The 72,089-nt window shown below is 45.5% G+C and overlaps 1 protein-coding gene across 1 annotated transcript; it reads right to left on the reverse strand.

The window, feature by feature from the left end:
- Positions 1 to 7,596: 7,596 nt before the first annotated feature.
- On the reverse strand, positions 7,597 to 17,585 carry LOC142929093 (uncharacterized). The gene is made up of 3 exons (XM_076069545.1): positions 17,577 to 17,585; positions 17,313 to 17,463; positions 7,597 to 10,265 (listed from the first exon to the last, which is right to left on the reverse strand). The coding sequence occupies exons 1-3, from the start codon at positions 17,583 to 17,585 to the stop codon at positions 8,719 to 8,721; spliced, it is 1,707 nt and encodes a 568-aa protein (XP_075925660.1). The 3' UTR covers positions 7,597 to 8,718.
- Between the last annotated feature and the right edge of the window lie 54,504 nt (positions 17,586 to 72,089).

Raw genomic sequence — 72,089 nt, forward strand, 5'->3', positions numbered from 1 at the left:
ATGGCCGTGAAGGTGTCTGGAGACAAGCTGGTGGTGGCCGGACGGCGCGAGGTGAAGAGCGGAGAAGTCAGCAGCGGCAGCTACAGCCACAGCTGCCAGGAGTTCCACAGGGAGACGCAGCTGCCCAGGGACATGGACCCGCAGAGCGTGAGCTGCTGCTTGACTGAAGACGGGAAGCTGAAGTTCAAGGCTCAGCGCCGCGCCCTCCCTGCAGCGGCCGAGAGGGTGGTGGTCATTGAGCAGCCAGCGACAGCGACTCCTGGCACGGCCTCTCAGTCCACTGGCACCACTCACGCGTAGAGTGGCGCCTGGAGCATCCATTCCAGCAACCTGCTTCATTGATGTTTTAATTGTGTGGATACTTTGTTAAATCAGTTTCTTCTATTCACGATATGTTCACTAATATGTAGGTGCTTCAGCGTTTCCAGTTAACTTAATTTGATTATGTGTATCGCTGTACAGGATTGTTAAATTGTTTCACATCGTTTTAATTTGCCATGACACTTTCATATATTGCAATAAGATAATGGTAAATGTTATCTTCAAGATTTTTCATCAAAGCTGCTATAGCCATGTAAGTCATACTGCTATTACAATAATGTATGCCTCGAGTTTCCTTACTGGCTGGGTTTCTCTCCACCACAAAATTAACTCTGTTAGTGGGTTCCAGCTGTTTCCACCGAAACTAACTGGGTAACTGGCTACACGGATTTTTCCGTTTACAGTCACAAATAAACATTACACATACATGCAGGCATCGACTTACGAACCACTCGACTTACGAATTTCCGCACTTAGGAACCAGCTTCCATGAAATGTGTTTTAACATTGAGAATTACAACGCGAACTCGCACTTGCAAACTGAACCGAGGATCTATTTTTTTTCAGCGGAGCGATCCTCCACGAGTTGTGTCATCCTCGCGCTTCCAGTGTTTGTGCTCGTGTGTGCGTGCACGCACGTGTGTACATTATTGTGTTCCCACTTACAAACCGTTTGACTCACGAACGGGTCCCAGGAACTAATTGAGTTCATAAGTCGAGGACTGTCGGGATCGTGTATGAAACATAAAATACATACAAATTTATAAAAACATTTTATGTTCAAATACCTTGCGTCCTGATGCTGGCTTGCTTGTCGTAAGGGGCGAAATGAGTCACTACAATTGCACACACACAGACAACAACCGCCAATAAGTGGCTGTGACGTTGCTACGGCACTTGTGCCAGGCTAAGTGCACTTTATGGCCACCTGATCACGGGTCAGATTCAGTTGCCATGGTTTGACAGAGATGAGTGGCAGATGCGTCAGCTGTGCCTCCCCTACTGTGCCAACTTGATGTGTTTTAGCCGCCTAAGGCTCTGCTCCTTGTTGTGAGCGTCTCTCTGCTGCCCTCTGTTGTTGCTGGAGGGCGACTACCTCCAACTGCCCAGTATCGTCCATCATGAGTCTCCTCCACATAGGCCGCGCTTTACACTGCTGGTACCAGTCATTCGCAAGTCAATTCAGTTCCACATCCTCTTGTACCACATCATTTAATCTCTTCTCTAGCCCGTGCCGCGCCTGTTTATCCCCCTTTAAAGCAGTTGTTAGGGAGGCGTGGTATATGACCCAGCCAATGTAGCATAACCTGCTGGAGGCGCTTACCGATGGGACTTTGTCCAGATCTGTCAAGGATTGTGAGCTCACACAATCCAGCCTGGTTAAACCCAGGATGGATCGTAGGAAGGCCATCCTGAATGTTTATAACCGGCGAAGATGTTCCATTAGGGGGGTCCACGTTTGGCAAGCATCGAGAAGGAAGGGCATGACCGTGGCCGAGAAGATCCAAAGACTGCTGTGGAGCGACAGATATCAGGTAGCTTCCACACAGCGTTATGCAACCGATGAAAAGATAATGCCGCTCGACTGATTCGGAGTGAGACCTCTTCTGTCAAACCGGAGTTGGTCATAAGCACACTATCCAGATGTGGAAAACTATCCAATTTACAACTGCCCCATCACCAATGGGGAGTTAAGGGGTGGAGGGTTTAATGCAGACATGGGCTGGGCTTTTTAATCCGGCCCCCTGAACGTGTCCAAATATTATTAAATTAAATTTTACCTTTCACCTGTAATGCCCTCATTTCCCCATTAGATGGAGCACTTTGACCGGGAGTGTGGTAATTGGTTTGGGCGCAGGCCTCAGATGTTTTCATGATGTTTGATCAGTCATGTTACGACATGTTTTTGTATTGTTCATGTTCGTGCAATTTGTTAAATTGCCTTGCAAATAAATGCTTTGCTACCTGTTAAAGGCCAAATCCTTTCATGTAATGATTTTTACATGTCATTTATATTAGTTCACACAAACACTCCATCCATCTGTTCCTTGCCCGGCCCCTCTGTCAAATTTTAGAACCCATTGTGGCCCGCGAGTAAAAAAAAATGCCCACCCCTTGTTTAATGGCACAACATAGCGAGGCAGGTGCTTAGTTTTGGTGGGGCTGATGGTTAATGCCCCACCTCTTAGTGCAGGGGTGGGGAACTTTTTTGTGCCAAGGGCCATTTGGATATTTATAACATCATTCGGGGGCCATACAAAATCTTCAACTTAAAAATTAGCCTATTATATTTGGTCAAACATTTAATTAACTCACCCCTAATGCGATGGCTGGAACTGCTTCTCTTTGGTGAGGCGTGTGGAGATTTTAGCTGGCATTGATGATGTTAGCTGGTATTGATGATGTTAGCTGGTATTGATGATGTTGCTACTCGCAACTGCTTTTCCAGGTTTGCTCCAAGATTGATTGAATTTCGAGTCCCGCCTGCGGTTGCCTTGGCAGGGCCAGACCAAATGATTTCGCAGGCCTCATGGCCGGCCGGCCGGACGTTCCCCACCCCTGTCTAGTGGCACGCTCCAGGTCTAGATCATTCGCATACGTAACATGGATGACAAATCGGGAGCAAGCTCTCAAGCGCACCCGGGCATCAATCCGCCTCCCATTGTATCTATATCAGATATAGATTGCTCCGGTACGGACATGGAAGGTTTCTCGAACGACGTGGACCAAAAATATTTTAAACAGTGTACGGAGCCAGAGGACATTACTGTCGAACCCCAAGGTTAACGGGGAATAGCTTCGTCTTCCGGCCAAGTAGCTTTACTCGGCCCTGCTCAATATCATGGAAGTCCTTAATTATTGTGAGCAGAGAGTCAGAGACTCCGAAAGCATGAAGAACAACCCAGAGTCCAGACCTATTGATGGTATCATAGGCATTGACCAGGTCAATAAAGCAGAGATGTAAGTCCTGTCGGAATTCAACACTCCTCTGCTGTAGCAAACGGAAGGAAGATGTGGCATCTGTGGCTGCCCTGGCCTGAAACCACAATGGGGCTCCCCAATCCTCTTCTCAGCATGCCTGGCAAGGTGATGTTGAATAATCCTTGCCAGGACTTTTTCCGGCACTCTAACACAGGCACAGACTCTAACCAAAACTATCGAATAATTACACGGTTAATTTAAAATTGCACTTTCAATTAATGTGCCTATTAATGTCATTATTTCGGCAAAAAATGTTTTTATCTTAAACTAGTGCAATGAAAAAAATACCCTTTATTGTAAAATTTGCAAAATAAAGACGATCTAATTCCTGTACTGTTTTAGTTTATCTTTCTGAATACACATTTAATGAAAATGTGTTTTAGTGAATGGTTGTTTTTGAAGGTGATATCGTGTAAATGTTTTCCAAAGCTGCTTATGCAGCCGTCACCATCTCCAGCCGTGATTTCTCCACTTCTGTCCGAAGCCATCACCATCTCTTGCGGATTTGCAATGCAAAAATCTGTCTGGCTACTGCCCACCGGTTGATTTATTCGATCCATCTTCGCAGTGGACGCTCTATTGGTTGTGTTCCCTCCTTTAGCTCCCATTCCCACGTTAGTCACGACCACCGGCCGTCATCTCTTCAAGTTGTGTGTCCTGCCTCACCCCACCTTTCTAAACTAAAATTATGCCTTTAATTTGCATATGATGCCCAATTGACGTGTCCGTCTTCCATTCTCAGTTTAATTCCTAGCATGTGCATCTCTATGCTTCCTTGTGCACTTCTCAACATTGGTTCCATTGTCTTCGTCAATGGCCATGTTTGTGATGCATCTGTTGTTGCAGGTCATATCCACTGATTAAAAAACGTTCTGCTTTAGGAAAATGGCTTTGTTACGTTTCATGATTTAAGTTCAGATTCCAATCAGCACTGTGCTCTGCCCTGATACGCCTCTCTTAATAATTTTCATCCCTCTCCCCCTTCAACAACCGCCCCACGTATAAATGCACTTCTATGTTTTCAAGTTGTGTCCCTGTTCTTTTTGTTCATTTTGTTATTCCCCCGCACCTCCAATAAGCATGGTTGCCTGCGTACGGTGCGAAAGAAGTTCAGCATGCAAACATACGCTGCGTTGAAAACTTACTCTACAGCATATTCACACTGGAGACGCAGGAGGGTGCTGCTATGAGATTGCCACATTTTTGACTGTAGACAAAGCCTGGACAGATTTCTCAGTCAGCACTCAGTCTAGAATTATCAGAACTACACAGTAAACGACACAATGCGGGTGCTATATCTCGTAAGAATGAATACCCACCACCTAAACACAAATGGTAATTCCTGGACAGGTGACAACTCTAGCCATGCCCATGAAAAAATATATAGTGACTAACTTGGAGACGTAACTTCTTCGAGGCAATTCTTTAATTACACACCGAGCATACTGTTACACACTCTCTGCTGTAATACAACGCTCTGTCCCTCGCTTAAACGCAACTCTGCACTCGTGGCTAGCCTACAACACAACGCTCGCCATCTGACACTGATGGCGCTGAACTAAGACAGGCAACTACTGCTAGCAGCACAATTATCAAGTGGATGACGACAGCGGCGAAGGCGACGATCTTCAACAGCAACGACGACGACGACGGCGATCCCACTCCAAACGATGGCCCTCATCCCCTGCTCGGGGTCCCCTTTAATCCTGTTAGCGTGGCCTCGCTCCACTCCGGCCACGCTCCCCTTCTAGAATCTACTAGCAGGCTCTCGACGTGTCCTACCCGAGATCCTTCTCAGGTCTATTACGTGGTCTGCTGTCAATCAGGGCTGCTTCACTCTGCAGATCCCCTTCCCTGCCAGCAGCCAGCGCTATGCTACGTAGTGACCAATTCTATGTGACTACACATACACAACATCCTGACCATCACTCGCCTATGCGGATGATAAAATATCAAGCATTGGAGATTTAATTCTGATCTACTGTTGTTCGTTTTGATTGATTTTGGCACAGTTTAAAATATATATTTTCATATCAGTACCAGCGGGAAGTACCCAGCGTTTCCCGGGGGAAAAATATATTTACAAACTTGTCTTCTCTTAAAAACATAACATACACAAACACTAAGCTATTGTGCCCTTTGTCCATTTGTCCGTCAACAAAATTATAGGAGCGACACTGGAAAAACGGCGTATTCTATTATTTAATTTATTTTCTGTCAACGTGACTTTACCGAAAGAACCAAAGAGTAATTCCTGCAGTCACGAAAACTTTGAATCTAGTTTTAGCGTGTTAATGTTAAATAAACGTGTTGTCTCCTATAGAAGCCTGAGTCTCCATTTGAGCCCACTACAACTGGTGTTGGAAGTGGCCAAACGTTAGTTAATTAACTATAGATTATGGAGACTAGGCGAACAATACGTACCAGGTCTCCAGATGAAGAGGACGACGACCCACCGGCCCCGGAGATGTCGGCGCAATCCCCCAGCCCCCACTGGGGGCCTGGGGTGTCCACCTCCGGTTCCAAACCGCCCTCCAAATTGCCTTACCTACGAGTCCTACTTGGTACAGGCCGGACCCGCTATTGCCCCCTGTTGGGCCCTGACTGCAGCTACATATTTTCCAGTAGTGGTGGCGGCGTATTACGCCTGACAATTACCCACCACATTAAGAAGCACGATGGTAGCTTGCAGTTGTGTGTCGACTTTAGGAAGCTTCATAAGATATCGGTGGCTGACGCGTATCCTCTCCCTCGGATGGACGATTCCCTGGACGCTCTGGCGGGAGCACAGAACTTCTCCACCCTTGATCTCCTGTCCGGATTTTGGCATTTGCCACTAAATGAGGCCTCTAAACCCAAACGGCTTTTCGAACACCTCAAGGCCTGTTTGAATTAAATCAGCTTCCCATGGGACTCCACGCAGCACCGGCTACGTTCCAATGACTGATGGAGCTGGTGCTGGCTGGACTTCAATGGGACTCATGCTTACAATACCTCGACGATGTCATCGTCTTCAGCCGTACGTTCATAGAACATCTTGATTGGTTACGCGCTGTCTTTCTTAAAATGCGAGCGGCCCATCTCAAATTCAAGCCGCAGAAGTATTACCCCCTTGAGAAATCCGTGCAGTATCTCGGTCATATTGTCAGTAAATCGGGCATTGCGCTAGATCCCGACAAAACCACGTGTGTTCGGACGTGGCCGACCCCCACGTTGATGATGCAGGTGCAGAGTTTTATTGGTTTTGCGTCTTATTATCGCCGGTTTGTCACTGGGTTCGCTACCTTCGCAAAACCTCTCCACGCCTTGACGGTTATGGGTCAGAGGTTTCATTGGGGGGAGGAGGAAGCCGCATTTGTTGCGCTTCGCAATTCCCCTCCGCTACTCTGACTTTGCCATGCCGTGTGTCCTTGATACTGACGCAACCAACACCAGCATTGGCGCGGTTCTGTCCCAGGTTGTCAACGGGGTGGAGTGTGTTGTTGCATACGGCAGCAGAGTGCTGTCGCCAGCCAAACAGCGTTACTGTGTCACGCGCCGGGAACTATTCAGGTCTCCCGCATTAACGAGTTGATTGCTCTGGACATCCCTGGTTCGGTTCCCGTCACCCCTCGTGGGAATAAATATTTGTTGGTTGGCGTCGAATATTTATCGCGCTGGCCGATGGCCTGGCAGCTATGGATGGGAGCCATCCGGTAGTGCCACCTAGGCACATGCCATGGTACAATGGTGAGCACACAGGACTTGTAATCAATACAGAGGTACTATGTACAGGGGCGGCAAGCAGCTAAAAAATGGTGCACGTTTATTATAAATACGACATTCTCAAATGGTTTCGAAATTAAGTGTCTTATCAGCAGAATCGTGCAGAGTTTCTGCCGAACATACACAGCATTAGTTCCTAAAACACTTTGGCAGAGTTGGTGTCACTGCCCTGGAAAGGAACATTAATGGTGATTTTGTGGAAAGTCAGGTGAAATGGGTGGTTGGTCAGACTGACCAGCACCCTGTGCTGTGTGGATCGCTCGTGGTTCTGGCCACCAATCGCCAAGCAAATTTGTTGCAGAGACTTCCACGTGTAGAGTGACTTCAGTTGTGTGCAACCGAGTTGCGCAACTGCTTGCACCGGCTGTGGCCGTGTGCGGAAAGCTAACTCGGGTCAAACCTGGGTTTCGAAGCGCGGTGTAGCGTTAACCATGACACTACCGCTCCCCACAATCACACACACGCGAAGATCGACACCAAATACGTGCTCTGTTGCACCGCACAGCAACTCACACGCACACTGCAGTGTCCAATAACAACACAAATGTATTAATCCTGACAACCACCTGCTCTGCCACTCAAAACAATGTCCATCACATGGCCATCAACGCGACACATATAGTTCATCACGGTCACCCGACCAGCAGGAGTCACGTGTGTGAGCAGTCCGTGAATGTCGCCGGGCTATGGTGATGCAGTGGTGTGGGTTGGACAAGGGGCGGATGATGATGTCTATCGTGGAAATCTGTGGAGCGGCACGGAACAAAAGTGGGACAGGTGGCCCAGTGTGGAGCAGGAGCCGCTCGGCTGGGACGAAGGTGGGGAGGAATCCACTGATCCGGTGGAGGCGTGGGGAGGAGGGCGGGACGCCGCGTGAAGCGCGACTCGTGGGAGTGGTGCCAGGCAGAAGGGGCACCTGGGACTCCGTACGCGGGACCCCGGCCGTTGCACCTGGGCTGGGGGGGGATCCACTGCCCTGCAGGTGGAGCGAGGCGGGTGGGAAGGTGCTCTCGGTCTGGGTGGTTGGGACGAATCAATGCGGATGGAGTTGAGGATTCGAGAGGAGGTTTGCGGAGGCGGGGAGGAAGGCGGCTGTTGCGGGACTTGTGGTAACGCTGCCGTGAAGAACAGGGAGCAAAAGACTCGTGTGCCGGGCCCGGTCTGGTATCACGGTGGCGTGGAGGAACCCAGGGCTCTGGTGGAGGTGGAGGCAGGTGGAAAGCAGGGAGCTCCCAATCCTGGGGGTTAGCTTGATTACTCATGGGTGGAGGTGATGGTGCGAGTGGCGGTGGTGGCGATAGTGGCAGTGGAAGCGATGGCAGAAGTGGAGGTTGAGGCAATGGCAGGAGTGAAGGTGGAGTCGATGTCAGCAGTGGGGGTAGAGTTGATATCAGTGGTGGAGGCAATGGCCTGAGTAGAGATGGAGGCGATGGCAGCAGTGGAGTTGAGGATTCGAGAGGAGGTTTGCGGAGGCGGGGAGGAAGGCGGCTGTTGTGGGACTTGCGGTAACGCTGCCGTGAAGAACAGGGAGCAAAAGACTCATGTGCCGGGCCCGGTCTGGTATCACGGTGGGGTGGAGGAGCCCAGGGCTCTGGTGGAGGTGGAGGCAGGTGGAAAGCAGGGAGCTCCCAATCCTGGGGGTTAGCTTGATTACTCATGGGTGGAGGTGATGGTGCGAGTGGCGGTGGTGGCGATAGTGGCAGTGGAGGCGATGGCAGAAGTGAAGGTTGAGGCAATGGCAGGAGTAAAGGTGGAGTCGATGTCAGCAGTGGGGGTAGAGTTGATATCAGTGGTGGAGGCAATGGCCTGAGTAGAGATGGAGGCGATGGCAGCAGTGGAGCCGATGGCCCGATTGGAGGTGTAGGCGATGGCAGCAGTGGGGGCGATGTCCTGAGTAGAGATGGAGGCGATGGCCTGAGTAGAGGTAGAGGCGATGGCCTGAGTAGAGGTGGAGACGATGGCATGAGTAGAGGTGGAGACGATGGCATAAGTAGAGGTGGAGGCGATGGCCTGAGCAGAGGTGGAGGCGATGGCCTGAGTAGAGATGGAGGCGATGGCCTGAGTAGAGGTGGAGGCGATGGCCTGAGTAGAGATGGAGGCGATGGCCTGAGTAGAGGTAGAGGCGATGGCCTGAGTAGAGGTGAAGGCGATGGCCTGAGTTGAGGTGGAGACGATGGCCTGAGTAGAGGTGGAGGCGATGGCCTGAGTAGAGGTGGAGGCGATGGCCCGAGTGGAGGTGGAGGCGATTGCCTGAGTGGAGATGGAGACGATGGCCTGAGTAGAGGTGGAGGCGATGGCCTGAGTAGAGGTAGAGGCGATGGCCTGAGTAGAGGTGGAGGCGATGGCCTGAGTAGAGATGGAGGCGATGGCCTGAGTAGAGGTGGAGGCGATGGCCTGAGTAGAGGTGGAGGCGATGGCCCGAGTGGAGGTGGAGGCGATGGCCTGAGTAGAGGTGGAGGCGATGGCCCGAGTGGAGGTGGAGAAGATGGCCCGAGTGGAGGTGGCGGCGATGGCCCGAGTGGAGGTGGAGGCGATGGAAGCAGTGGAGGTGGAGTTGATATCAGTGGGGGAGGCGATGGCCTGAGTAGAGATGGAGACGATGGCCTGAGTGGAGGTGGAGGCGATGGCCTGAGTAGAGGTGGAGGCGATGGCCTGAGTAGAGGTGGAGGCGATGGCCCGAGTGGAGGTGGAGGCGATGGCCCGAGTGGAGGTGGAGGCGATGGCCCGAGTGGAGGTGGAGGCGATGGCCCGAGTGGAGGTGGAGGCGATGGCCCGAGTGGAGGTGGAGGCGATGTAAGCAGTGGAGGTGGAGTTGATATCAGTGGGGGAGGCGATGGCCTGAGTAGAGATGCAGGCGATGGCCTCAGTGGAGGTGGAGGCGATGGCAGCGGGGGAGGCGATGGCAGCGGTGGAGGCGATGGCCCGAGTAGAGATGGAGGCAATGGCCCGAGTGGAGGTGGAGGCGATGGCCCCAGTGGGAGCGATGGCCTGAGTGGAGCTGGATTCTTCAGGTGAGGAGCGCAGCTCTGCTTGGTGCCGGGGTTGCTTCCCCTCCCCTGCGCCCGCCGCTTTCGTCTCCGTGCCGCGGCCATATGAGCCCGGGGACTCGGTGCTCGGCCGAGACCTCCACCTTTCTTTCTCTGCAGCGCCCGGGAAATCTTCCTCCTTCCGGTCCTCATCCTCATTCTCATCGCTCTCTGCAAAAGTTACGAAAAACATCAACTGCGTCATTAGCTGAATCTCCCTGCTCCGTGTCTGTGAGTGCGTTGTGACCCTGGGGACAGACTTGCGAGTTTGTTTTTTACGTTTTTGAGCCAGGAGGCCAGGATTGGGAAAAACTTGGGCCACTTTTTATCCAGGCAACTGGAGAGCAGCACAGACTAAGTCTTACTTACCAAACATTTAAACTAACAACAGCATACTCTTTGGTTTCTTTCGGTAAAGTCACGTAGATAGAAAAATAACTAATAAAGTGAAACCTTGGATTGCGAGCATAATTCCTTCTGGAAACGTGCTCTTAATCCAAAGCACTCGTATATCAAAGCGAATTTCCCCCATAAGAAATAATGGAAACTCAGATGATTCGTTCCACAAACCAAAAATACCGTATTCATATAAAATTTTTTAATACAAAATACCTTTTTATATTTTTATTATTTAATATAAAGTAATCAAATTTATTAATTACATTTAATCGTGGCTGGTGTGAGGGAGACGAGATAGAGGATGGGTATTGTGTAGGACGACTTTCACTTGCAGTACAGTTACTAAAGAACAGTCACTACACATGGACACAAAATAAAAAAATGCTTTATGCACACACACGTATTCACAACACTACAGTACTGTAGTAAACAGTAAACACGTAGTCACAACACTATAGTACTGTAGTAAACAGTATACACGTGGTCACAACACTATAGTACTATAGTAAACAAGATAAGTTCGCACGGATGTTGACTATACGAGTGAGGCACACCGACTGAGACCGAGCATGGGAGACGATTACCCACAATCCCGCAGTATACACGTGGTCACAACACTATAGTACTGTAGTAAACAATACACACGTGGTCACAACACTATAGTACTATAGTAAACAGTATACACGTGGTCACAACACTATAGTACTGTAGTAAACAGTACACACGTGGTCACAACACTATAGTACTGTAGTAAACAGTATACACGTGGTCACAACACTATAGTACGATAGCAAATACAGTATACACGTGGTCACAACACTACAGTACTATAGTAAACAGTATACACGTGGTCACAACACTGTAGTACTGTGGTAAACAGTACACACGTGGTCACAACACTATAGTACTGTAGTAAACAGTATACACGTGGTCACAACACTATAGTACTGTAGTAAACAGTATACACGTGGTCACACCACTATAGTACTGTAGTAAACAGTATACACGTGGTCACAACACTATAGTACTATAGTAAACAGTATACACGTGGTCACAACACTATAGTACTGTAGTAAACAGTATAGACGTGGTCACAACACTATAGTACTGTAGTAAACAGTATACACGTGGTCACAACACTATAGTACTGTAGTAAACAGTATACACGTGGTCACACTATAGTAATATAGTAAAAAGTATACACGTGGTCACAACACTATAGTACTGTAGTAAACAGTATACACGTGGTCACAACACTATAGTACTGTAGTAAACAGTATACACGTGGTCACAACACTATAGTACTATAGTAAACAGTACACACGTGGTCACAACACTATAGTACTATAGTAAACAGTATACACGTGGTCACAACACTATAGTACTGTAGTAAACAGTATACACGTGGTCCCAATACTATAGTACTATAGTAAACAGTATACACGTGGTCACAACACTATAGTACTGTAGTAAACAGTATACACGTGGTCACACCACTATAGTACTGTAGTAAACAGTATACACGTGGTCACAACACTATAGTACTATAGTAAACAGTATACACGTGGTCACAACACTATAGTACTGTAGTAAACAGTATAGACGTGGTCACAACACTATAGTACTGTAGTAAACAGTATACACGTGGTCACAACACTATAGTACTGTAGTAAACAGTATACACGTGGTCACACTATAGTAATATAGTAAAAAGTATACACGTGGTCACAACACTATAGTACTGTAGTAAACAGTATACACGTGGTCACAACACTATAGTACTGTAGTAAACAGTATACACGTGGTCACAACACTATAGTACTATAGTAAACAGTACACACGTGGTCACAACACTATAGTACTATAGTAAACAGTATACACGTGGTCACAACACTATAGTACTGTAGTAAACAGTATACACGTGGTCCCAATACTATAGTACTATAGTAAACAGTATACACGTGGTCACAACACTATAGTACTATAGTAAACAGTATACACGTGGTCACAACACTATAGTACTGTAGTAAACAGTATAGACGTGGTCACAACACTATAGTACTGTAGTAAACAGTATACACGTGGTCACAACACTATAGTACTGTAGTAAACAGTATACACGTGGTCACACTATAGTAATATAGTAAAAAGTATACACGTGGTCACAACACTATAGTACTGTAGTAAACAGTATACACGTGGTCACAACACTATAGTACTATAGTAAACAAGATAAGTTCGCACGGATGTTGACTATACGAGTGAGGCACACCGACTGAGACCGAGCATGGGAGACGATTACCCACAATCCCGCAGTATACACGTGGTCACAACACTATAGTACTGTAGTAAACAATACACACGTGGTCACAACACTATAGTACTATAGTAAACAGTATACACGTGGTCACAACACTATAGTACTGTAGTAAACAGTACACACGTGGTCACAACACTATAGTACTGTAGTAAACAGTATACACGTGGTCACAACACTATAGTACGATAGCAAATACAGTATACACGTGGTCACAACACTACAGTACTATAGTAAACAGTATACACGTGGTCACAACACTGTAGTACTGTGGTAAACAGTACACACGTGGTCACAACACTATAGTACTGTAGTAAACAGTATACACGTGGTCACAACACTATAGTACTGTAGTAAACAGTATACACGTGGTCACACCACTATAGTACTGTAGTAAACAGTATACACGTGGTCACAACACTATAGTACTATAGTAAACAGTATACACGTGGTCACAACACTATAGTACTGTAGTAAACAGTATAGACGTGGTCACAACACTATAGTACTGTAGTAAACAGTATACACGTGGTCACAACACTATAGTACTGTAGTAAACAGTATACACGTGGTCACACTATAGTAATATAGTAAAAAGTATACACGTGGTCACAACACTATAGTACTGTAGTAAACAGTATACACGTGGTCACAACACTATAGTACTGTAGTAAACAGTATACACGTGGTCACAACACTATAGTACTATAGTAAACAGTACACACGTGGTCACAACACTATAGTACTATAGTAAACAGTACACACTAGGTCACAACACTATAGTACTGTAGTAAACAGTATACACGTGGTCACAACACTATAGTACTATAGTAAACCGTATATACGTGGTCACAACACTATAGTACTATAGTAAACAGTATACACGTGGTCACAACACTATAGTACTGTAGTAAACAGTATACACGTGGTCCCAATACTATAGTACTATAGTAAACAGTATACACGTGGTCACAACACTATAGTACTATAGTAAACAGTATACACGTGGTCACAACACTATAGTACTGTAGTAAACAGTATAGACGTGGTCACAACACTATAGTACTGTAGTAAACAGTATACACGTGGTCACAACACTATAGTACTGTAGTAAACAGTATACACGTGGTCACACTATAGTAATATAGTAAAAAGTATACACGTGGTCACAACACTATAGTACTGTAGTAAACAGTATACACGTGGTCACAACACTATAGTACTGTAGTAAACAGTATACACGTGGTCACAACACTATAGTACTATAGTAAACAGTACACACTAGGTCACAACACTATAGTACTATAGTAAACAGTACACACTAGGTCACAACACTATAGTACTGTAGTAAACAGTATACACGTGGTCACAACACTATAGTACTATAGTAAACCGTATATACGTGGTCACAACACTATAGTACTATAGTAAACAGTATACACGTGGTCACAACACTATAGTACTGTAGTAAACAGTATACACGTGGTCCCAATACTATAGTACTATAGTAAACAGTATACACGTGGTCACAACACTATAGTACTGTGGTAAACAGTACACACGTGGTCACAACACTATAGTACTGTAGTAAACAGTATACACGTGGTCACAACACTATAGTACTGTAGTAAACAGTATACACGTGGTCACACCACTATAGTACTGTAGTAAACAGTATACACGTGGTCACAACACTATAGTGCTATAGTAAACAGTATACACGTGGTCACAACACCATAGTACTATAGTAAACAGTATACACGTGGTCACAACACTACAGTACTGTAGTAAACAATATACACGTGGTCACAACACTATAGTATTATAGAAAACAGTATACACGTGGTCACAACACTATATTACTGTAGTAAACAGTATACACATGGTCACAACACTATAGTACTATAGTAAACAGTATACACGTGGTCACAACACTATAGTACTGTAGTAAACAGTATAGACGTGGTCACAACACTATAGTACTGTAGTAAACAGTATACACGTGGTCACAACACTATAGTACTGTAGTAAACAGTATACACGTGGTCACACTATAGTACTATAGTAAACAGTATACACGTGGTCACAACATTATAGTACTGTAGTAAACAGTATACACGTGGTCACAACACTATAGTACTGTAGTAAACATTACACACGTGGTCACAACACTATAGTGCTATAGTAAACAGTATACACGTGGTCACAACACCATAGTACTATAGTAAACAGTATACACGTGGTCACAACACTACAGTACTGTAGTAAACAATATACACGTGGCCACAACACTATAGTATTATAGAAAACAGTATACACGTGGTCACAACACTATATTACTGTAGTAAACAGTATACACATGGTCACAACACTATAGTACTATAGTAAACAGTATACACGTGGTCAGAACACTATAGTACTGTAGTAAACAGTATAGACGTGGTCACAACACTATAGTACTGTAGTAAACAGTATACACGTGGTCACAACACTATAGTACTGTAGTAAACAGTATACACGTGGTCACACTATAGTACTATAGTAAACAGTATACACGTGGTCACAACATTATAGTACTGTAGTAAACAGTATACACGTGGTCACAACACTATAGTACTGTAGTAAACATTACACACGTGGTCACAACACTATAGTAATGTAGTAAACATTACACACGTGGTCACAACACTACAGTACTGTAGTAAACAGTGTACACGTGGTCACACCACTATAGTACTATAGTAAACAGTACACACGTGGTCACACCACTATAGTACTGTAGTAAACGGTATACATGTGGTCACAACACTATAGTACTATAGTAAACAGTATACACGTGGTCACAACACTATAGTACTATAGTAAACAGTATACACGTGGTCACAACACCATAGTACTATAGTAAACAGTATACAAGTGGTCACAACACTATAGTACTATACTCGTCTTGCAAAACACTCGCAGACCAAGTTACTCGCAATCCAAGGTTTCACTGTAGATCACGACGTTTCGATCGTAACACAAGCAATCGTCTTCAGGTGAAATAATACAGCAGGCGGACTGCTGAGACAGGAAGAAATGTAGCGAGAGAGCTACTGCAACCAAAGGTTACACTATATACGTTTGTGGTGGGATTTGCAAGTAAATGTAAGATCGCAGAGCAAGCATACCCCGGCTAATCCCTCGGCTACTCCGAGGGGGAGTGGGAGCGGAGGGGCTGCCGTAACGGGCGAGATAGTGGGGGTGAAATTTACAGAGGGTACAAGCTGATAGAAAGAAGATCAAACTCAGCAAACTTAGAAATGTAATGCAACTCATTGAGTCGGCCAACACAACAAATAATACTTTGCCTGGTTGATCACCGTCCTTCTCTGCTTGTGTGTCTCCCTGTTGTGGGGAGCGGTGGTGCAGCTGTTAGCGCTACGCTGCGCTATGAACCTGGCGACCCGGGTTCGATTCCCGCTCACGGCCAACACCAGTGACGATTATCTGAACCGGTCCCGGGCCTCCCCTAGGTCGACTCAGCCTCAAATGAGTACCTGGTGCGGTGTGTAAACATCGCCACTAGGGAGACAAAGGCGGTCGGGCGTGGTGCTGGCCACCCACCCCCTCGTGTACTGTTCCGGCCTTCACAGGTGCTCGCTAACAGCACTTGCCCCTACAGTCTGTTCAGGCTATACGGGGGATCTTTGTGTCTCCCTGTCTGTGTTTGGTCTCTCTCTCTCAAATTTAGTTTCACCTGATGACGACTGCTTGGGTTGCAATCGAAACGTCGTATTCTATTTTTTTTATTTTTTCTACCTGATTTTACCGAAAGACCATTGAGTAACAACAGTGTTTTTAAGAATCACAGCTAAGAGACAAACAACATTATATTTTCTATTAAACATAACATTTTAATAACATGTAAAAAAATACTTTAAATCTCATCACTGCTCCTCATACTCAATCCGTGATCAGTGCCGGATTATCCTCGGAACAAAATAATCATTAGCTGGGGGCCCCGCACTTTCAAGGGCCCCGTGCTAAATGATCCCACGCTATAAATCCCGGTTCAGTGATTCTGTACTTGCTCTATTACTATAGTAAAATTACAATTACTTTACAATGCAAGTTAAAAACTTCGTGTTTTATAATTGTGTTTTTTTTATTTATTCTGGGCACCTTTATAATATAAGCTACAGGACCCGCACGAGCTTAATCCGGCACTGTCCGGGATACTGTTCCAGTGCCCAACCAGGCTGTTGAAGACACCGTGAGTGGAGTTGAGGGGGATCGGTGGAGGTGTGAAGGCGGCGAGTGATGCCGACGGGCTGCGAGGGGGTCATCCGAGAGGGTGCCCAGTGGGGAGATGAAGCAATGAAATCGCTCCACGTGCAGGTGCTGGGTGGATTACTGCACAGCGGCATCGTGGGAGGTGGCGACGGGTCGTGTTGGTCTCTACCCACTAGTGGATTGACCATGGCTGATGGTGGTGATGATGATGGATGTTGCTCACTCACTTGGCGACGTATGAAACGCCAGAGATGCACGGCGATGTGCAGGGTGTTCAGCAGCACGGTGGAGCTGATGGCCTCCTTGCAGCCGCTGTACAGTTGACCCACAGCGTGGAGCAGAGCAGGGAGCGCGCTGTCCACTATGGCCTGGCAGCTGCTGCTCAGCTCACCCATAGCCTGCAGGAGGGCAGGGAGCACGCTGTCCACAATGTCCTCACTGTGGCTACTGAACATCGGTCCCCAGGTGGCGACCGCTGCTGGTGGAGAGACGTTCTTCATGAGTCCGGAGTAGTTGATCGTGGTGGTGGTGGTGTTGGAGCCGTTAATGTCCGAACCCCCACGCCGAGATCCTCCGAGGAGCTCCACCATCGGCTGCGTGAGCAGCAGAACCAAAGTGAGGACAGCCGTGAAGATCGCCATGGTGGTGGTGGCGAAGTTCTCTGAAGAACTCGAAGTGGAGGAGCAGCGTGGGGCGAGGTGGTTGCCTCTCCAGGAGCCGACTCCACTCTGACCTCTGCCGTGACGTCACCGGGCCATGACGTCACCGTGACGTCAGAGGTTCCCACGGCTTTTACGTCATTATAGCATTTGGAACGTGGCTGTGCAATGGAACATCAACACGTGATGCACTACAACACTGTATTGTTTATAGAATTGTAATACAATACTAATTATTCACATCTGAGACACGAGTGACGCTCTAGATTCTGTGCGGATGGAGGAAGCCCCTGGGAGCAGCTGCGTCATTCTGGACGCTTCTATCTGCCCCTGGCATCTGCTCGTAGCTACTGCCAGGGCTATAAAAGCAGCTCCTGTAGCTGCACTGGCAGAACATCGGCAGAGGAGGGAGCAACGCTCACAGCTGAAGCGAGCCTCACTGTGAAGCACATCAACAAGCATGGCCCTGAGTGTTTACTTCTCTGCGATGCACGTGATGGAGAGGAGCGTCTGGCCAGGCTGGCCGGTCTGGAACCCCCGCGGTGAAAGTCTCTTCCAGCAGCTGCAGCGAGACATGAGGAGCGAGATCGAGAGGATGGAGGGAATCTTCCGTGGAGTCGATCAGCTCAGCAGCCACACGCGGGCTCCGGGCAGCCTCGGAGACGCACTGCTGCAGCAGCCGGCCGTGAGCAGTGGGTTCCAGATTGAAGATCCACAGGAGCAGGGAGGCGGGTTTGTCGCGTCCCTGGACGTGCAGGACTTCTCCCCACAGGACCTGGCCGTGAAGGTGTCTGGAGACAAGCTGGTGGTGGCCGGACGGCACGAGGTGAAGAGCGGAGAAGTCAGCAGCGGCAGCTACAGCCACAGCTGCCAGGAGTTCCACAGGGAGACGCAGCTGCCCAGGGACGTGGACCCGCAGAGCGTGAGCTGCTGCTTGACTGAAGACGGGAAGCTGAAGTTCAAGGCTCAGCGCCGCGCCCTCCCTGCAGCGGCCGAGAGGGTGGTGGTCATTGAGCAGCCAGCGACAGCGACTCCTGGCACGGCCTCTCAGTCCACTGGCACCACTCACGCGTAGAGTGGCGCCTGGAGCATCCATTCCAGCAGCCTGCTTTATTGATGTTTCAATTGTATGGATATTTAGATAAATCAGTTTCTTCTATCCACGCTATGTTCAGTAATATTTACGTGTTTCAGCGTTCACATTCAACTTCATTGGATTAAGTGTATCGCTGTAAAGGATTGTGAAATCGTATTGCTTCGTTTTAATTTGCCATTACACGTTCATATATGGCAATAAGATAATGATGAATGTTATCTTCAATTATTTTTCATCATTACACATGACTATTTTGCACAGTCTAATTTTCGAACTACTATAATACTATAGTGTTTGTGTGAATGGTAAATGATGTTTTTTTTTGTAATAAAATGCCTTTCAATTTCCTGCAACAGTTGCAACTGTTCTTTTTTCTACATTGTGTTTGTTTCATCGTTACTGTGGATCAGAGTTCTGGACACAGAATTCCCCAAAACTAAGACAACCGGTAACGCGGCCTCATTGCTCCCTGTCCGTGACAACTCCGAAGGTGCCAGGCTCACGCCGTCGGCCCTGCCGAGTCACTCCGCACTCAGAATTTGGGATTGGCTTGCAATTGTCTATGATCAATCTTACCACTTCACATTTCACTTGTATCATCCTTCAATTGGTAGTAAATCCTTCGCTAAGGAATTGGTCCTCAAATTGTGGGGTCAAGCGTACCACAGAAAAATTAGTTGCCGTTTAATGTTTGCGACACAGAGAATGTAAATAGTTACATGACAACATCGCTGCTGTAGCAGTGTAAGTCACGCTGCTATTAAAATATTCTATGTCTCGAGTTTCCTGGCTGGCTGCTGGCTGTGCTTCTCTCCACCCCAACAATAACTCCGTTGTTAGTGGGTGCAGGAGACAATAGGGACACCAACAAGGTGGGAATTACCAGAACAGAATTTGAAGACTGACACGGCTAATTTAAAATTGCACTTTCAATGTATGCGCCAATTAACGTCATTCTTTTTGAAAAAATAACTTGTTCTATCCTAGAGATTTAGAAACTAAACCTTAGGACATTAAACTAGTACATTTAAAATGTACGATTAATTGTAAAGTTAGCAAAATAAATAAATGATCTAAATCATATACTATATTCTTGGTTCTTTCGATAAAGTCACGTAGAAGGGAAACAATAAAATAATAAAGATATAAAACAATAAAATTCTCACAAGTCAAAATTCATATACTGTTGATTTATTCTCTCCATCTCCGCAGTTGACACTGCCGGTTGTGTTCCCTCCTTAGCTCCCATTCCCACGTTAGTCTCGACCACCGGCCTTCATCACTTCAAGTTGCGTGTCCTGCCTCACCCCACCATTCTAAACTAAAATTACGTCCTTAATTTGCATATGATGTCCAATTGACGTGTCCGTCTTCCAGTATCAGTGTAATTCTTAGGATGTGCATCATCTCTACGCTTCCTTGTGCATTTCTAAACATTGGTTCTATTTTCCGTTTGTGATGCATCTGTTTGAAAAAAAACGTTCTGCCTAAGGCATATGGCTCAGTTACGTTTCATTTCGATTTAAAGCTTTCGTGATTCCAAGGATTAATATTCTTTGGTTCTTTCGGTAAAGTCACGTAGAATGAGAATACAATAATAAATTGATAAAATAAAATAACACAATAAAATTCTCACGACGTTTCGGCCACAACACAAGCGGCCTTCATCAGGTGACGGGACGAGACTGTCTGGAGGACAGCGCTGGAGCGAAAAAGCCACGCTCATATCGCGACCTTTAAGCTGTGTGAGAAGCAACAGAGCGCCTTGACAAAGGAATTAGCATATAATTTAGCATTGAAACAGCTGAGTGATTAGCGTTTCATTATTAACGTGTCATTATTAAGTCAAGATAACAATAAGCACTTTGCTCTGCCCTGATACGCCTCTCTTAATCATTTTCATCCCTCTTCCCCTTCAACAACCGCCCTACGTGTAAATGCACTTCTATGTTTTCAAGGCTGTGTCCCTGTTCTTTTTGCGTTCAGTTTGTTATTCCCCCGCACCTCCAATTAAAGCATGGTTGGCTGCGTACGGTGCGAAAGAAGTTCACCATGCAAACATACGCTGCGTTGAAAAATGATTCTACTGACTGCAGACCAAACCTGGACAGATTTCTCAATACGAGTGCAATATCGAGGGTACAGATCAATACCACCTGAACACAGATGCTAATTCCCGGACGGGTGGCAACTCTAGCCATGCCCATGAAAACATACACAACATCTTGACCATGAATCGCCTATGCGGCAGATTAAATGTCAAACATTTAACATTGAATTCCGATCTACTATTGTTCGTTTTGATTTATTTTGGCGCAGTTTCAAGTAAGTCTTTTTGATATAATTATTGTATTGTCATTTACTGTATAATTATGATAATAGACCAAGCACTGAGACATTGCCCAGGGTTGGTCTACAATCGAAAAGGTGGCAACCCCATAGTACATCCTAACGTGTTCCAGTGTTAACACATCGTATGTTTGTATCTTGAACTTCTTTCGCACCGTACGTAGCCCACCGTGCTAATCGGAGGTATGAGGTGAGCGGGAATCGAACTCGTGTAGTCGGGGTTCGTAGCGCAGCATGCTAAACGCTAAACGCTGCGCCACCGCTCCCCCCACAACACACGCGCACAGCAGCTTCAGAGAGCAGCTTTTGGGTCAGAGGTAGCCACATTGCACTGGGGCCGTCCATAAATGACGTCACGCACCGAGGGGGGGGGGAGGTCACACATTTGTGACGATGTGTGACGAGGGGGGGGGGGGGTTTGAGAAATGTGACGTCACCTCAAAATGCGCAACTTTAATTAAATATAGACAACACGTTCTACATAATTAAATAGGCTTTTTAACAAATCTTTTCTTCTACAACATCAGAGTGCAGCGCCACATTAAATACGCACTACAATGACGATAGTTTAAAGCGATGTGAAACATGTATTTTTGGGGAGGGGCGGGGCACAGCTTTGTGACGTCATATTTGAGGGGGGGGGTCTGACTTTTTGTGACGCCGTGTGACGATGGAGGGGGGGTCAAAAATCGTCCAAAATCGCGTGACGTCATTTATGGACGCCTCCACAGCGAGAAATAGCGCAACAAACCGAACCCACGTACAGCGAGGGTAGCCCTGCCTGGTTTATCATTAATTAATCTCCAGTTAAGTCACAAACGACTCTCTTAGAGCCGAAGGCGCGATCCAGTATCACGTTGGCATGCCGTGTCAACCCGTACGGGGTTACCCCGTATTCGTGTACAGGGAGATTGAGTTTTCAGGTTCATACGGCTTACTACAGCCCTTTCAAAACGGGCAAACCAATGTTTTGTTTGATGGGACTTTGTAGGATGAACGTTGAGATTTGTAAGGGGCACGGGGTGACCAATAAGGTCTGAATTGGTCTGTAATAAGAGAGGCAATGGTTAGGGGTTGACAGGTGTGCGTTGGCACTGCGTGCCACGTCGCGTTGTCATACAGCTGACACTCCGATGAGCAATGATGCGGCGACGCACGGTGCCAATGGGGCCGTCCATAAATGACGTCACGAGATTTCTGACGATTTTTCACCCCCCCCCCCCCCCCCATCGTCACGCGGCGTCACAAAAAGTCAGACCCCCCATCAAATGTGACGTCACAAAGTTTTGCCCACCCCCTAAAAAAAATAAAACATGTTTCAAATCGCTATAAACTATTGTCATTGTAGTGCGTATTTAACGTGGCGCTGCACTCTGATGTTGTAGGAGAAAACATTTATTAAAAAGTCTATTTAATTAAGTAGAACGTGTTGTCTATATTCATTTAAAATTGCGCATTATGATGTGACGTCACATTTCTCAAACCCCCCCCCCTCGTCACACATCGTCACAAATGTCTGAACTCTCCCCCCCCAGGTGCGTGACGTCATTTATGAACGGCCCCAAAAAGTTCAACATTCGTGCGTATCCGCCGTGATGTGGGGCGAAGTTTAATTCTAATCTTATTATCCGCGATGCCTGCAGGATTAGCTTTTTCATTCTTCGTCTGCCAAAGCAGATGATTAATGAGAATATTGATGAGATTTCCCCCAGCGCATGTTGGCTGTGGAAGGGCTGTTTAAGACCCGCGGTGAACCCGCTCATCTCCACGTATCGGCATGAAATGAAAAATCGCGGATTTTAGGAAGCGCGTTCGTTTCAAGTGGATGCTTGTTGTCAACACCGCCACATTGACAGCACTCGCAACCATCCCATACTCAATTGAAAACTATTCTTAAGTAATTGCTTATTGTGTTTAGTTTCTTGTCCTTACCTCATACCTCCGATTAGCACGGTGGGCTACGTACGGTGCGAAAGAAGTTCAAGATACAAATATACGATGTGTTAACACTGGAACACGAGGGTGTGCTATGGGGTTGCCACCTTTTCGATTGTAGACCAATCCTGGGCAATGTCTCAGTGCTTGGTCTATTATCATAATTATACAGTAAATGACAATACAATAATTATATCAAAAAGACTTACTTGAAACTGCGCCAAAATAAATCAAAACGAACAAAAGTAGATCGGAATTCAATGTTAAATGCTTGACATTTAATCTGCCGCATAGGCGATTCATGGTCAAGATGTTGTGTATGTTTGCATGGGCATGGCTAGAGTTGCCACCCATCCGGGAATTAGCATCTGTGTTCAGGTGGTATTGATCTGTACCCTCGATATTGCACTCGTATTGAGAAATCTGTCCAGGATTGGTCTGCAGTCAGTAGAATAATTTTTCAAACGCAGCGTATGTTTGCATGGTGAACTTCTTTCGCACCGTACGCAGCCAACCATGCTTTAATTGGAGGTGCGGGGGAATGACAAACTGAACGCAAAAAGAACAGGGACACAGCCTTGAAAACACAGAAGTGCATTGACACGTAGGGCGGTTGTTGAATGGGAAGAGGAATTAAAATGATTAAGAGAGGCGTATCAGGGCAGAGCAAAGTGCTTATTGTTATCTTAACTTAATAATGAAACATATCTGAGCCATATGCCTTAAGCAGAACGTTTTTTTTTTCAAACAGATGCATCACAAACGGAAAATAGAACCAATGTTTAGAAATGCAGAAGGAAGCGTAGAGATGATGCACATCCAAAGAATTACACTGATACTGGAAGACGGACACGTCAATTGGACATCATATGCAAATTAAGGACGTAATTTTAGTTTACAAAGGTGGGGTGAGGCAGGACACACAACTTGAAGTGATGACGGCCGGTGGTCGAGACTAACGTGGGAATGGGAGCTAAGGAGGGAACACAACCGGCAGTGTCAAGTGCGGAGACGGAGGGAATAAATCAACGTTATATGAATTTTGATTTGTGAGAATTTTATTGTGTTATATCTTTGTTATTTTATTGTTTCCCTTCTACGTGATTTTACCGAAAGAACCAAGTATATAGTATATGAATTAGATCATTTATTTTGCTAACTTTACAATTAATCGTACATTTTAATTGTACCAGTTTAATGTCAATCTTTTACAGCGATACACTTAATCCAAAGAAGTTGAATGTGAACGCTGAAACACGTAAATATTACTGAACATAGTGTGGATAGAAGAAACTGCTCTTTGGTTTTTTCGGTAAAGTCACGTAGAAATAAGAAATAATAAAATAAAATTTCAGAATAGCATACGACGTTTCGATTGCAACGCAAGCAATCATCATCAGGTATAGAATAGCTAAATTTAAGAGAGAGGAAACACAGAGAGATGGAGAAGCACGTCAAATTGAACAAGATTTAGTAAAGTTTGGAAACAATAATATGCAGCACAGAGGGTCGGTCAAATTAAATATCCATACAATTGAAACATCAATAAAGCAGGTTGCTGCTCCAGGCGCCACTCTACGCGTGAGTGGTGCCAGTGGACTGAGAGGCCGTGCCAGGAGTCGCTGTCGCTGGCTGCTCAATGACCACCACCCTCTCGGCCGCTGCAGGGAGGGTGCGGCGTTGAGCCTTGAACTTCAGATTCCCGTCTTCAGTCAAGCAGCAGCTCACGCTCTGCGGGTCCACGTCCCTGGGCAGCTGCGTCTCCCTGTGGAACTCCTGGCAGCTGTGACTGTAGCTGCCGCTGCTGACTTCTCCGCTCTTCACCTCGCGCCGTCCGGCCACCACCAGCTTGTCTCCAGACACCTTCACGGCCAGGTCCTGTGGGGAGAAGTCCTGCACGTCCAGGGACGCGACAAACCCGCCTCCCTGCTCCTGTGGATTTTCAATCTGGAACCCACTGCTCACGGCCGGCTGCTGCAACAGTGCGTCTCCGAGGCTACCCGGAGCCCGCGTGTGGCTGCTGAGCTGATCGACTCCACGGAAGATTCTCTCCATCCTCTCGATCTCGCTCCTCTTGCCTCGCTGCAGCTGCTGGAAGAGACTTTCACCGCGGGGGTTCCAGACTGGCCAGCCTGGCCAGACGCTCCTCTCCATGACGTGCATCGCAGGGAAGTAAACACTGAGGGCCATGCTTGTTGATGTGCTTCACAGTGAGGCTCGCTTCAGCTGTGAGCGCTGCTCCTTCCTCTGCCGATGTTCTGCCAGTGCAGCTACAGGAGCTGCTTTTATAGCCCTGGCAGTAGCTACGAGCAGATTCCAGGGGAGCCAGAAGCGTCCAGAATGACGCAGCTGCTCCCAGGGCTTCCCTCATCCACAGCAAATAGCAGTGACTCAAACCTGGGGTTCAGCTGTGTGACGCCTTCTCTAAACTAGCACATCAACAAGCATGGCCCTGAGTGTTTACTTCCCTGCGATGCACGTGAAGGAGAGGAACGTCTGGCCAGGCTGGCCGGTCTGGAACCCCCGCGGTGAAAGTCTCTTCCAGCAGCTGCAGCGAGACATGAGGAGCGAGATTGAGAGGATGGAGAGAATCTTCCGTGGAGTCGATCAGCTCAGCAGCCACACGCGGGCTCCGGGCAGCCTCGGAGACGCACTGCTGCAGCAGCCGGCCGTGAGCAGTGGGTTCCAGATTGAAGATCCACAGGAGCAGGGAGGCGGGTTTGTCGCGTCCCTGGACGTGCAGGACTTCTCCCCACAGGACCTGGCCGTGAAGGTGTCTGGAGACAAGCTGGTGGTGGCCGGACGGCGCGAGGTGAAGAGCGGAGAAGTCAGCAGCGGCAGCTACAGCCACAGCTGCCAGGAGTTCCACAGGGAGACGCAGCTGCCCAGGGACGTGGACCCGCAGAGCGTGAGCTGCTGCTTGACTGAAGACGGGAAGCTGAAGTTCAAGGCTCAGCGCCGCGCCCTCCCTGCAGCGGCCGAGAGGGTGGTGGTCATTGAGCAGCCAACAACAACGACTCCTGGCACGGCCTCTCAGTCCACTGGCACCACTCACGCGTAGAGTGGCGCCTGGAGCATCCATTCCAGCAGCCTACTTTATTGATGTTTTAATTGCGTGGATATTTTGTTAAATCAGTTTCTTCTATTCACGATATGTTTAGTAATATTTACGTGTTTCAGCGTTCACATTCACCTTCATTGGATTAAGTGTATCGCTGTAAAGGATTGTCAAATCGTATCGCTTCGTTTACTTTGCCATTACACGTTCATATATTGCAATAAGATAATGATAAATGTTATCTTCAATTATTTTTCATCATTACAAATGACTATTTTGCACAGTCTAATTTTCGAACTACTATAATACTATACTATTTGTGTGAATGGTAAATGATGTTTGTTTTTTGTAATAAAATGCCTTTCAATTTCCTGCAACAGTTGCAACTGTTCTTTTTTCTACATTGTGTTTGTTTCATCGTTACTGTGGATCAGAGTTCTGGACACAGAATTCCCCAAAACTAAGACAACCGTTAACGCGGCCTCATTGCTCCCTGTCCGTGACAACTCCCAAGGTACCAGGCTCACGCCGTCGGCCCTGCCGAGTCGCTCCGCACTCAGAATTTGGGATTGGCTTGCTACTGTCTATGATCAATCTTACCACTTCACATTTCACTTGTATTATCCTTCAATTAGTAGTTAATCCTTCGCTAAGGAATTTGTCCTCAAATCGTGGGGACAAGCCTACCACGGAAAAATTAGTTGCCGTTTAATGTTTGCGACACAGAGAATGCAAATAGTTACATGACAACATCGCTGCTGTAGCAGTGTAAGTCACGCTGCTATTAAAATATTCTATGTCTCGAGTTTCCTGGCTGGCTGCTGGCTGTGCTTCTCTCCACCCCAACAATAACTCCGTTGTTAGTGGGTGCAGGAGACAATAGGGACACCAACAACGTGGGAATTACCAGAACAGTATTTGAAGACTGACACGGTTAATTTAAAAATGCACTTTCAATGTATGCGCCAATTAACGTCATTCTTTTTGAAAAAATAACTTGTTTTAACCTAGAGATTTAGAAACTAAACCTTAGGACATTAAACTAGTACAATTAAAATGTACGATTAATTGTAAAGTTAGCAAAATAAATAAATGATCTAAATCATATACTATATTCTTGGTTCTTTCGGTAAAGTCACGTAGAAGGGAAACAATAAAATAATAAAGATATAAAACAATAAAATTCTCACATGTCAAAATTCATATACTGTTGATTTATTCTCTCCATCTCTGCAGTTGACACTGCCGGTTGTGTTCCCTCCTTAGCTCCCATTCCCACGTTAGTCTCGACCACCGGCCTTCATCACTTCAAGTTGTGTGTCCTGCCTCACCCCACCTTTCTAAACTAAAATTACGTCCTTAATTTGCATATGATGTCCAATTGACGTGTCCGTCTTCCAGTATCAGTGTAATTCTTAGGATGTGCATCATCTCTACGCTTCCTTGTGCATTTCTAAACATTGATTCTATTTTCCGTTTGTGATGCATCTGTTTGAAAAAAAAAAGTTCTGCCTAAGGCATATGGCTCAGTTACGTTTCATTTCGATTTAAAGCTTTCGTGACTGCAAGGATTAATATTCTTTGGTTCTTTCGGTAAAGTCACGTAGAATGAGAATAAAATAATAAATTGATAAAATAAAATAACACAATAAAATTCTCACGACGTTTCGGCCACAACACAAGCGGCCTTCATCAGGTGACGGGACGAGACTGTCTGGAGGACAGCGCTGGAGCGAAAAAGCCACGCTCATATCGCGACCTTTAAGCTGTGTGAGAAGAAACAGAGCGCCTTGACAAAGGAATTAGCATATAATTTAGCATTGAAACAGCTGAGTGATTAGCGTTTCATTATTAACGTTTCATTATTAAGTCAAGATAACAATAAGCACTTTGCTCTGCCCTGATATGTCTCGTTAATCATTTTCATCCCTCTTCCCCTTCAACAACTGCCCTACGTGTAGATACACTTCTGTGTTTTCAAGGCTGTGTCCCTGTTCTTTTTGCGTTCAGTTTGTTATTCCCCCGCACCTCCATTAAAGCATGGTTGGCTGCGTACGGTGCGAAAGAAGTTCACCCTGCAAACATACACTGCGTTGAAAAATGATTCTACTGACTGCAGACCAATCCTGGACAGATTTCTCAATAGGAGTGCAATATCGAGGGTACAGATCAATACCACCTGAACACAGATGCTAATTCCCGGACGGGTGGCAACTCTAGCCATGCCCATGAAAACATACAAAACATCTTGACCATGAATCGCCTATGCGGCAGATTAAATGTCAAGCATTTAACATTGAATTCCGATCTACTTTTGTTCGTTTTGATTTATTTTGGCGCAGTTTCAAGTAAGTATTTTTGATATAATTATTGTATTGTCATTTTCTGTATAATTATGATAATAGACCAAGCACTGAGACATTGCCCAGGGTTGGTCTACAATCGAAAAGGTGGCAACCCCATAGCACACCCTAACGTGTTCCAGTGTTAACACATCGTATGTTTGTATCTTGAACTTCTTTCGCACCGTACGTAGCCCACCGTGCTAATCGGAGGTATGAGGTGAGCGGGAATCGAACTCGTGTAGTCGGGGTTCGTAGCGCAGTGCGCTAACCGCTGCGCCACCGCTCCCCCCACCACACACGCGCACAGCAGCTCCAGAGAGCAACTTTTGGGTCAGAGGTAGCCACATTGCACTGGGGCCGTCCATAAATGACGTCACGCACCTAGGGGGGGGGGAGGTCAGACATTTGTGACGATGTGTGACGAGGGGGGGGGTTTGAGAAATGTGACGTCCCTCAAAATGCGCAACTTTAATTAAATATAGACAACACGTTCTACATAATTAAATAGGCTTTTTAACAAATCTTTTCTCCTACAACATCAGAGTGCAGCGCCACATTAAATACGCACTACAATGACGATAGTTTAAAGCGATATGAAACATGTTTTATATTTTTGGGGAGGGGCGGGGCACAGCTTTGTGACGTCATATTTGAGGGGGGGGGTCTGACTTTTTGTGACGCCGTGTGACGATGGAGGGGGGGTCAAAAATCGTCCAAAATCGCGTGACGTCATTTATGGACGCCTCCACAGCGTGAAATAGCGCAACAAACCGAACCCGCGTACAGCGAGGGAAGCCCTGGCTGGTTTATCATTCATTAATCTCCAGTTCAGTCACAAACGAATCTCTTAGAGCCGAAGGCGCGATCCAGTATCACGTTGGCATGCCGTGTCAACCCGTACCGGGTTACCCCGTATTCGTGTACAGGGAGATTGAGTTTTCAGGTCCATACGGCTTACTACAGCCGTTTCAAAACGGGCAAATCAATGTTTTGTTTGATGGGACTTTGTAGGATGAACGTTGAGATTTGTAAAGGGCACGGGGTGACCAATAAGGTCTGAATTGGTCTGTAATAAGAGAGGCAATGGTTAGGGGGTGACAGGTGTGCGTTGGCACTGCGTGCCACGTCGCGTTGTCATACAGCTGACACTCCGATGAGCAATGATTCGGCGACGCACGGTGCCAATGGGGCCGTCCATAAATGACGTCACGCGATTTCTGACTATTTTTGACCCCCCCCCCCATCGTCACGCGGCGTCACAAAAAGTCAGACCCCCCATCAAATGTGACGTCACAAAGTTCTGCCCACCCCCTAAAAAAATAAAACATCCTTCAAATCGCTTTAAACTATTGTCATTGTAGTGCGTATTTAACGTGGCGCTGCACTCTAATGTTGTAGGAGAAAACATTTATTAAAAAGTCTATTTAATTAAGTAGAACGTGTTGTTTATATTCATTTAAAATTGCGCATTATGATGTGACGTCACATTTCTCAACCCCCCCCCCCCCTCGTCACACATCGTCACAAATGTCTGAACCCTCCCCCCCCAGGTGCGTGACGTCATTTATGAACGGCCCCAAAAAGTTCAACATTCGTGCGTATCCGCCGTGATGTGGGGCGAAGTTTAAATCTAATCTTATTATCCGCGATGCCTGCAGGATTAGCTTTTTTTATTCTTCGTCTTCCAAAGCAGATAATTAATGAGAATATTGATGGAATTTCCCCCAGTGCATGTTGGCTGGGGAAGGGCTGTTTAAGACCCGCGGTGAACCCGCTCATCTCCACGTATCGGCATGAAATGAAAAATCGCGGATTTTAGGAAGCGCGTTCGTTTCAAGTGGATGCTTGTTGTCAACACCGCCACATTGACAGCACTCGCAACCATCCCATACTCAATTGAAAACTATTCTTAAGTAATTGCTTATTGTGTTTAGTTTCTTGTCCTTACCTCATACCTCCGATTAGCACGGTGGGCTACGTACGGTGCGAAAGAAGTTCAAGATACAAATATACGATGTGTTAACACTGGAACACGTTAGGGTGTGCTATGGGGTTGCCACCTTTTCGATTGTAGACCATTCCTGGGCAATGTCTCAGTGCGTGGTCTATTATCATAATTATACAGTAAATGACAATACAATAATTTTATCAAACATACTTACTTGAAACTGCGCCAAAATAAATCAAAACGAACAAAAGTAGATCGGAATTCAATGTTAAATGCTTGACATTTAATCTGCCGCATAGGCGATTCGTTCTCAAGATGTTGTGTATGTTTGCATGGGCATGGCTAGAGTTGCCACCCGTCCGGGAATTAGCATCTGTGTTCAGGTGGCATTGATCTGTACCCTCGATATTGCACTCGTATTGAGAAATCTGTCCAGGATTGGTCTGCAGTCAGTAGAATAATTTTTCAACGCAGCGTATGTTTGCATGGTGAACTTCTTTCGCACCGTACGCAGCCAACCATGCTTTAATTGGAGGTGCGGGGGAATGACAAACTGAACGCAAAAAGAACAGGGACACAGCCTTGAAAACACAGAAGTGCATTGACACGTAGGGCGGTTGTTGAATGGGAAGAGGAATGAAAATGATTTAGAGAGGCGTATCAGGGCAGAGCAAAGTGCTTATAATGTTAATGCTCACCCCGAGCCCTCAATACTCTGATAGTGCGCTGTTTTTGAGTTGTACGCCTTTTGGCGTCTTCTGGTCCAACACCAATGGAGACTAAGCTCTAAAAAAAGCTGTTTCGGGTGTGGACCAATCAAATTCAAGGACAGTACATATTATTATCAGAGTTGTCTTTTTTGTTTGCATTTTGACTGCTTGTGTTGTGGTCATTGCAAACATGATGCCTTGAATAAAGGTGCCAGTTTTTGTGCCAGTTAAAAAGGGTAAAACCTATTCCTATATCTTGTTTCTGGCAAAGGAGGTCTCATAATGTTAATGCTCACCCCGAGCCCTCAATACTCTGATAGTGCGCTGTTTTTGAGTTGTACGCCTTTTGGCGTCTTCTGGTCCAACACCAATGGAGACTAGGATCTAAGAAAAGCTGTTTCGGGTGTGGACCAATCAAATTCAAGGACAGTGCATATTATTATCAGAGTTGTCTTTTTTGTTTGCATTTTGACTGCTTGTGTTGTGGTCATTGCAAACATGATGCCTTGAATAAAGGTGTCAGTTTTTGTGCCAGTTAAAAGGGTAAAACCTATTCCTATATCTTGTTTCTGGCAAAGGAGGTCTCATAATGTTAATACTCACCCCGAGCCCTCAATACTCTGATCGTGCGCTGTTTTTGAGTTGTACGCAGTGGTTCTTAACCTGGGTTCGATCGAACCCCAGGGGTTCGGTGAGTCGATCTCAGGGGTTCGGCAGAGCCCCCGCCACGGAGGTCCGGACACACTTGAATTATTGTGTAAATTTGTGATGACACACACGGCCCGCTTGGCCATCACTGGCTGCAGATGATCATGCTACACTGCTTGGCCAATCAGCGCTGCAGGGAATTTAGTGCATACTCAGTACTCAACGTGTGACTGTTGTTGTCGTACGTCGTGTGATTTCTTTAATATTTTATCTATACTAACTATGTCGGGCAAAAGAAGAAAGTGGTCGGACGAATATGTACAACATGGATTCTCATGTATCACGGAACGTGATGGGAGTGAGCGTCCTATCTGCATGATTTGCAACGCCAAGTTGAGCAACTCTAGTCTTGCACCGGCAAAACTAAAGGAACACTTCTTGAAGCTGCATGGAGACGGGGAATACAAGAACACAACACTTGCTGAATTCAGGGTGAAGAGAGCCAGATTCGATGAAAGGGCCACTCTGCCTGCTCTTGGATTTGTACCTGTTAACAAACCGATCCTGACAGCATCGTACGAAGTTGCTTACCTGATCGCAAAGCAGGGCAAGCCACACACCATTGGTGAAACACTTGTGAAACCAGCTGCATTAAAGATGGCGAATCTGATACTCGGAACAGCGGCCGAAGGTAAATTATCCCAAATTCCCCTTTCAAATGACACCGTCAGTGACAGAATAGAAGAGATGAGTAAAGACATCTTGGCTCAAGTAGTCGCGGATCTGATTTCAAGCCCGGCAAAATTCAACCTTCAACTCGACGAAACCACAGACGTTTCTGATCTAAGCCAGCTTGCTGTTTTTGTACGCTATGTGAAAGACGACATGATAAAAGAAGAGTTTTTATTTTGTAAGCCTCTTACAACAACAACGAAGGCAGCCGATGTGAAGAAGCTTGTGGATGACTTCTTCAGAGACAACAATCTTTCATGGGATATGGTTTCTGCAGTTTCTACGGACGGAGCTCCAGTCATGCTGGGAAGAAAGTCTGGTTTTGGTGCGCTAGTAAAGGCCGATGCACCACACATCATTGTGACGCATTGTATTCTGCACAGGCATGCGTTGGCAACAAAAACCTTACCTCCAAAAATGGCAGAAGTATTAAAAACTGTGGTGGAATGTGTGAACTATGTGCGAAAAAGTGCTCTGAGGCACCGCATCTTCAGTGAGCTGTGTAAAGAAATGGGCTCTGAATTTGAGGTACTTCTGCTCCATTCTAATATTCGGTGGTTATCCCGGGGACAGGTGCTGAATCGTGTTTTTGCCATGCGTGTGGAATTAGCCCTGTTTTTGCAAGAGCACCAACACTGCCATGCAGATTGCTTCAAAAATCCTGAGTTCATTCTCATTTTAGCGTACATGGCTGATATATTCGCAGCTCTCAATCATCTCAATCAGCAGATACAGGGTGGTGGAGTCAATATCATGGAAGCGGAAGAACACCTGAAGGCTTTTCAAAAAAAGCTACCGTTATGGAAACGACGAACAGAGAACAATAACTTCGCAAACTTCCCGCTTCTGGACGACTGTGCAAGTAAGATCGAAGATGTGTCTGGAATCGGAGATATTTCTGTATCCACGGAACTGAAGCAAACAATTGCCACGCACTTAGATGAGCTTGCAAAGTCTCTCGACGGATATTTCCCTACAAGAGAGTCATATCCAGCATGGGTGAGACAGCCGTTCACGTTTGCTGTTGAAACAGCAGATGTCAATGATGAATTCCTCGACGAAATAATTGAAATTCAGCAGAGCCAGGTTCAACAGCAACTCTTCAGAACAACAACGCTCTCAACGTTTTGGTGTCGACAAATGAACAAGTATCCAGTTATTGCTAAGAAAGCCCTGGATTTTTTATACCATTTGTTACAATATATCTTTGTGAGCAATCCTTTTCGAGGATGCTGGACATAAAAACGAAGAAAAGGAACAGACTTTGCTGTGAAAATGACATGAGAGTGGCACTTGCCAAGGTGAAGCCACGCATATCTGAACTGATCTCTCAAAGGCAACAGCAGAAGTCACATTGATTTCCAGGTATGTAATTTGTTGTGAGTTTATGCATTGTGTTGGTTTTATTCTTTGAACAAGGTAATGTTCATGCACGGCTCATTTTGTGTACAAGTAAAAAACATATCTATGTCTTGAATTTGAAAAAAATCACATTTTATTTTTCACTAAAGAGGGGTTCGGTGAATGCGCATATGAAACTGGTGGGGTTCGGTACCTCCAACAAGGTTAAGAACCACTGCACTAGAGTGAGAAAACGAATCTCTTGCGACGTCTGCAGGAAAACATTCCAACTGGCATGGTGCCTAGAGTCCCACATGAGAATGCACAAGACCGGTGGTCAAAGCTGCAACATCTGCGATAAAAGCTTTGATCGGCCCTACAAACTCAGAAGGCATATGGAGTAACCCACCGAAAGAACTCAAGGGGCGCACGTGGCATGGTGAATGACGGCAATTTTGCCAATGCGGTGTTGAAGGTGTGTCAGACATACTCGGCCGCGAGTCATGGTGCTGGAAGAATTGCCTTTGCCATGGATGGCACCAGCAGCTCCAGCAGCAGCTTGTCGAGTCCTGGTGGTGAGGAGGCAGAGTTGCAGACAATGCCACCTTCTGCAAAGGGCGCACCTGCGTGCAACGAAGTTATTGCTATCACAGCGACCGCGCATGGAACGAAGGCGCCTGCTGGGAAACGCCACGCCTGACCAGCGCCCGTCTCGACTCCACCTCACTCCCATAGTCACTAGAGTGAGAAAACAAATGTCTTGCCAAGTCTGTGGGAAAGCATTCCAACTGCCATCATGCCTAGAGTCCCACATGAGAACGGACAAAGAGACCCCTGACCAATGGCATCTGCGGTCGAAACTTTGATCAGCCAGGCAAATTCAGAAGGCATATGGAAACCTACGAAAAGGACTATTGGATATTTCTTTGCTGTTCTATTACTGAAGTTATCAACAGAAGGTGTGTACCAGATTAATTGCACTTGTGGCAAATGCTATGTTGGGCAAACAGGATGAATGATCAGCACGAGACTAAAAGAACACCACAGAAATATGAAATGCTCACAAATACAACTGTCAGCAGTAGCAGAACACGCGTGCCCACAAGGACACTCAATTGATTTTGATAATGTTGAAGTTCTGTGCAAAACTTGTTACTACTAGCCAAGACTAATTACATAATCTATCGAAATTTAAATAAATAAAAATAATTGTAATCGTTTGGATAGCTACCGACTTAGTGCTGCATGGAAGAGAATAATCAAATTACCGTTTGTACGGCTATTTTAGTACACACAATGGACACTAAGTACAAGATCAATGGGCTAGCATAATGTGCATGTATAATGTACGTTGATTCATTAATCCCCCCCCCCCACTTTGCGCTCAAAGAGCGCACAAGTGTTGTCATCACATCTACGCCTCTATACAAGGAATTAAACAGGTGGACTTCTCCCAAATCTTGCTGTTGCCTGATGAAGCTAGTTGTAATTACTGAAACGTCGTACTCCGATGGTAAATGTTGTGGCTTGGCTCTCCAACACACCACACACCGGTGTGCTGTACTAGTGATGAATTGGCATGTTCTGTTTACGTGACAACCCTTACTAGTTGGCTGTCGGGTGGTGGCGGGTTTAACGGCACATTTATATAGTAATAGGTTTTTACCCTTTTATCTGGCACCAAAACTGACACCTGTATGTAGACATGATCCCTTGTATAAATGTGTCAGTTTAGGTGCCAGATAAAAGGGTAAAAACATATTACTATATCTTGCTACTGGCAAAGGAGGTCTCATAATGAAAATTCATACCCCGAGCTGTCAATACTCTGATAGTGCGCTGTTTTTGAGTTGTATGCCTTTTGGCGTCATCTGGTCCAACACCAGTGGAGACTAGGCTCTAAGAAAAGCTGTCTCGGGTGTGGACCAATCAACTTCAAGGACAGTGTATATCATTATCAGAGTTGTCTCTTTTTGTTTGCATTTTGACTGCTTGTGTTGTGGTTATTGCAAACATGATCTCTTGTATAACGGTGTCAGTTTTGGTGCCAGATAAAAGGGTAAAAACCTATTACTATATCTTGCGACTGGCAAAGGAGGTCTCATAATGACACATTTATATATTTACGCGATCCAACCCATAAAACCTGTATTATGGATATTTGTCGCAAAAGCCTACGTGTTAAACTGCCATGTATTTTTACGTCTATTGCTGTATTTTCTTACGTGCAATATATTTAATAAACCATCTTAATTTATTCATATTTTTGTTCGTAGTTATATCATTGTTGCGCGTGCGGTGTGGTCAGTGGATATTGTTCAGTGGATCAAACCGAGACAAATATTTTTGCAGCAGCTGTGGCTGCACATTGCAACAGCGCATTCCGAATGGTGTAGAACGCATCGCCCATAATCTTTATCTGTGTGCAAACACCAGGTATGGTTGGTAAGAAACACGTTTGGTTTTAAATGAATAGAACTCGAGCTTCAGCCATATTGTTCATTATAGACCCCACTTTGTAAGAATTAATCACGCAAACCTTGCGCCTGATTCATTTGAGTCGCTGTGCTCATGAGCAACAGGGCATTTGTGGCAAGGTGTTAATGTACCACAGATTAGCACGGTTGGCTACGTACACTGCGAAAGAAGTTCAACACATTATTTGGGTCTTTCCGTAAAGTCACGTAGATAGAACAATAAAATAATAAAAATAAAGTGAATAAAAAAGTAAAATATATCACGACGTTTCGATCGCAACACAAGCAATCGTCATCAGGAGAAAAATGATAACGATTGCTTGTGTTGTGATCAAAACGTCGTGATATTTTTATTATTATTTTGTATTCACTTTATTTTTATTATTTTATTGTTCTATCTACGTGACTTTACCGAAAGACCCAAAAAATATTAATTCCTGCAGTCACGAAAGCTTTAAGTCAAGATTCAAGCACAACACACTTTCATACATTGTGGAAAGCGAGTATCCTTGCACGTACAATGCACTGGACCGCATGTTCGTGTTAAGTGAGTCGGGGGCTTTGTCACTGCCTACCCCATGATATAAATAATCTCAGGGAATTCAATTGCAAGTGTGCAATCTCCCTTCCGGTGGACATCGAGGATGAGTCATACCCTGGCTTGCCAGGAGGCAGTGGATCACAACTGTGGAATCCTTTCCATCTGCACGGGATAGAACGTTGCCCCCTTGCTCACATTTGTTCGTTTTCTGCGAGTGTACTGGTTTCCTCAGTAAGTGGCTGCAAATATCGGAATGTTAAGAGAACCGCAGAGCTTGGGCGATTGTTGGGAGTGCCGGCTCACCGCCTGGCTGCTGTCTCCCCGCTCGTCTGTGGGAGACATATAGAGGTACTGAATTAGATTTATATTCTCTACATAACATGATTCCTATCTAAACAAAGCACTCACAGCGTAGAGTACAGCAAGTGATATTCCACGAAATAAAAAATAAACGTACATGACCACAACAGAAGCCAATGGGTACAGCTGTGCATACACGTACACAACATATACACGATTCCTACTGGTGGTTGGAACGATTCACCACTGCCGGAGAGTCAAGGAATTGTAATGATTCAGGATCATTAATGCAAACTGTCCCCGTTCTCAAACCTGTGTACGATTTAAAAGGTCATAGAACGCCATTGTCGGAAGCAATTACTTCCCCATGTCACTGCGATGGGCAGATTCATGCCGTTGCAGTCGGCTTACACATTGTCAGTAGACCCCCCATACGCAAGCGTACACATTTGGTTAACCCCTCCTCCCCCCTCCATGCATACATACTAAATGGATGCCCCCTAACAGCTACACCACCACTCCCCACACGAGACAAGCATGTGACTCTCGGTGTAAATGGAGACGGAGTGCGAATACACGTGCCGATGCCCCAAGTACAGTTGCCACCATTTCCACGACAGAGCAAACCCAGGCACATTTCTCAGCGAGCCCAGGTCTATTGTTAAAACTGTGCAGTTCACGGTGATAAAATCAACCATAGCCATACCCGGGGTACCAGATCTCGACACAAATCAATTCCTGCTGCCACCCGAACACTGTCCGGGGGTCAAACGCGGACAGGTGGCAGCCCCAGTCGCGAGGCCACATCTGCACCGACTCACGGTAAATGTGTGCAGGGCCAGCAGGAAGAGCCCCGGGATCTCGGAGCGCAGCCACTGGTTCCACGCGCTGTCTCGGTCCACGTCCTCGCGTGACGACGACGATACTTCAAAATCACCTGACCGGAAGGAGGGGGGAGGGAGAGTAAGAAGGTACGAAGGGGAACCTTCTAACTCTTTCACAGGGACGCGTTCTTCGCATGCGTCACCCTGCAGCCAACCTCTCTGCTCTCGTGTGTGAACGTGGGTCAGTTTGGTTTAATCGTTCAGAATGAATGGGGCATGACCCTGGCCCTTGTGCAACTTATTATTTTCCATGAGATAATACCAAACACATCATTCATGTGTGAGTGTGTCTGTGGCCTGCAAGCAAAACCTACATTCTCTCGAGTCATATATCGGGAGCAGTCACAGGTGGGAAAGCATTGCCGAATTCCTTGAAAGGCTCAACTCTCTCCAACTTATGTTGAAAGCATTTACAGTGAGGGAAAAAGTATTTGATCCCCTGCTGATTTTGTACGTTTGCCCACTGACAAAGAAATGATCAGTCTATAATTTTAATGGTAGGTATATTTGAACAGTAAGAGAGACAGAATAACAACAAAATCCAGAAAAATGCATGTAAAAAATGTTCTAAATTGATTTGCATTTTAATTAGGGGAATAAGAACTTGACCCCTCTGCAAAACATGACTTAGTACTTGGTGAAAAAACCCTTGTTGTCAATCACAGAGGTCAAACGTTTTTTTGTAGTTGGCTACCAGGTTTGCACACATCTCAGGAGGGATTTTGTCCCACTCTTCTTTGCAGATCTTCTCCAAGTCATTAAGGTGTGGAGGCTGACGTTTGGCAACTCGAACCTTCAGCTCCCTCCACAGATTTTCTATGGGATTAAAGTCTGGAGACTGGCTAGGCCACTCTAGGACCTTAATGTGCTTCTTCTTGAGCCACTCCTTTGTTGCCTTGGCCGTGTGTTTTGTGTCATTGTCATGCTGGAATACCCATCCACGACCCATTTTCAATGCCCTGGCTGAGGGAAGGAGGTTGTCACCCAAGATTTGACGGTACATGGCCCCGTCCATCGTCCCTTTGATGCGGTGAAGTTGTCCTGTCCCCTTAGCAGAAAAACACCCCCAAAGCATAATGTTTCCAACTCCATGTTTGACGGTGGGGATGGTGTTCTTGGGGTCATAGGCAGCATTCCTCCTCCTCCAAACACGGCGAGTTGAGTTTATGCCAAAGAGCTCCATTTTGGTCTCATCTGACCACAACACTTTCACCCAGTTGTCCTCTGATTCATTCAGATGTTCATTGGCAAACTTCAGACGGGCATGTATATGTGCTTTCTTGAGCAGGGGGACCTTGCGGGTGCTGCAGGATTTCAGTCCTTCAAGGTGTAGTGTGTCACCAATTGTTTTCTTGGTATGGTGCCAGCTGCCTTGAGATCATTGACAAGATCCTCCAGTATAGTTCTGGGCTGATTCCTCACCGTTCTCATGATCATTGCAACTCCACGAGGTGAGATCTTGCATGGAGCCCCAGGCAGAGGGAGATTGACAGTTATTTTGTGTTTCTTCCATTTGCGAATAATCGCACCAACTGTTGTCACCTTCTCCGCAAGCTGCTTGGCAATGGTCTTGTAGCCCATTCCAGCCTTGTGTAGGTCTACAATCTTGTCCCTGACATCCTTGGAGAGCTCTTTGGTCTTGGCCATGGTGGAGAGTTTGGAATCTGATTGATTGATTGCTTCTGTGGACAGGTGTCTTTTATACAGGTAACAAGCTGAGATTAGGAGCACTCCCTTTAAGAGTGTGCTCCTAATCTCAGCTCGTTAGCTGTATAAAAGACACATGGGAGCCAGAAATCTTTCTGATTGAGAGGGGGTCAAATACTTATTTCCCTCATTAAAATGCAAATCAATTTTTTACATTTTTGACATGCGTTTTTCTGGATTTTTTTGTTGTTATTCTGCCTCTCACTGTTCAAATAAACCTGCCATTAAAATTATAGACTAGTAATTTCTTTGTCAGTGGGCAAACGTACAAAATCAGCAGGGGATCAAATACTTTTTTCCCTCACTGTATGCATTAGTTCTGCCCGTACCTCTTTGTGCCTGCGTAGTGGGCAGGCAAGTGTGGTGGAGCAGCAGGTCCAGCACACGGGGTGTCCAGCAGAGGAGAGGAACTCCCCGTGGCCGTGGCCGGGGAAGCAGAGGTCGGCGGCGCTGGGAGCGGCGTCAGTTGCGCGGCGTCTGTGGGAGAAGGCACAGGCCTCTGCTGAAGATTATCATCCGCAGACACATCACACGGCTTGCCGGACACGTCACACACTCGGCCCTGTGATTGTGGAGGTGAGACAGGTTCGCGCGTGGCAACGAATGGCTTGTCGCTGGACAAACATCGACGGCAACATCGGGAGAACGCGGCACGAACTCGTGCAGAGTTTCTGGCACCATATGAATTTACACTCCTTGTAGGTATGTACGTTGAACCTCGTTCGCGCCATACGTCAGCCAGCCGTGCTAATCGGAGGTGCAGATGGATGCAATTGAAGGACGTGGAGCAGAGGTGTCAAAATGAAAAAAATAATTGATACAGAAATTACATAAGTCCAGGGGACTTCACCAAGGCCGTGTTATCCCAGACTCTGACAGAGCACAAAGGAAGATTGGCAATGACAAAAAATGGCTTCATAACTTTCATTGTCAGATGGCACACTTGCATCTTCAGTCTTCAGTCGGCGTCAGTAATTTAAGAATGCACGCATGATGCATGACACCAACTAAAATGGCATCGATGCTGACTAATCACATCCTTTCCAAGATGTGGAACTCAAGAGACGAGGATAGCCTCTTCCAAACAGGACTACCCTTGACAATTGAGTTGTCGCCTGGGTAAAAATAAAATGAACTAGGAGATTTCAACTTGAAAATCCAAACCATCGCACCAACAGTAATGGACGGAATCCTATATGAGGCGCACACTGCAGTAGCTTCAGGTGGACTCTGGTACCTGCTTTAACGTCTGTGTGAGAAGCATCTTCTCCCACTGAAATTTAAACAAAGTTGACAGTTAGACAGGACATGTTTTAAAACATCCGCAGTAAAATTCAAGTATGTATACCATTAAAGTAAACTATTTTTTATTTACCAGGTTAGGCCCATTGAGAGCTATTAAGCTCTTTTTCAGAAGCGACCTGGCCACAAATTATAGCTTAACGAAGTAGCTTATCACGTGGAAATTTATAGCAGCCAAATACTCTAAACGCATTACTTACAAATAGCTCACAAAGCGGTTATCCTCCCACTACCCTTGGGTTACCTCCTGTCCCGGTCCAGCCGAGACAGTCTGTGAATTGGCATCTGTATTTGGGTGGCATGAATTAATTTGTACCGAGATCTGGTACCGGTACTGTGCTGAACTTTACTACTGCATGGTTGTTGACAGACCTAGACCGACTGAAACATAGGTCTGGGTTTGATCTCCATAGTGGAAAAGGTGGTAACCCGAAAACTAACCCAAACCCTTCCACATTCAACGATAAACACTTTCAAACCGAGTTCGCTCGGAAATGACCCCACTAAACCGCACGTATGTAAACGTTTGACTTCAGTGGTTCCTCCGCCGCGTGCGAACGATGAAGTGCACGGCCTCTCGTGATGATGACCTCACACCCACATGGCTGCATGAAAGGCGGTGCTGACGAGCATGAGGCAGGTGGAAGAGGCAAAACGAGGAGGCAAGATTAGAGTGCTGTAGTTGGTGGGGTATAGTGGGGCCTATTTCCGAATGATTGATTTATGTGGAAATGAAATTGGTCAAGAGTCCGTTACTTTGTAAACATTAGCATGTATATACTTTAAAACCAAGTCTGCAGGGGTGGGGAAGATGAGGTCTGTTCATTCTGGTGGGCAAAGAGAATTTAGACACTCCAAGTTAAGTCTGGTGGCATACGAATGAAATGCACCTTACAAATGTAAATAATAATGATTATTAATCCATCTTCTTCTTCACTCCCACGGTGTTTCCAACCAGGGTTAGGCCGTGTAATGATCTGACGTGCTGTACACTTGTACAGTGTTACTGAATTATTGTATCATTATGAATTCAGTGCCCCTTCTGCGACCTTTCCCTAGATCCCCCTCTGGTGTATAACCTGGCCTGCTGACGTCAGGGCTGTAAGCCGCAGATCCCTTTCCCTGCCAGCAGCCAGCGCAATACTGTTACATTACCATTCTATGCCACTACACAGGGACTCCTCTACTTACGAACATTCGACTTACGAACATACAGAGATATGATCAAACCTGTCCGTATGTCCAGTTTCCTGTTTGGACCGAGAGTCGCAAGTTCATGGTGGCATCTACATCTGCAGAACGTGAAGAACCAGAGGCAACTTTTAAAGCCATTCCCCGTGTTTAGTGTACAAGCCGTAAAACGTGTTTGAAATCGACGGGAGAAAAGTTGGACTCACGAACAAATCGACTTACGAACAGACCTCTGGAACCGAACTCGTTTGTACGTACAAGAGTCTGTATATGGTGGTCACTCTGAACAACACAGACCCAGCCTCTTTTTTACTTTTTTTGGTCCATTAGGACATTACCAGACACATCTTTCTGTGCTAACGACCACACAATACACATTAGACGAGTCATAACAGGTCACGTTTAATAGTCTAAACTTGTCTGGAGTAAGTCGCATACGGAAGACATTTATGCACATTTGCAGAATTACATGTCTATGATAAAGGAACCATGTGTATTGCATTACACAGGGGTGCTTGATCATGTGTGGATGCAGATTCCCGCAGCAATACAGGGAATAGGTTGTTCGCAGCGCCACTGATTAATCAGAATCTTTTTTATATCCTGGAGGAATACGATGAGCTATGAAGATCTTTTTCACATATGTCCAGTAGGGGCGGGTCAGCGAGCTATTTCCAAAACCGATGAGAGGCAAGATGGAGAAAATGTAAGCAAATTGCTAAAAATACAAAGTACATACATTCCTGCCAATTTGTCAACAAATGCAAGCTTGGGCAAGGTAGCAACACAACAACCACAGCTCCCGCCCACAACAAGACTCCACAAAATTCTTCAATTGCATTGCATTAAGATTGAACGTTTAATGAGCGATATTTGAAATAGCATTACCAAATGACAATATTCCCTTCGAATACCTGACTAATGAATGAGGCTAAGACGCTTGCAGTAATGGTCAAATATGCATCACAAGCCATTCAGAAGTGGTAGGCCTCACGTGACCACAGGGCACCACAGTGGCAATATGTTAACTACCTCGCCTGGTACGCAGGAGGCCGTGGATTCAATCCGGCCCCTGTCGCCTGCTGTATATTTTGAGGTTGCATGTCTCTCTCACTACATTTAGAATAAACATCACGCGTTTAGAGTATTTGGCCTCTATAAATTTCCACGGGATAAGCCACTTCGTTGAAGATAACATTTGTGATAGCCAGGTTGCTTCTGAAAAATAGCTCCATAGCTCAGTGGGGCCTCAAACTGGTAAAATAAAAAAATATAGTTTATATTCTTGGTTCTCTCGGTAAAGTCACGTAGAAGGGAAACAATAAAATAATAAAAATATAAAACAATAAAATTCTCACGACGTTTCGACTGCAACATCACCTGATGATCATCATCACCTGATGATTGCTTGTGTTGCAGTCGAAACGTCGGGAGAATTTAATTGTCTTATATTTTTATTATTTTATTGTTTCCCTTCTACGTGACTTTACCGAAAGAACCAAGAATATGAATCCCTGCAGTCACGAAAGCTTTAAATCAAAATATAGTTTAGTTTAAAAGTTATAGTTTGAGAACGGCGGTCCGATGGGAGGGAGTGAAGGGGTATTGTGAGGAGGCGTCATCGGGAGTGGAAGCTGCTGGTGGGAGCATGGGAGGTGTGGGGAGTGTGAGGTGCATCGGCATTGTGGAGAGGGAAGGGGTGAGAGTGTTGTAAGCGATGGGGCTGGGGGAGGAGTGGTGGATATGACGATGTGGAAGCTGTGTCGGTGATGAGGTGTGTGCTTGAAGTGAGGATTACATGGGGAGCGGTGCCGAAGTGGTTAGCGCACCGAGCGACGGGATCCGGCGACCCGAGTTCTATTCCCACTCACGGCCAACATCGGTGACGAGTATCTGAACCAATCTCGGTCCCATCCCAGGTCTATTCTGCCTTAAAATGAGTATTCAGGTTTTGTGAATGGGAGGAGACAAAGGCGGCCAGGCGTGGTGCTGGCCACCCATCCCATCTCAGCGAGTCGACCCCATGGCACCTGGGTAATGGAGGTGGTGATGAAGATGATGACGACGGTGATGATGATGTTGATGACGATGGTGATGACGAGTCACGCACTCAGACTCACAGAGCCACACTCAGAGACTCACAGCCACACTCAAGAGACTCACAGTCACTCACTCAGACTCACAGAGCCACACTCAAGAGACTCACAGCCACACTCAAGAGACTCACAGTCACTCACTCAGACTCACAGAGCCACACTCAAGAGACTCACAGAGTCACTCACACAAAATCACAGAGCCACACTCAAGAGACTCACAGCCACACTCAAGAGACTCACAGTCACTCACTCAGACTCACAGAGCCACACTCAAGAGACTCACTGAGTCATTCAGAGAATCACAGTCACTCACACAGACTTACACTCACTCAAGGAGACCCACAGACTCACTCACAGACTCACTCACACAGACTCACAGAGTAACTCATACACAGACTCACACTCACAGACTAATTCTGACACACACAGACTCGCAGAGTAACACGCACTCAGAGACTCACAGAGTCACACTCAGTCACTCACTCAGGGACTCACAGCCACTCACTCAGAGACTCGCACGCACTCACAGAGCCACACTCAGAGATCCAGTCACTCACTCAGAGACTCACAAAGTCACTCACTCAGAGAATCAGAGCCACACTCAGAGACTCGCAAAGTCACTCACTCAGAGACTCAGAGTCACTCAGAGACGCAGAGCCACAGACTCACAGAGCCACACTCACAGACTCAGAGCCACACTCAGGGACTCACAGTCACTCACTCAGAGACGCACACTCAGACTCAGAACCACAGACTCACAGAGCCACACTCAGAGACGCACACTCACACTCAGAGACTCACAAAGTCACTCACTCATACACTCACAGACTTACACAGTAACTCACAGTCACTGCCACTGAACTCAGTCTCACCGGGTAACACACTCACAGACTCGGAGTAACTCACATGAACTCACAAAGTAACTCACTCACACAGACTCGGAGTAACTCACATGAACTCACAAAGTAACTCACTCACACAGACTCACAGAGCCACAGAGACACACGGAGTCACTCACTCAGAGACTCACATAGTCACTCACTCTGACACTCGGAGACTCACTCACTCACACAGACTCAGAGTAACTCACACACTCACAGACTTACACAGTAACTCACAGTCACTCCCACTCAACTCAGTCTCACCGGGTAACACACTCACAGACTCGGAGTAACTCACATTAACTCACAAAGTAACTCACTCACACAGACTCACAGACTAACAAACAAAAACAAAGATCCCCAGTGAACCCTTAATAGACTGTAGGGGCAAGTGCTGTTAGCGAGCACCTACGAAGGCCGGCACGGCACACGAGGGGGTGGGTGGCCAGCACCACGCCCGGCCGCCTTTGTCTCCCCCATTGGCGATGTTTACACACCGAAACCAGGTACTCATTTGAGGCCGAGTCGACCTAGGGGAGGCCCAAGACCTGTTCAGATAATCGTCACCGGTGTTGGTGGCCGTGAGCGGGAATCGAACTCGGGTCGCCGGGTTCGTAGCGCAGCGTAGCGCTAACCGCTGCGCCACCGCTCCCCACACCCTCGCTCACAAACACAACGCAGGCAGCGTGGGCAGCCCTGGTCCATCCACTGCTGGATGAGGGCCTTGCCATGCCGTGCGAGTTATTTGACCAGAAGCGCAGTGCGTGTTGTTAACATTCCCCGTGTGGTGGATAGAATCGGAGGGCTTTCCCCAGCCCTCACCCACCAGGAATGGTGAAGTATAGTCAAATACTTCCTGTGACCAACACGGCGTTAGGAGACATTCATACAACCCACAGATGGACTAATAATTATTGTGAGTACTGTGGTGTACTTAAAATAATGTGTGGATGAGGAGGAAGAAGTTCCAGAAGTCGCACTTCAGCAGCCACAACTGCCCCTTCGCAGTATCAACAACCACGCAGACAAATGCACTGCCACATCCTACAACACGCGTTTGTTCCTTCAAAGTAGTGAATTAGCGTCCCAACACGCTGGTTCACGAAGATGGAGCGGTCATATAATGAGCTGGACAGCGACAGCAACTTAAATCAGCGGTAATAATGCGGCAGACACGCAGGAAGCAATACTTAGGTAGGCCGCGATGAGACCACGGGACTCGGATGGCGACCCTGCCTGGGAAGGTGCACACAAACTCCTCACAGAGTGAGCACCACAATGTTGTCCTTACAACACACAGTGGTCTCGCTTTTCTTTCATATCCACGAGCACAGCAACATCCAGCAACACATATCTCCTCACATTGTGCCCAGGACTGCTTTAAATAAATATTTTAAATAAACTTTCCCGCCAAAGAATGTAATTGAGGCGTGTGTGGGTATCGATGTGGAACTTGTGATTACATTGCTAAGAGCCGAAACACAAGGCACCCACCACCCCACACATCCTACTACTGCTGCTGTTGTTGCTGCCTTGTGAAGTCTATGATGATGATGATGAGCAGCAGCAGCAGCGAGATAATGAGGAGGTTGAATGTGATGATGATAATGTGGAGTAGAGTCAGGGGGGTTATGCCCAAAGTTTTCTGACCTCACCTCCCCACCACCGCCACGTCCCAACTCTGAACATCCACACATCATCATCATCATCGACCAGCAATGACCAACAGCAGCTCACAGCCCATTAAATACACCACCAGTAGGACAATTGTATGGAGGAGTCCAAACAAACATCTAAAACTAACAAAATAACAATTGCCACCGAGAACTGTTTCACGTAACTCGTGCACTCAAAGTCCTCAGACAATTGCAGTTATATTTCGATTAAAAGCTTTCGTGACTGCAAGGATTCATCTTCTTTGGTTCTTTCGGTAAAGTCACGTAGAATGAGAATAAAATAATAAATTGATAAAATAAAATAACACAATAATATTCTCACGACGTTTCGGCCACAACACAAGCGGCCTTCATCAGGTGAAGGGACGAGACTGTCTGGTAGGACAGCGCTGGAGTGAAAAAAGCCACGTTCAGATCACGACCTTTAAGCTGTGTCAGAAGAAACAAAGCGCCTTGACAAAGGAATTAGCATATAATTTAGCATTGAAATGGCCGAGTGATTAGCTTGTGACTGGTCACAGAAATGGCTATGTTAAAGTTAAAGCATATACATTCGCAGAGGCACCCCTTGACAAAGGAATTAGCATAGAATTTAGCATTGAAATAGCTGAGTGATTAGCTTGTAACTGGTCACAGAAATAGCTATGTTTAAAGTCAGAGCATACACATTCACCGAGGCACCTAGTACAAATCAAACAAAAGAATTTAGCATTGAAATAACTAGGCGAATTTAGCATTGAAATAACTGAGTGATTAGCTAGTGACTGGTCACAGAAATGGCTATGTTGAAGTCAAGGTCTACACATCTGAGCTATTCACAGTAACTGGGTATACAATACAATGTATAATGAATACTATATAGTGAACCAATAAAAAACTAAAATAGAAATTACCTTAATGTTATCAATAAACTCTATATTCTCCAATCAGCTAAGCTACCAACAATAAGTCGTTATATATCACAATGCTCGTCCAAGGTCGGAACAGAGGAGGGGGAGAGAGACAGCTGCGAGGTGCTATTATACTCCATGTTGTAAACCATACCATTAACCGTGGTGTGATATGTATTAAGAGTCAATGCTGGTGAAAGAGCTGCGGTCTGAAGGTCATCGTAAAATACAATTAATTAAGAACGGAAATGGTTTAAAACATCTTTCCAATGGTTACTAAGCCAGAATCCATCTTCTCGGTTGAAATTGTCTCTGTGCTTGTATATGTGAATGGCCTCATGAACGAATCTCTCATGGCAGCCGGTTGGTTTGCAAAGAACCTCCGTCTTGGAGAAGTCAATGTCATGTGAGCCCACTGAATTATAACAGTGATCTGCCACGGCAGAGGAGTTCGTCCTACCGTGTTTCAAGTCTGCTTTATGTTCACGGATGCGGTCCGAGATATGTCGTTTGGTTTATCCAATGTAGCTACTACCGCAGAGGCACTTTAGTTTGTAAACGCCCGGGTACTGTATGTCTGGAACAGCATCTTTTACAGATGGAACTAGATCACGGATTTTATGTATTGTGTTGAATCGGACCTGGATCTTGTGTTTATTCAGGATTTTGGAGATCTTTTTAGTGACCCCTGCAATGTAGGGTAAGGTGATGGTTTTGAGTGGCTTCACAAGAGAATCCTTCTTCATGACTGGAATGATGGCTTTGCAGATTGTGTAGTCGAAGTAACCATTAGCCCTGAGAGCCTGGTGTACGTGCTTGAGTTCACTGGTAATGTGTTCCTGGTCGGAAATGCATTGGGCTCTATGGTATAGAGTCTTGATGAGGGAGTTCTTCTGGGATGGATGGTGGTGGGAATCCGGTTTCAAGTAAGCATCTGTATGGGTGGCTTTCCTGTAGACAGAGTGGCTCATTGAACCATCATGTCTCCTTTTAATTAAGACATCCAAAAAGGGTAGTTTGCCATCTTTTTCGACCTCCATGGTAAATCTGATGGCTGGGTGTATGGAATTCATGTGGTCACGGAATTGGTCTAGAGCAGGCTGGCCATGTGGCCAGATGACAATGGTGTCATAAGGTCGGGCGTAGAGTGGCAGTCTGGATGGCGTCAAATTTTTCCATGAATACGTTGGCTACAATCGGAGATAGGGGGGAGCCCATTGGGGTGCCCTCAGTTTGTTTGTAGAAAGTTCCATTCCAGGTGAAGTATGTGTTGGTTAAGCAATGTCTCACCAGGGGGGGTACATCAAATTTGATGGGGGCTCACATGACATCTCGCTGCTGCTGCTGCTGCTCATCATCATAGACTTCACAAGGCAGCAACAACAGCAGCAGTAGTAGGATGTGTGTGGTGGTGGGTGCCTTGTGTTTCGGCTCTTAGCAATGTGATCACAAGTTCCACATCGATACTCACACACGCCTCAATTTCATTTTTTGGCGGGAAAGTTTATTTAAAATATTTATTTAAAGCAGTCCTGGGCACAATGTGAGGAGATATGTGTTGCTGGATGTTGCTGTGCTCGTGGATATGAAAGAAAAGCGAGACCACTGTGTGTTGTAAGGACAACATTGTGGTGCTCACTCTGTGAGGAGTTTGTGTGCACCTTCCCAGGCAGGGTCGCCATCCGAGCCCCGTGGTCTCATCGCGGCCTACCTAAGTATTGCTTCCTGCGTGTCTGCCGCATTATTACCGCTGATTTAAGTTGTTGTCGCTGTCCAGCTCATTATATGACCGCTCCATCTTCGTGAACCAGCGTGTTGGGACGCTAATTCACTACTTTGAAGGAACAAACGCGTGTTGTAGGATGTGGCAGTGCATTTGTCTGCGTGGTTGTTGATACTGCGAAGGGGCAGTGGTGGCTGCTGAAGTGCGACTTCTGGAGCTTCTTCCTCCTCCTCCACACATTATTTTAAGTACACCACAGTACTTACAATAATTATTAGTCCATCTGTGGGTTGTATAAATGTCTCCTAACGCCGTGTTGGTCACAGGAAGTATTTGACTATACTTCACCATTCCTGGTGGGTGAGGGCTGGGGAAAGCCCTCCGATTCTATCCACCACACGGGGAATGTTAACAACACGCACTGCGCTTCTGGTCAAATAACTCGCACGGCATGGCAAGGCCCTCATCCAGCAGTGGATGGACCAGGGCTGCCCACGCTGCCTGCGTTGTGTTTGTGAGCGAGGGTGTGGGGAGCGGTGGCGCAGCGGTTAGCGCTACGCTGCGCTACGAACCCGGCGACCCGAGTTCGATTCCCGCTCACGGCCACCAACACCGGTGACGATTATCTGAACAGGTCTTGGGCCTCCCCTAGGTCGACTCGGCCTCAAATGAGTACCTGGTTTCGGTGTGTAAACATCGCCAATGGGGGAGACAAAGGCGGCCGGGCGTGGTGCTGGCCACCCACCCCCTCGTGTGCCGTGCCGGCCTTCGTAGGTGCTCGCTAACAGCACTTGCCCCTACAGTCTATTAAGGGTTCACTGGGGATCTTTGTTTTTGTTTGTTCGTCTGTGAGTCTGTGTGAGTGAGTTACTTTGTGAGTTAATGTGAGTTACTCCGAGTCTGTGAGTGTGTTACCCGGTGAGACTGAGTTGAGTGGGAGTGACTGTGAGTTACTGTGTAAGTCTGTGAGTGTGTGAGTTACTCTGAGTCTGTGTGAGTGAGTGAGTCTCCGAGTGTCAGAGTGAGTGACTATGTGAGTCTCTGAGTGAGTGACTCCGTGTGTCTCTGTGGCTCTGTGAGTCTGTGTGAGTGAGTTACTTTGTGAGTTCATGTGAGTTACTCCGAGTCTGTGTGAGTGAGTTACTTTGTGAGTTCATGTGAGTTACTCCGAGTCTGTGAGTGTGTTACCCGGTGAGACTGAGTTCAGTGGCAGTGACTGTGAGTTACTGTGTAAGTCTGTGAGTGTATGAGTGAGTGACTTTGTGAGTCTCTGAGTGTGAGTGTGCGTCTCTGAGTGTGGCTCTGTGAGTCTGTGGTTCTGAGTCTGAGTGTGCGTCTCTGAGTGAGTGACTGTGAGTCCCTGAGTGTGGCTCTGAGTCTGTGAGTGTGGCTCTGTGAGTCTGTGGCTCTGCGTCTCTGAGTGAGTGACTCTGAGTCTCTGAGTGAGTGACTTTGCGAGTCTCTGAGTGTGGCTCTGATTCTCTGAGTGAGTGACTTTGTGAGTCTCTGAGTGAGTGACTGGATCTCTGAGTGTGGCTCTGTGAGTGCGTGCGAGTCTCTGAGTGAGTGGCTGTGAGTCCCTGAGTGAGTGACTGAGTGTGACTCTGTGAGTCTCTGAGTGCGTGTTACTCTGCGAGTCTGTGTGTGTCAGAATTAGTCTGTGAGTGTGAGTCTGTGTATGAGTTACTCTGTGAGTCTGTGTGAGTGAGTCTGTGAGTGAGTCTGTGGGTCTCCTTGAGTGAGTGTAAGTCTGTGTGAGTGACTGTGATTCTCTGAGTGACTCAGTGAGTCTCTTGAGTGTGGCTCTGTGAGTCTGAGTGAGTGACTGTGAGTCTCTTGAGTGTGGCTGTGAGTCTCTTGAGTGTGGCTCTGTGATTTTGAGTGAGTGACTCTGTGAGTCTCTTGAGTGTGGCTCTGTGAGTCTGAGTGAGTGACTGTGAGTCTCTTGAGTGTGGCTGTGAGTCTCTTGAGTGTGGCTCTGTGAGTCTGAGTGAGTGACTGTGAGTCTCTTGAGTGTGGCTGTGAGTCTCTGAGTGTGGCTCTGTGAGTCTGAGTGAGTGACTCGTCATCACCATCGTCATCAACATCATCATCACCGTCGTCATCATCTTCATCACCACCTCCATTACCCAGGTGCCATGGGGTCGACACGCTGAGATGGGATGGGTGGCCAGCACCACGCCTGGCCGCCTTTGTCTCCTCCCATTCACCGAACCTGGATACTCATTTTAAGGCAGAATAGACCTGGGATGGGACCGAGATTGGTTCAGATACTCGTCACCGATGTTGGCCGTGAGTGGGAATAGAACTCGGGTCGCCGGATCCCGTCGCACGGTGCGCTAACCACTTCGGCACCGCTCCCCATGTAATCCTCACTTCAAGCACACACCTCATCACCGACACAGCTTCCACATCGTCATATCCACCACTCCTCCCCCAGACCCATCGCTTACAACACTCTCACCCCTTCCCTCTCCACAATGCCGATGCACCTCACACTCCCCACACCTCCCATGCTCCCACCAGCAGCTTCCACTCCCGATGACGCCTCCTCACAATACCCCTTCACTCCCTCCCATCGGACCGCCGTTCTCAAACTATAACTTTTAAACTAAACTATATTTTGATTTAAAGCTTTCGTGAATGCAGGGATTCATATTCTTGGATCTTTCGGTAAAGTCACGTAGAAGGGAAACAATAAAATAATAAAAATATAAAACAATAAAATTCTCACGACGTTTCGACTGCAACACAAGCAATCATCATCACCTGATGATGATCATCATCACCTGATGATTGCTTGTGTTGCAGTCGAAACGTCGTTAGAATTTTATTATTTTATATTTTTATTATTTTATTGTTTCCCTTCTATGCGACTTTACCGAAAGAACCAAGAATACAAACTATATTTTTTATTTTACCAGTTTGAGGCCCCACTGAGCTATGGAGCTATTTTTCAGAAGCAACCTGGCTATCACAAATGTTATCTTCAACGAAGTGGCTTATCCCGTGGAAATTTATAGAGGCCAAATACTCTAAACGCGTGATGTTTATTCTAAATGTAGTGAGAGACATGCAACCTCAAAATATACAGCAGGCGACAGGGTCCGGATTGAATCCACGGCCTCCTGCGTACCAGGCGAGGTAGTTAACATATTGCCACTGTGGAGCCCTGTGGTCACGTGAGGCCTACCACTTCTGAATGGCTTGTGATGCATATTTGAACATTACTGCAAGCGTCTTAGCCTCATTCATTAGTCAGGTATTCGAAGGGAATATTGTCATTTGGTAACGCTATTTCAAATATCGCTCATTAAACGTTCAATTTTAATGCAATGCAATTGAGGGACTTTGTGGAGTCTTGTCGTGGTCTGGAGCTGTGGTTGTTGTGTTGCTACCTTGCCCAAGCTTGCATTGGTTGACAAATTGGCAGGAATGTATGTACTTTGTATTTTTAGCAATTTGCTTACATTTTCTCCATCTTGCCTCTCATCGGTTTTGGAAATAGCTCGCTGACCCTCCCCTACTGGACATATGTGAAAAAGATCTTCATAGCTCATCGGATTCCTCCAGGATATAAAATAGATTCTGATTCTGATTAATCAGTGGCGCTGCGAACAATCTATTCCCTCTATTGCTGCGGGAATCTGCATCCACACATGATCAAGCACCCCTTGTAATGCAATACACTTGGTTCCTTTGTCATAGACATGTAATTCTGCAAATGCGCAGAAATGTCTACCGTATGCAACTTACTCCAGACAAGGTTAGACTATTAAACGTGACCTGTTGTGACACGTCTAATGTGTATTGTGTGGTCGTTATCACAGAAAGATGCATCTGGTAATGTCCAAATGGACCAAAAATAGTAAAAAGGAGGCTGGGTCTGTGTTGTTCAGAGTGACCACCATATACAGACTCTTGTACGTACAAACGAGTTCGGTTCCATAGGTCTGTTCGTAAGTCGATTTGTTCGTGAGTCCAACTTTACTCCCGTCGATTTCAAACACGTTTTACGACTTGTACACTAAACACGGGGAATGGCTTTAACAGTTGCCTCTGGTTCTTCACGTTCTGCAGATGTAGATGCCACCATCACCACCTATTGTGCGGTGGTTGAACTTGCGACTCTCGGTCCGAACAGGAAACTGGACATACGGACAGGTTTGATCATATCTCTGAAAGTTCGTAAGTCGAATGTTCGTAAGTAGAGGAGTCCCTGTGTAGTGGCATAGAATCGTAATGTAACAGCATAGCGCCTGCTGCTGGCAGGGAAAGTGATCTGAGGCTTACGGCCCTGACGTCAGCAGGCCAGGTTATACACAAGAGGGGGATCTAGGGAAAGGTCGCAGAAGGGGCACTGAATTCATAATGATACAATAATTCAGAAACACTGTACAAGTGTACAGCACGTCAGATCATTACATGGCCTAACCCTGGTTGGAAACACCGTGGGAGTGAAGAAGAAGATTGATTAATAATCATTATTTACATTTGTAAGGTGCATTTATCCGTATGCCACCAGACTTAACTTGGAGTGTCTAAATTCTCTTTGCCCACCAGAATGAATAGACCTCATCTTTCCCACCCCTGCAGACTTGGTATTAAAGTAGATACATGCTAATGTTTACAAAGTAACGGGCTCTTGACCAATTTCATTTCCACATAAATCAATCATTTGGAAATAGGCCCCACTATACCCCACCGACTACAGCACTCTAATCTTGCCTCCTCGTTTTGCCTCTTCCACCTGCCTCATGCTCGTCAGCACCGCCTTTCGTGCAGCCATGCGGGTGTGAGGTCATCATCACGAGAGGCCGTGCACTTCATCGTTCGCACGCGGCGGAGGAACCACTGAAGTCAAACGTTTACTTACGTGCGGTTTAGTGGGGTCATTTCTGAGCGAACTCGGTTTTAGAAGTGTTTATCGTTGAATGTGGAAGGGTTTGGGTTAGTTTTCGGGTTACCACCTTTTCCACTATGGAGATCAAACCCAGACCTATGTTTCAGTCTGTCTAGGTCTGTCAACAACCATGCAGTAGTAAAGTTCAGCACAGTACCGGTACCAGATCTCGGTACAAATTAATTAATGCCACCCAAACACAGATGCCAATTCACAGACTGTCTCGGCTGGACCGGGACAGGAGGTAACCCAAGGGTAGTGGGAGGATAACCGCTTTGTGAGCTATTTGTAAGTAATGCGTTTAGAGTATTTGGCTACTATAAATTTCAACGTGATAAGCCACTTCGTTAAGCTATAATTTGTGGCCAGGTCGCTTCTGAGAAAGAGCTATATAGCTCTCAATGGGCCTTACCTGGTAAATAAAAAATAGTTTACTTTAATGGTATACATACTTGAATTTTACTGCGGATGTTTTAAAACATTTCCTGTCTAACTGTCAACTTTGTTTGAATTTCAGTGGGAGAAGATGCTTCTCACACAGACGTTAAAGCAGGTACCAGAGTCCACCTGAAGCTACTGCAGTGTGCGCCTCATATAGGATTCCATCCATTACTGTTGGTGCGATGGTTTGGATTTTCAAGTTGAAATCTAGTTAATTTAATTTTTACCCAGGCGACAACTCAATTGTCAAGGGTAGTCCTGTTTGGAAGAGGCATCCTTGTCTCTTGAGTTCCACATCTTGGAGAGGATGTGATTAGTCAGCATCGATGCCATTTTAGTTGGTGTCACGCATCATGCGTGCATTCTTAAATTACTGACGCTGACTGAAGACTGAAGATGCAAGTGTGCCATCTGACAATGATAGTTATGAAGCCATTTTTTGCCATTGCCAATCTTCCTTTGTGCTCTGTCAGATTCTGGGATAACACGGCCTTGGTGAAGTCCCCTGGACTTGTGTAATTTCTGTATCAATTATTTTTGTTTCATTTTGAAATCTCTGCTCCACTTCCTTCAATTGCATCCATCTGCACCTCCGATTAGCACGGCTGGCTGACGTACGGCGCGAAAGAGGTTCAACGCACATACCTACAAGGAGTGTAAATTCATATGGTGCCAGAAACTCTGCACGAGTTTGTGCCGCGTTCTCCCGATGTTGCCGTCGATGTTTGTCCAGCGACAAGCCATTCGTTGCCACGCGCGAACCTGTCTCACCTCCACAATCACAGGGCCGAGTGTGTGACGTGTCCGGCAAGCCGTGTGATGTGTCTGCGGATGATAATCTTCAGCAGAGGCCTGTGCCTTCTCCCACAGACGCCGCGCAACTGACGCCGCTCCCAGCGCCGCCGACCTCTGCTTCCCCGGCCACGGCCACGGGGAGTTCCTCTCCTCTGCTGGACACCCCGTGTGCTGGACCTGCTGCTCCACCACACTTGCCTGCCCACTACACAGGCACAAAGAGGTACGGGCAGAACTAATGCATAAATGCTTTCAACATAAGTTGGAGAGAGCTGAGCCTTTCTAGGAATTCGGCAATGCTTTCCCACATGTGACTGCTCCCGATATATGACTCGAGAGCATGTAGGTTTTGCTTGCAGGCCACACACACACACATGAATGATGTGTTTGGTATTATCTCATGGAAAATAATAAGTTGCACAAGGGCCAGGATCATGCCCCATTCATTCTGAACGATTAAACCAAACTGACCCACGTTCACACACGAGAGCAGAGAGGTTGGCTGCAGGGTGACGCACACGAAGAACGCGTCACTGTGAAAGAGTTAGAAGGTTCCCCTTCGTACCTTCTTACTCTCCCTCCCACCCCCCTTCGTCCGGTCAGGTCATTTTGAAGTGTCGTCGTCGTCACGCGAGGACGTGGACCGAGACAGCGCGTGGAACCAGTGGCTGCGCTCCGAGATCCCGGGGCTCTTCCTGCTGGCCCTGCACACATTTACCGTGAGTCGGTGCAGATGTGGCCTCGCGATTGGGGCTGCCACCTGTCCGCGTTTGACCCCCGGACAGTGTTCGGGTGGCAGCAGGAATTGATTTGTGTCGAGATCTGGTACCCCTGGTATGGCTATGGTTAATTTTATCACCGCGAACTGCACAGTTTTAACAATAGACCTGGGCTCGCTGAGAAATGTGCCTGGGTTTGCTCTGTCGTTGAAATGGTGGCAACTGTACTTGGGGCATCGGCACGTGTATTCACGCTCCGGCTCCATTTACACCGAGAGTCACGTGCTTGTCTCGTGTGAGGAGTGGTGGTGTGGCTGTTAAGGGGGCATCCATTTAGTATGTATGCATGGAGGGGGGAGGAGGGGTTAACCCAAATGCGTACGCTTGGGTATGGGGGGGTCTACTGACAATATGTAAGCCGACTGCAATTGCATGAATCTGCCCATCGCAGTGACATGGGGAAGGAATTGCTTCCGACAAAGGCGTTCTATGACCTTTTAAATCGTACTCAGGTTTGAGAACGGGGACAGTTTGCATTCATGATCCTGAATCATGACAATTCCTTGACTCTCCGGCAGTGGTGAATCGTTCCAACCATCAGTAGGAATCGTGTATATGTGTGTATGTGTATGCACAGCTGTACCCATTGGCTTCTGTTATGGTCATGTACGTTTATTTTTTATTTCGTGGAATATCATTTGCTGTACTCCACGCGGTGAGTGCTTTGTGTAGATAGGAATCATGTTATGTAGAGAATATAAATCTAATTCAGTACCTCTATATGTCTCCCACAGACGAGCGGGGAGACAACAGCCAGGCGGTGAGCCGGCACTCCCAACAATCGCCCAAGCTCTGCGGTTCTCTTTACATTCCGATATTTGCAGCCACTTACTGAGTGTTTACATGTGGGGGGAAACCAGTACACTCGCAGAAAACGAACGAATGTGAGCAAGGGGGCAACGTTCTATCCCGTGCAGATGGAAAGGATTCCACAGTTGTGTTCCACTGCCTCCTGACAAGCCAGGGTATGACTCATCCTCGATGCCCACCAGAAGGGAGATTGCACACTTGCAATTTAATTCCCTGAGATTATTTATATCATGGGGTAGGCAGTGACAAAGCCCCTGACTCACTTAACATGAACATGCGGTCCAGTGCATTGTACGTGCGAGGATACTCGCTTTCCACAATGTATGAAAGTGTGTTCAACTTGAATCTTGACTTAAAGCTTTCGTGACTGCAGGAATTCATATTTTTTGGGTCTTTCGGTAAAGTCACGTAGATAGAACAATAAAATAATAAAAATAAGTGAATACAAAATAATAATAAAAATATCACGACGTTTTGATCACAACACAAGCAATCTTCATCATTTTTCTCCTGATGACGATTGCTTGTGTTGCGATCGAAACGTCGTGATATATTTTACTTTTTTATTCACTTTATTTTTATTATTTTATTGTTCTATCTACGTGACTTTACGGAAAGACCCAAAGAATATGTGTTGAACTTCTTTCGCAGTGTACGTAGCCAACCGTGCTAATCTGTGGTACATTAACACCTTGCCACAAATGCCCTGTTGCTCATGAGCACACCGACTCAAATGAATCAGGCGCAAGGTTTGCGTGATTAATTCTTACAAAGTGGGGTCTATAATGAACAATATGGCTGAAGCTCGAGTTCTATTCATTTAAAACCAAACGTGTGTCTTACCAACCATACCTGGTGTTTGCACACAGATACAGATTATGGGCGATGCGTTCTACACCATTCGGAATGCGCTGTTGCAATGTGCAGCCACAGCCGCTGTAAAAATATTTGTCTCGGTTTGATCCACTGAACAATATCCACTGACCAAACCGCACGCGCAACAATGATATAACTATGAACAAAAATATGAATAAATTAGGATGGTTTATTAAATATATTGCACGTAAGAAAATACAGCAATAGACGTAAAAATACATGGCAGTTTAACACGTAGGCTTTCGCGACAAATATCCATAATACAGGTTTTATGGGTTGGATCGCGTAAATATGTCGTTAAACCCGCCACCACCCGACAGCCAACTAGTAAGGGTTGTCACGTAAACAGAACATGCCAATTCATCACTAGTACAGCACACCGGTGTGTGGTGTGTTGGAGAGCCAAGCCACAACATTTACTATCAGAGTACGACGTTTCAGTAATTACAACTAGCTTCATCAGGCAACACAAGGTTTGGGAGAAGTCCACCTGTTTAATTCCTTGTATAGAGGCGTAGATGTGATGACAACACTTGTGCTCTCTTTGAGCGCACAGTGGGGGGGGGGGGGGGATTAATGAATCAACGTACATTATACATGCACATTATGCTAGCCCATTAATCTTGTAGTTAGTGTCCATTGTGTGTACTAAAATAGCCGTACAAACGGTAATTTGATGATTCTCTTCCATGCAGCACTAAGTCGGTAGCTATCCAAACGATTGCAGTTATTTTTATTTCTTTAAATTTCGATAGATTCTGTAATTAGTCTTGGCCAGTAGTAACAAGTTTTGCACAAAACTTCAACATTATCAAAATCAATTGAGTGTCTTTGTGGGCACGCGTGTTCTGCTACTGCTGACAGTTGTATTTGTGAGCATTTCATATTTCTGTGGTATTCTTTTAGTCTCGTGCTGATCATTCGTCCTGTTTGCCCAACATAGCATTCCACAAGTGCAATTAATCCGGTACACACCTTCTGTTGATAGCTTCAGTAATAGAACAGCAACGAAATATCCAATAGTCCTTTTCGTAGGTTTCCATATGCCTTCTGAATTTGCCTGGCTGATCAAAGTTTCGACCACAGATGCCATTGGTCAGGGGTCTCTTTGTCCGTTCTCATGTGGGACTCTAGGCATGATGGCAGTTGGAATGCTTTCCCACAGACTTGGCAAGACATTTGTTTTCTCACTCTAGTGACTATGGAAGTGAGGTGGAGTCGAGACGGGCGCTGGTCAGGCGTGGCGTTTCCCAGCAAGCGCCTTCGTTCCATGCGCGGTCGCTGTGATAGCAATAACTTCGTTGCACGCAGGTGCGCCCTTTGCAGAAGGTGGCATTGTCTGCAACTCTGCCTCCTCACCACCAGGACTCCACAAGCTGCTGCTGCTGGAGCTGCTGCTGCCATCCATGGCAAAGGCAATTCTTCCAGCACCATGACTCGCAGCCGAGTAGCTCTGACACACCTTCAACACCACATTGGCAAAATTGCCGTCATTCACCATGCCACGTGCGCCCCTTGAGTTCTTTCCATGGGTCTCCATATGCCTTCTGAGTTTGTAGGGCTGATCAAAGCTTTGATCGCAGATGTTGCAGCTTTGACCACCGGTCTTGTGCATTCTCATGTGGGACTCTAGGCACCATGCCAGTTGGAATGTTTTCCTGCAGACGTCGCAAGAGATTCGTTTTCTCACTCTAGTGACTCTATCGGATTCCAGTGGCTCTATCAGATTCAACACCGCATTGGCAAAACTGCCGTTATTCACCAAGCCTGGTGCACCCTTTATCATGTAATACTTTTCGTGGGTCTTCATATGCCTTTTGAATTTCCCTGGCTGATCAAAACTTCGTCCGCATATGCCGCCCCATTGATCACGGGTCTCCTTGTGCGTTCTTACGTGGGATTCTAGGCACCATGCCAGTTGGAATTTTTTTCCCACAGACGTCACAAGAGATGAGTTTTTTCGCTCTTGTAACTCTACCGGATTGAGGTGGGGTCGAGACGGGTGCTGGTGAAGTGCCATCGATGGTAAAGGCAATTCTCCCAGCACCACCATGACTCGCAGCAGAGTTGCTCTCGCACATCTGATACAAAAGACAAAGTTCACGCGCATGACACCCGTGTCACGAGTGTACTCACAAAAGCATACTTAAGGTGACATAAGATTCATTACAACAGATTCATTATAACAGAACTCCTCAATAGTGCAGATCCTATCATCTACTATTTTACTCCTTATCCACCAAAATAAGTACTCTTTGGTTCTTTCGGTAAAGTCACGTAGGTAGGAAAAATAAAATAAAAAATAATATATCACGACCATAAATGACGTCACGAGATTTTGGACGATTTTTTACCCCCCCCCCCCTCGTCACACGGCGTCACAAAAAGTCAGACCCCCCCACCTCAAGTATGACGTCACAAAGCTCTGCCCCCCCCCCCCCAAAACCATATTTTCATTTTGAAAATAAAACATGCTTCAAATCGCTTTAAACTATTGTCATTGTATTTAATGTGGCGCTGCACTCTGATGTTGTAGGAGAAAACATGTATTAAAAAGTCTATTTAACTAAATAGAACGTGTTGTCTATATTTATTTAAAGTTGCGCATTTTGACGTGACGTCACATTTCTCAAACCCCCCCCCCGTCACAAATGTCTGACCCCCCCCCTCCCCAGGTGCGTGACGTCATTTATGGATGGCCCCCATCGCCTTAAAACGCGAACTCGCGCTTGCAAACTGAAACCGCGGAACTTTTTTTGTTCAGCAGCGCGATCCTCCGCGAGATGTAATGAGTCGGCCTCGCGCTGTGAGTGAGTGTGAGTGAGACAGCATCGTCCCCCACTCCTCCTGATGTCGAGGGTAAATGGGCGAGGTTTAGGCCTGTGACTCATGCAGCTGCAATGGCTGCTTTGTGTACGCGGTCCAGACCTCCCCAGAGACCCTGGCTGACAGAGGAGGTGTTCAGGATGGTTGAGAAAAAGCGACAGGCTCACTCTAATCGTCTACAGCATCCCACGTCAGAGAATGAGGAGGCTTACCGCAGCCTTCGCTCGGAGGTTCGGAGAGCCGTGAGGCGCTGCAAGGATGGGTGGTGGTCGTGGGTTGCTGAGGAGATGGAGTCTGCCTCAATGGTCCGCGATCACAAATCCCTATTTAACTCCATCAAAAAAGTAACCTACAGCGCCACACCTATTACCATTGTAGGGGTAATCGTCACTCACCACTCTGTGGGCTGGTAGCTTCCCCTTATCGTCAATAGGGGGCGGAAGCGCTATCACGCCAGGGCTAATGTCCATGGCCCAAAAAGGGGCCAACGACAAACCCTAGCAAACGGATCCTGGGACACATTCCCCGGGGCCCCGGGAGGAGGGAACCGGGGGATGATGTCACCTTCCAGAACGTTCTTGAAGGGAAGCGTGGCTAGGGCGGAGCAAGCCACGAACCATAAGCCGGACCTCTCAGAGGTCTGGCTCAGTCATCTGCAAGCTGAAGAACGAAGACCTGGGCTGAAGATAGGACTCTGGACCCCAAGCTCCGTTGTCCTTCTAAGGGCCGGAGCTCAGTGAGGCCAGTGGTCAGGACCCACGGACCGGGTACGGTCAGGTCAAATAGCCTCTCCTAGGGTCCCAGCCGGAGGAAGGGTAACGGGGTACCCAGTGATAGGGCCCTATAATCCGGAGGCCATACCTCCCCAGGGATCGGATAAAGGGACCGATATACCCTTTGTGTTAGGGACTTGTAAGGAAGACAATAAATATCGTGTTGCCTCATCAGAAGTTTATTCGTCAATTTATACCCACTACATCATTAGGGGAACGAAGGGTGATCCAATCTCCGACCCCCAGGGACAGGTTTGCAGATTTGCTGAGAATTTCTGTGAGGTCCTGGGGGAGGGGGAATCCCTCAGCCTGGAAAACATCATGGGACAAAGTGGGGATGACCCTGCTGAGGATGCGGTGCCTCAAATATTAGAGGAGGAAGTCACCCTCTGTGAGTGGCTGGCTGAGGTACCATCCGTTGAGGAAGTACTGAGGGCGATCCAGAGTCCGAGAACAGGAAAGGCACCGAGCAGAGATGATCTCCAAGCGAAATGCTGAGGGAGGGTTGCGTTTGTGCGTAGACTGCCCTACATGACATCATAACAACAGTCGGCCACTGGACGGGTTCTGCAGGATTGGAAGGATGCCCTGGTGGTCCCCCTCTTTAAGAAGGGGGACCGCACAGACTGTAACAACTACAGGGCATCTCACTCAGTGTGCCGGGAAAGGTCCTGGCAAGGATTATTCAACATCGCCTTGCTAGGTACGCTAAGGAGAGGCTTGCGGAGCCCCAATGCGGTTTCAAGAAAGGGCGGTCCTGCAAAAATGTCATATTTTCTGTCCGTCTGCTACAGCAGAGGTGGAGGGAATTCCAACTAGACCTACATCTCTCCTTTATTGACCTGGTTAAGGCCTATGATACCATCAGTAGGCCAGGGCTCTGGGTTGTTCTTCGTGCTTTCAGAGTCCCTGATCCTCTGCTCACACTCATTAAGGACCTTCATGATGGTGAGCAGACCCGAGTAAAACTACATAGCCGGGAGTCAGAGCCATTCCCTGCGACAGGGATGTCCTCTGGCTCCAACATTATTTAACATCTATTTCGACCACATAGTTCGTGAAGCCTTCAGTAGCTGTACCAGAGGAATTTACGTCTGGTACAGATACAATGGGAGGCTGATCGATGCCCAGGTGCGGTCAAGGGGTGTCTCCCTATTGGTCAACCACATTATGTATGCCGACGACCTGGTAATTGCTGCTCATTCAGAGGAGGAGTTGGAGGCGCTGCTGCTGAAACTGGAGTGTGCCACTAAGAGGTGGGGCCTTACCATCAGCCCCACCAAAACGAAGCACCTGCCTGGGTATGTTGTGCCATCGGGCACTATACCCCCACAACTCCCAATCGGTGATGGGGCAGTTGGGGAGAGAGTGGAGAGTTTTCCATACCTGGGCAGTGTGCTCATGATCGGCTCCGGTTTAACAGCAGAGGTCTCACTCCGAATTAGTCGAGCGGCATTATCTTTTCATCGGTTGTGTAACGTTGTGTGGAAGCTACCTGGTCTGTCGCTCCGCATGAAGCTTCGGTTCTTCTCGGCCACAGTCATTCCCTCCCTTCTCTACGCTTGCAAAACGTGGACCCCCCTAATGCAGCATCTTCACCGGTTAGAAACATTTAGGCTGGCCTGCATACGATCAATCAGGCTGGATTGTGTGAGGAGCTCACAAATCCTCGAAAGATCTGGACAAAGACCCATCGGTGAGCTCCTCCAGCAGGCAAGGCTGCGTTGGCTGGGCCATGTAGCCCGCATGCCCAATCACCGTATGCCCAAACAGCTTTTGTTCGGCCGGATCGAGGGAGCTAAACGGGCATGGCACGGACTAGAGAAGAGATGGAGTGATGTGGTACAGGAGGATGTGGAGCTGAGTGGACTTGCCAATGACTGGTACCAGCGGTGTCTCTACTGGGCAGTTGGAGGCAGTCGCCCTCCAACAACAACGGAGGGCGGAGGAGCGACGCTCAGAAAAACGAGCGGAGCGTCGGGTGGCTAAAGCCCAGCAAGTTGGCACAGTAAGGGGCACAGGTGGTGCATCAGCCAGTAATCTCAGTCATCTCAGTCAGTCGACCAGTGGCACCTGGGTCTGCCCCGTGACCTCCTGCCAGCCGGCGATCGACACTTCACGTAGCCTCAAGGTGCACATAGCCTGGCATAAGCGTCGTGGTGACGTCACCGCCACTTAGTGGCGCATGGCGGTTGTTGTTTTGAGACAGTAAGAGAGTGTGAGGTCGACTCAGCCTCAGATGAGTACCTGGTGCGGTGTGTCGTAAACATCGCTACTGGGGGAGACAAAGGCCGCCATGGAGGAGAATCCTAAAATAATAAAAGCTTTTATTATATAATAAAAGCTTTGATTATAATATTATGATATTATAATAAAAGCTATACTAAAAGCTTTTTAAATTAAAAATACAAAAAAATTTGAAATAATGAAAGCTTTTATTATTTAAAAAATATTATTTAATTTTTAAATTGGCAGAATCTACACGCCATATTCTTGGTTCTTCAGGTAAAGTCACGTAGATTTGAAAATAAAAATAATTAAATTTCATTTAAAAATATAAATTATAAAATTTAAACTAATAAAAGCTTTATTATTTTCAATTCATTATTGTAAAATTTTAAAATACAAAAAAATTAAATACAAATAATAATTTGAAAATAATAAAAGCTTTTATTATTTAATAATAGATTGAAAATAAAAGCTTTTATTATTTTCAATTTATTATTTTAATTTTATTAACAGGTCCCTGCAGGGTGGGCTGGTAGGGCAAGTCTCTGCGCTGCCTATTGCTGATTTTACACCCAACAGCACGAGATTTCACTTCGTTAAAGTATTGACAGGGGACGGACGGACACATTAATCTATTGCAGGCTGGTACACTCAGTTTACAACTTCGTTCCTACCAGTATTGACTTTACCGAAGGAAGCAATAATCTGGCGTGTAGATGCTGCCATCTGCTGGCCACCATTGTTGGGTGTAGATTGTGACTTAAAACTTTCGTGACTTCAGGAATTCATATTCTTGGTTCTTTCGGTAAAGTCACGTCCATAGAAAATAAAAAAATATCAAATCAAATAAAAATGTGAAATTTTTAATAATAAAAGCAAAAAACCCACATTCATCTTCTTGGTTCTTTCGGTAAAGTCACGGAGATAAAAAAAATACAATTTTAAAATAATAAATTGAATAAAAGCTTTTAATATTATTTAAGCTTTTGTTATAGTCAATTTATTATTTTAATTTTTAAATTGGCAGAATCTACACGCGACGTTGGTGGCCGGCAGGTGGCAACATCTACACGCCGAATTCTTGTTTTTTTTCGTTAAAGTCACGTAGATTTTAAAATTAAAATAATATAATTTAATTTAAAAATACAAATAATAAATTGAAAATAATAAAAGCTTTCATAATTTTCATTTTTTAAATTTTATTATTATTTTCTATCTACGTGACTTTACCGAAGGAAGCAATAATATGGCGTGTAGATGCTGCCATCTGGTGGCCAACAACGTTGGCAGGTGGCAGCATCTACACGCCAGATTCTTGGTTCTTTGGGTAAAATATAAATAATAAAGAAAAGTAAAAAAAAAATCATGATTTAGTATTTTTTCATTTAATTCTATTATTTTCATTTTCAAATCTACGTTACTTTACCGAAAGAACCAAGAATATGGCGTGTAGATTCTGCCAATTTTAAAAAAATTTACAAATTAAAATAATAAATTTAAAATAATAAAAGCTTTCATTATTTTCCATTTATCTTTTGTATTTTTTATTTAATTTTATTATTTTTATTTTCAACCTACATGGCTTAACCGAAAGAACCAAGAATATGAATCTGGATTTTGATTATTATTTTCAATCTATTTAAATTTTGAAATTGGCAGCATCTACACGCCATATTCCTGGTTCTATCGGTAAAGTCACGTCGATAGAAAATAAAAAAAATAATCAAATCAAATAAAAAGTGTGAAATGGAAAATAATAAAAGCAAAAAACCCACATTCATATTCTTGGTTCTTTCGGTAAAGTCACAGAGATAAAAAAAAAATGAAACAAAATTTTGATTTTAAAATAATAAATTGAAAATAATAAAAGCTTTTATTATTTTCCATTTATTTTTTTGTATTTTTAAATTGGTAGAATCTACACGCTACATTCTTAGTTCTTTGGGTAAAGTCACGTAGATAGAAAATATAAATAATAAAATAAAAATATTAATAATATTTTAAAAAATATTTATTTTATTTTATTGTTTCCCTTCTACGTGACTTTACTGAAAGAACCAATAATATGAATCACTGCAGTCACGAAAGCTTTAAATCAAAATATAATAATAACAATTCATGATTTTCATTTAATTATTTTACTTTTATTTTCAAATCTACGTGACTTTACCGAAAGAACCAAGAATATGGCGTGTAGATTATGCCAATTTAAAAATTACAAATAAAAGTAATTTTATTATTTCCGATTTATTTTTAATTTAATTTATTTCATTATTTTTAAATCTACGTGACTTTACCAAAAGAACCAAGAATATGAATCTGGATTTTTGCTTATTATTTTCAATTTATTATTTTAATTTTTCAATTTGCAGAATCTACACGCCACGTTGGTGGCCGGCAGATGGCAGCATCTACACGCCATATTCTTGGTTCATCTTCTTTGGTTCTTTCGGTAAAGTCACGTAGCATGAGAATAAAATAATAAATTGAAAAAATAAAAAAACACAATAAAATTCTCACGACGTTTCGGCAACAACACAAGCGGCCTTCATCAGGTGAAGGGACGAGACTGTCTGGAGGACAGCGCTGGAGCGAACAAAGCCAAGCTCAGATCGAGACCTTTAAGCTGTGTGAGAAGAACAAAGCGCCTTGACAAAGGAATTAGCATTGAATTTAGCATTGAAATGGCTGAGTGATTAGCTTGTGACTGGTCACAGATATGGCTATGTTAAAGTCAAAGCATACACATCCACAGGGGCACCCCTTGACAAAGGAATTAGCATAGAATTTAGCATTGAAATAGCTGAGTGATTAGCTTGTGACTGGTCACAGAAATGGCTATGTTAAAGTCAAAGCATACACATTCACAGAGGCACCTAGTAAAAATCAAACAGGAAAATTTAGCATTGAAATAACTAGGAGAATTTAGCATGGAAATAACTGAGTGATTAGCTTGTGACTCGTCACAGAAATGGCTATGTTAAAGTCAAAGCCTACACATCTGAGCTATTAATAGTAACTGGGTCAGTGTCTACTTCAAATATTGTTCAGGCTCTGGAGACCTCCAAAGTTATTCGTGATGTTATACATTTGGTTCGTTTTGAGCATAATCGCGACCTTATATAATTATTACGTGATACACACGCTGAATATACGCACACAAACATCGTGTACACGTGTGTCGTGCCCTTTATTGTCCACATAGACGGCTTGTGCTGACGAGAGAACGATCTTAACGTACAATGTCGTGACATGTATCAGCCCTTTGTCGATCCAGCGTTTTGATAGAGGCCTCCCCCACACCATGTCGTTCGTGGGAGTTGTTTAACCATACTTCACCATGCCGGTCAATGCGGGTTTGGTGAAGTGAGGAGGCCCAGAAACTTGTATATGCAGATACGAGTTTGCCTGTGCTTGCATCTGCAGAATTACATTCTCACACATCTTCAAGTGTAGTTTAATACTTCAAAAAATGCATTTATTCTTGAGGATTCCATAAAGTACTGTGGTAAAAAGAAAACAACTTGATTTGAATACATTTCGATTGAAAGCTTTCGTGACTGCAGGGATTCATCTTCTTGGTTCTTTCGGTAAAGTCACGTAGAAGGGAAATAATAAAATAAAACATAATAAAATAAAATTCTCACGACGTTTCGGCCACAACACAAGCAGCCGTCCTCAGGTGAAGAAACAGAACTGTCGGAAAGACAGCGCACCAATGAACACTGCTAAGCTTGGCAGCGTATTTTAAGCTGGGTGGGAGGAGCAGAGCGCCTTGACAAAGGAGTTTACATATCAACAGAATAATTTAGCATTGAAGTAGCTATGTTAATGTGAGATATTAGCAGGATGTTAAAGTCAGAAATTAGCATGTAACTCGGAGATTAGCATGATGTTAATGTGAGGAATAGCATGTAACTGGTCACGGAAGTAGCTATGTTAAAGTCAGAGTTTACATATCAACAGAGGCATTTAGTATATTGATGCTAAAGAACTGCAACTACCCAACTATCATACAATAAACCGATGTGAAAGAACTAAATATAAACTACATCAATATAATCAATGTACTCAATATATTCTCCACTAAGCTGAGCTACTAACAATAAGTTATTATACATTACACTTCTATGTCGCAAAAAATATTATAATATGCCTCCAAATAATATTTTTTATTATAAACTGGCATAGACAGACCACAACATTGAATTATACACTGAGTTACTATACACTACCCTATACGTTAGATTATAATAATATTAGACTTGTAATATTACACTATGTATTATTTTACCAACCCTACTGTATACCACACTGCTGTAGATTCACTATACAATTACGATACTATATATTACCAAATAAATTATATTAAACATTACACTGAGTACGTTGTTGAACAGGGAATGCTTTGAGCTTGTGGGTTGAATCCATCTGTGTGGAGTTGTGTTATTTCCCAATATGCAAGGTGGGGTCTCTCTGGGTTCCACTCACACAAACATCTCAATGCAATGGGACCTTTCTGAAAATGCAGTACTTAGACTCAATGAAGCTTTCCTGGGTAACTAGTTAACATTGTAATTTTAGCATGAGAGATAATGACGTTCACTTATAAGTGCCATTAATAGTACTATACTGTACTTTTAATGAAGACTATTTTAGGTAGTTTTTTGTAAAAAAGTGTCCATTCCCAAAACTTTTTGACCGGCCCTCGTACAGAAATTATATTACAATCTTATATGGAGATTGCGAGTCAGAGTGTTGTGAATAGTGGAGTGAACGTGTGGCGCCATCATTATATTGTTGGTGTGTATATACAGAAAGGCCTATTGGGTGGATAACATTAGGAAATTGTGGAGTTCTGGTATAATGAGTTGTGGTATATATGAATCTTATGTCACCTTAAGTATGCCTTTGTGAGTACACTCGTGACACGGGTGTCATGCGCGTGACCTTTGTCTTTTGTTTCAGATGTGCGAGAGCAACTCCGCTGCGAGTCATGGTGGTGCTGGGAGAATTGCCTTTACCATCGATGGCACTTCACCAGCACCCGTCTCAACCCCACCTCAATCCGGTAGAGTTACAAGAGCTAAAAAACTCATCTCTTGTGACGTCTGTGGGAAAAAATTCCAGCTGGCATGGTGCCTAGAAGCCCACGTAAGAACGCATAAGGAGATCCGTGAGCAATGGTGCGGCATATGTGGACAAAGGTTTGATCAGCCAGGAAAATTCAAAAGGCATTTGAAGAGCCACGAAAAGGATTATATGATAAAGGGTGCACCAGGCTTGGTGAATAACAGCAGTTTTGCCAATGCGGTGTTGAATCCACCGTCGCCCTATGAGATGTGCTCAGTCTGCGGATTTTTAAGTCCTATTGAAATCCTGAAAACTCATGAAAGTCTTCAAGCATAGTTCTTGTACAGACCGAAGCCTGAACATGATTACACTTCGACAAAAGATAGCGGCGTTAAGATAAATGACATGAAATCCAATTTTCTTGAATGCTTTGGCCTAGTTCCACATCAACAAACTGCTTCACCAGTCAGTGAGAATAAACCATACGCTGCTCTTGATCCTATTACGAGCATGAAAGTGTTGATGGCCTTGCAGCAGAAGAAGGAAAAGCGAAGTAGACCTAAGTCCATTAAAATAAAGAAGACCACCACCAGCGTCACCAATTGCAGCAGTAGCAACAGCCAGAATTCGGACATCAAGAGGATGGACTGCACGGAAGCAGGAGGCTGCGTGGAGCAGAGCATCCCCAAGGTGGATGAACCCAACCTGGCACCTTTAGGTACGTCCTAGTAATGCACACACTACATTTCATTTGGATGTAATTCATAATTTCACAAATTAGTTAATGTACGCATATGTTGACCATATCTGTATGCCTGCGCTGAGGAGTCTAGAGATCTGATGTGGTGCTGCTCGGATGTTGGGTTAAACCGTGAAACTCTGGGTTTCAGTCACCGAGCCATGATTAAACTGGCTTCTCATTGATGGTCTTATCCAGTTACCAAACACTTCTTCCAGCAAACACTTCTGATGTCGCGTGATGTGTAGGAAATTGCAATAACCTCCTAGTGGATAAAAAACGGTCACGAAGGGATGTCATGAGTAGTGCAATGATATCTCCTTCCACGAGCTGTTCTCTTACATGAGGTGGTTCACTGCTGTGTGAGAGTTGCACAGGGATTCTTCATCTCATGACATGGAGCCAATAGCACCATTGGAAGGAAACTGAGCAAAATACATTGCTTGACAAATTCCAAAAAGTATCTATTTCTTAACCGGGGTAAATTTTACTTAAACAAGTGGGTAAATTTAGGGAACATTTTTGAATGTATAGACCGAGTCATTTCCACAATGGGAATTTCCTCTTCATTGTACTAACACCTAAATTCCATGTGTATTTACTCGTTCTATTGCAGGTAATTATTGTGTAATTAATGAGCTGTAATAGAATAATCTGGCTCAACCACCTCAATGTTAAATTATAGTTGTTGCTCTGCATCAACATCAACCACACGAAGAAGTGCAAAATGTTGGGGCTTCAAAATAAGCCCCAAAAATGTATTATGATATTTTTCAGGAAATCAGTATCTTGCTTTTCTACTATTTGTACGTATGTTGAACTTCTTTCGTACCATACGTAGCCAACCGTGCTAATCAGAGGTATTTGTTGCTGGCCATTTGGCATTTTGGGCCTTTGGGCCTGTGGTCAGCAACCGTGATTGATAAAACGTCCCATATACATAGTAATGCTATGACATCCACTGCATGGTGATAAATAAATTATGTATTAGCGCGTGCGTGTGCTCAACGGTGGATGTCTTGTGTTCCAGAGGAAAAGCCCTTCCCGTGCAGTGACTGCTCGTACGGAGCGACGCAGAAGTCGAAGCTCAAGAGACACGTCCTGAGCGTTCACCACGTGCCCTTCGATAGCGTGCTGGACTCCGACTGCCCCAAGAAGAGAAGGCGGCTGGCTGGGTGCCGAGACCACGGCTCAACTCTGGATTTGGAGCGCGCACGATGCTCACGGAGAACTCCCTGATGATTTATTTCATCCTGAGGCTGAGGTACCACATGTGGGGCGATGAACGCAAGGTTTTGTGCAGCGGACATTTCCATGATGAAATTTCGTCACGTTCACTGCTGCGAGGTTACATCTATTGCCGTATATTTTTAGTCAATTGCTGTATTTTATGGTATACAATATATTTAATAAATTGTCCTAATTTCATAACAAAGGTTTTTGGGTTAGATCGTGTAATTATAAATGTGTCATAACCCTACACTACCTGACACAGCCAATTAGTAAGGAATTTGTCACGTAAACAAAACTCCACTTAGTTACTACTTCAGCCCACCGGTGTTTTGGAGAGTAAATCCACAAGATGAGTACGACGTTTCACTGGTAATTACATCCAACATCATCGGGCGATTTGCCAGAATAGTGAAGCCATCCACCTGCTTCCGGTCTTAAATAGAGAAAGGCGATGTCATCACTGAACCCATCAGGTCCAGAAATCAGAGTCGGGGAGGGGGATTATTGAAATGATATAATTGATTAGTAATCATTTAATTAGTATGTTTCCTCTATAAGTAATGATAAATGTGAGATGTATTCTTCCTCCACGCGTTTGTTCCACTCACGTGGGGTCCGCCGTCCTTGCCACCTTCTCCACACCGCCCCGTCCCGCGCCATCTCTGTTGTATATGTCCCCCTTTCCATATTAATATTAACAAGTATTTTTTCAATACATATAGATACATATTTCTATTGTTTCTTTTAATTTTAATAATGAATAAAAACACCAAACCAGGCCTCAGCATGGCATGTGGAGGTCATATTTACCTTGACCCACTAACACAATTTTTACGTTCAGAGCCCTCCCAGGGTCAGAGGGAGCAGATAGAGAGCAGAGCGCAGCGGATTGCAAGGGGCTGACGTAAACACAAAGCCAGGGTCCCTGGGAGGTTGCGTTAGCCTAGATCTAGTTAAGTCAAAAAAGCTAATTGGTTCTGCATTACTATTAAAGTAACTTAAAGTCGGAATTTAACAACAGGGTAGGCTAAAGTTATT

The sequence above is a fragment of the Petromyzon marinus genome, chromosome 25 (assembly GCF_048934315.1).
Source record: "Petromyzon marinus isolate PM22_M1 ecotype Great Lakes invasive population chromosome 25, UKy_Petmar_22M1.pri1.0, whole genome shotgun sequence".
NCBI lineage: Eukaryota > Metazoa > Chordata > Hyperoartia > Petromyzontiformes > Petromyzontidae > Petromyzon > Petromyzon marinus.

What these genes read in the sequence shown, in the direction of transcription:
- LOC142929093 (XM_076069545.1), bottom strand. An exon ending in GGCGTTTCATACGTCGCCAA is followed by an intron (nt 10,266 to 17,312) that starts GTGAGTGAGCAA and finishes TAACTTTTGCAG; the next exon opens with AGAGCGATGAGAATGAGGAT.